The sequence below is a fragment of the Sarcophilus harrisii genome, chromosome 1, assembly GCF_902635505.1.
Source record: "Sarcophilus harrisii chromosome 1, mSarHar1.11, whole genome shotgun sequence".
NCBI lineage: Eukaryota > Metazoa > Chordata > Mammalia > Dasyuromorphia > Dasyuridae > Sarcophilus > Sarcophilus harrisii.
Window position 1 is genome coordinate 430,940,200 of NC_045426.1, and position 72,089 is coordinate 431,012,288.

General features: G+C 34.9%; 1 protein-coding gene and 1 pseudogene across 2 annotated transcripts; one reads left to right on the forward strand and one right to left on the reverse strand.

Annotated features, from left to right (window-relative positions):
* Positions 1-18,541: 18,541 nt before the first annotated feature.
* On the reverse strand, positions 18,542-43,421 carry LOC100918259 (carbonic anhydrase 2). 2 transcript variants are annotated; one of them, XM_003759669.4, is made up of 7 exons: positions 43,185-43,421; positions 41,887-42,084; positions 29,160-29,281; positions 26,942-27,034; positions 25,101-25,163; positions 24,285-24,440; positions 18,542-19,313 (listed from the first exon to the last, which is right to left on the reverse strand). In XM_003759669.4, the coding sequence occupies exons 1-7, from the start codon at positions 43,222-43,224 to the stop codon at positions 19,188-19,190; spliced, it is 798 nt and encodes a 265-aa protein (XP_003759717.1). In that variant the 5' UTR covers positions 43,225-43,421; the 3' UTR covers positions 18,542-19,187. The 2 variants fall into 2 exon arrangements, with proteins under 2 accessions (XP_003759717.1, XP_031802063.1); XM_031946203.1 differs by lacking the exon at positions 43,185-43,421 and adding an exon at positions 42,810-42,942.
* A 22,041-nt stretch (positions 43,422-65,462) lies between these two features.
* LOC100918520 lies at positions 65,463-66,434 on the forward strand (annotated as a pseudogene).
* The last annotated feature ends 5,655 nt before the right edge of the window (positions 66,435-72,089 follow it).

The following is a 72,089-nucleotide window of genomic DNA, read 5'->3' on the forward strand; positions in this document are numbered from 1 at the left end:
ATTTTAATTACTATTTATTAAGTAAATTGCTAGGTAATTAGGTACAAAAATAAATAAAAAATGAATCCTACATGAACAGAAATTACAATATAGTAGAGAAAATAAAATCTATACAAAGACTTATAGTATAAAATAATATGTGATCAAACTAGAATAGAAGTACATAGTGCTCTGAGCATTCCAAGAGAGGGATGGCCACTTCTTATCAGAGTAGACTTCATAAAGGAGATTCCTTTAACATTGTATATACAATGGAGGGTAAGAGCTCAAGAAATGTAGATAGTTGAGGCGAATATAATACATTCCATAGCTACTGTGATAAGACCTATAGAAAAAAAGAAATGAGAGCAGTTCTTGAAATGGTGAGCCAGCCAGATTACCAGATCATGGAACTGAAAAAGTGTTAAGATGATAGAAATCAAGAAAGCAGGTAGTATAAAAAAAAATATATATATATATATGTATAGGGGAAGGAATAAAATTGTCAAATGCTATAGAGATATCAAGAAAATTGAGCAGTGGGAAAAATCTATTCCATTTGTCAATGATAAACTTTGAAAGGGCTGATTCGCTGAGATTGTAGAGAATGGTGACAGATTACAATATTATGGAGTGAGTGGGTGGTGAAGAAATAAGGATATTGAGCATAAATTATTCTTTCAGAAACTTTGACAAGGAAATAGAGGAGAGAAATAGGCTGGTACTATAATAGGTAGAAAATTCAATGAGTTATTTTTAGGATAGAAAGACTGAAACATCTAGCAAACAAAAGGGAAAGAGTCAGGGGTAACAGAAAAAGATTGGAGATCCATGAAAGAATAAGCAGAAACCTAAAAGAGGTAAGTATTTAAAAAATCAATCAATAAAGTCTTTATAAATTCCTATTACAAAAAAATAAAATAAATTTCTATTACATATAAGAGAGCAGAGAAGTGACACTGGACAGAGTATTAGACCTGGAGTCAGGAAGAGTCATCTTCCTGAATTTAAATCTGGCCTTAGACACTTACTGCGTGACTCTGGAAAAGTCACTAGATCTTGTTTGCCTCAGTTTTTTTACCTATAAAATGAGCAGTAAAAGGAAATGACAAACTACTCTAGTATTTTTGCCAAGAAAGCCCAAATAAGGTCCCAAAGAATCAAACACAACTGAAAAGTGACTCAATAACATCAAATTATGTGCTAAGCATTGTGCTTGATATAGGGAATTCAAACACATAAATGAAATAATCCCTTTCCTCCAAAAGCTTACAAGAAGCATTATTCTGAGCAAGAAGTAAGATCGTCTCTTTATGAGATGAGGAAAAGGGAGGATGGGTGAAAACAGAGAAGTTTTGAAATGTGAATGTGGGATTGAGAGAGGAAGTTAAGTGAGCTCTTGTCAAATGGCCTTGAAGTAGGAGACAAGATCATCTGATATAAGTTTAGTTATTAAAGGATGAGAGAGAACGTGAGGAGAAAGAATTAGAGACTTTTTGAATCATAGATTTATAACTGAGACAGACTTTAGACATCACTTACTCCAATCCCCTACTTTTAGAGTTAAGCAAATGTAAACCAGGGAAGTACATAGGAAATAGGGAATGACAGAACTAGGAGGAAAAATTTTCAACCATGATTGTAGAAAATGTAAAACGAAATCAATTAAATATGAATAAATAGATTGGTGAGCAGCACTCAAAGCCCAGCTGAGGTTAGGAAGCATTAATTTATAATTGAATTAATTCATCAAAATTTCATTACTTCTTCTAGCAATGTTTAGTAGCCTGAAAGCAAGAGTGAAAGCAAAGAAATTGGATGATGGGGAATTACTACATAGTGATACTGGAATGTCAAAAACAACAAGGGATTATAAAATGATAGTTATTACTGAAGTGATTATAAAATACAAGTTTGGTAAGATCAATGAAGCTAAAAGGGAAGAGAGGGGGGAAATGAAGGGAATAAGCATTTATATATGTGCCAGTCACAGTGCTAAGAACTTCAAAATTATTAGCATCTTTCATCCTAACAGCTTTTTGAGATAGATGCTATTATTATCCCCATTTTACGGTTGAGAAAGTGAGGCAAACAGAGGAGGTTAGTAATTTGCCCAGGATCACACAGTCAGTATCTGAAGCTAGATTTGAATTCAGGTGTTCCAGTATCAATACTCTATCCATTATGCTACCTAACTCTAAATGTAAGGAGAGGTTGAGGAACCAGAAGACACAATGATTCCTTAGAGCAGATTAAAAGGAAGTGAGAAACAAAACTGGTAAGAGGATAGGAGGCTATGAAAAGATATGTTGAGATTTTGGGAAGTGTATAGTGCCAAATGAGGGATAAGGTTCAAGGTATATAGTGAGTGATTAAACTGGGATGGAAATGGAAGTTGTTGCAGTTATAAAGATTTAGAACCAGAAAGGTTTAAGATGATAGAATGATCATTAACATGTATATTTTAGGCATAGAGAATGATGTCAGGGGAAGAGATCGAAAGGAAGTCTATGAACCAAATGGGTACAATTAGTCTTCTGTTGATCCCAGATAAGATTCTGTCTCATATGTGTTGTAAACTTTTATGAATAATGAGAAGCTACAGAATCTTAGCTAAAATACCTTCATTACAAATTATTTTTCTTTTTTTTTTTTTCTAGTGGAGGATGGGAAACAGAAAAATGGTGTGACACAATCTATTATCATGTGGCATTTTTTTTCATCTGTGCATGTAAATATTATTTTAAAACTACAAGAACAAATGTTTGTGTTTCCAAATTTTTAATAACATTCAACAGTCTGTTGGGACAATGTGAAGAAGCTATTTATCATGGTGATGATTGTCAGTCTGAGTTAGAGCACTAATTCACTTATAAAACCCTGAAGTCACTTGTTTCACTCTTGAAAATAGAGCCAAGGTAAAGTGACTGCTCAGTTATATTTGTAAGGAAAAGACAAAAAGTCCCAGGATAGTAACAAATAACTGGCTAGCCACAGGGTCAAGTAAATTTCATGTTTAAAGACTTTAATTGCCTATGTCTCTTGAAATTTCAAATAGCTATTTGTTTATTTTACTGATATCCACTTAGATGCCATCTCCTGAGAACCTACTAAAGCTGACTTACTTCATCAATAATATTTTATTTTTTCAAATACACATATAGTTTTCCAAATTCATTTTTGTAAGGTTTTGTGTTCTAAATTTTTCCCCCTCCCTCCCTTACTCTCCTCCTCCCCAAGACAGCAAGCAATCTGATATAGGTTAAACAAAACTGACTTACTTCCAAAGAAATATTGGAATATGATTTCACGTGAAACTTTCAAGGAATACTGATGGTTAGCACTAGCTTTATCATTTATAAGATCTCTACCTTCCGAAAGACAGATTTGGCTCTACAGCTTTCAAAAATTACCAAACTGGAAAGAATCTCAGAGGTCTTTTAGTCCAACCTTTCCCTGGACAAAATACCCTTTACTATATTCCTGAGAAGGCATTTCTCTAATCCAGTGGAGACACCTTCTCCTAACCCCCACTCCCCCATGGAGCTGTGGAATGACTCTAAAGGGACCACAATATTATCCCAAAGGGCATGTGACCATTCAATCAGAGGGTGGAAAATCAGGTCATAACCTATTCACACAGCAGCAAATCTTGGGTTCGTTTCCAAGACCTACACTACTGCCTTTACATATTAAAGTTCAGTACTGTCCCATTCAGCCTCTTCTCACTGCTGGCTTTCCAAGACCATCTTTGGCTCTTTGGAGAAGTTACAACCCAACCCTCCCTCAGGCATTAATAGCAGCTGGATAGGTAAAATTCCTTTCCTTACTCCAAGCATTCCCCATTACCTCGATCACCTCATGGATGCCACAAGTGATCTTCAGAAATTGGTCTTTAGACTCTGGGGTGGTGACCAGTAAGAATCCTAACTCCCTTCTTTTGGTTTTGGGTGAAATGGAGTCAGTCAAATAATGAGTTATGCTCTTTTTAAAAAAATTTATTTTTACATTATACATGTGCATTCATTTTTTTTACATATTTCTATATGAGTCATGTTAGGAAAAAACCTTCAGAACTTCAGGGAGAAGTCATGAGGAAAAAATACAGGAGAAAAAAAAGGTATAGTATGAGTCAATCTGCATTCAGTCTCCATAGTTCTCTGGATGCAGATGGAATTTTTCATCCAAAGTTTATTGGAATTGCCTTGGATCACTGAATTGCTGAGAAGAACCAAGTCTATCATAGTTGATCATCACACAATCTTGTTGTTGCTGTGTACAGTGTTTTTCTAGTTCTACTTGCTTCACTCGGTATCAGTTGATGTAAATATTTTTAGGCTTTTCTAAAATCAGTCTGTTGATTATTTCTCATAGAAATCCCATTACTTTTTTATACCATAAGTTATTCAGCCATTCCCAAAATGATAGGCATCCCCTCATTTTCCAGTTCTTTGCCAGTGGGTTATGATCTTTATTGAAGAATTCATTACATTATCTTCCCCCCCCCAAAAAAAATTTCTCTTTCTTTTCTAAACTTTCCCATCATGGTTGAAAGTATCACCATCCCTCCAAGTCTCTGGGTTCATAACTTTCAAGTATTCACTGTCCTTCATCTCACATATCCAACCAGATACCAAATTTTATTGATTTTATATCCCCAACATCTCTGACATGTTCCTTTCTCTTTACTTCCATGATCATGACCCAGGATCAGGACCTCATTCTCTCTTGTCTACACTGAAAATAGCCTTCTAAATAGTCTTTTTGGCTCAACTCTTCCACATAATTGTGAAAGTAATTTTCCTAAAGTGTAGGTCATGTCACTCCCATATTCAATAACGTCCTGTGGCTCTTGATTGACTTAAAAATGAAATAATATTTCACCTGCATCTAATCCTTTTTAAAAACTTCTAATTATATATGTTTTATATAGTAAATAGCTTAAGGACATGAGTATATTATATAATTCATAAGTAAGTAAAACTTTTTAAAAAGTATAAACATAATGGGAACATATTATTATTATTATTTTTTACAAAAAAGCATATGATCAAAAAATTGTTACTGCCTGGCATGATAAATTGTATCTGCCTGGAATGATAAAGATAACACATTTATGTAGCTTTTCAGAGCTAAGAAATAATTTTCTTCACAACAATTCAAAGTCATATATTTTACAAATATTATCCTCATTTTGCAAATTATTATACTGAAACTCAGAAAGGTTAAAAGCCTTAGCTATTGCCACCGGCATTTGAGAAGTTTGAGCTTGCTGGGTTTAACACTCATGGAAAGAAGTTTCATCCCTAAGAGAAGCAATCAATAAGGTACTCTTGAAATAGAGGAGAAGGGGAATTCACTCTTTCTTGAGGTATTTCATTCCACTTTTAAGGTAACTCTATATAGAGTTTTTCTTTATTAGCTAAAATCTGCCTCTTTGCAACTTTTGTCCATTGTTCTTCATTATGCCCCAAAGAATGAAGTAGGAAAAGTCAAGTTCCTTTTCCATTCAATTTTCAGTTTCTGCCTTCTTTCCATAGGGATGTTGAAAATTCACACACACACACACACACACACACACACATACACACACGCACACACACACCCTCCCCCGTCCTGTGGTCTAGTGCCATGATGGGAACTATTTGTAAAATGTTATCATCATAGATGTCTTCAAAGCTAGTTTATGAAACATCAAAGGATTTCTCCCATTTTGGTTTGCATTTTAAATGGGCCTCTCTACATGATGGAGGAAGCCAAATTGATTCACCACCTACCTACATCATATAAAATATTTAGTTTCCATTAACTAACAAAGCTGTTTTGTGTTCTTTTGGCTCTCATGATTACTGGAAAGAGATAGGCTGATTGTTATAAGTTACATTTTGCTTTCTAGAAGAATTACCTTATCTTTTTCAATAAAAAGAATTGTGACATAATTATGATCTCAGCATAAATAACAAAATGAGAGAAATGTGTATTATGCATAGGAGATCTCTATTGCCTCATTCAGATTAAGTATTAATAAAAGTAGCTTTGATAACAGAGCCATGAATTATATGTGTAGTTTCATTAATGTTTATGTTCTCAGTTTGATACCAGCACAAACTGGTATCCTATGAAATCCTATGAAATCTGCACTTGTACAAGAAATGAGTGGTACAAAATGAATGTATGGGAATTTAGAAACCCTACTGACTCCACTTGTTTCTACACTGCATTAGGTGTTGAGCACACAAAAATGAATAACTAAAATCTCATCCCTGCCCCTCAAGAATTTTATAATTATTAGTGGAACCAAGAAAACAACAACTAACAAATTAAAATAGAGATGAATAGAAAAATAGCACTACAAAGTGCTATTAGGGATTCAAAGAGAGAGACATAACTTCTGTCCAGGGCAACAGGAGATCTTGGTATCTGATCTGAATCTTGAACAAAATGAATGAAGTCAACAGACTTCAACAACAGCTGGGCATGGGAAGGGAAGAGGGAAATTGAAAGCTTCCACAATATTAAATCTGTGTTTTCTCTATAAATGCATTTTAGAACACACCATGACACTCTAACTATAGCAACCACATGATGATTTCATTGTAAATGTACCTGAGAGGTATGCAGTAAAGAGCTTAACAAACAGATTGGAGGGCTTTCTGCAATGTAAATAGCTAAGCTGCTTGGGGAAAATCCAAGTTTGAAATCATAAAAGTGGTGCCAAAGCTCTGCAGAGTAAATTAGATGAAGAGACTTAGGACTGACATTTATATCTCCATTCTAGGTGCTATGCTGACACCAGAATGAATCACTAAATTCTCCTCATGGCTAGTTATAGTTATACAAAACAGTTCTTAAAGACAAACTATCTATTAAGCTTTCTAAACTCCCACATCCACCTGCAGTAATGTAGAGATGAGTGCTCTCTCAATGAGCTCCATCAGTCATCCCTTCTGTTATAACCATAGGGTCCTACCTGTCATAGATGTTCATTCTTCATTTTCAAAAAGGAACAATGACATCCTGTGGTAATGTCTTGATTCCTGGGGAAAATGGATTAAAGTGAGGCAAATGGTCAGCCTCATTCTCTCTTCCTGAGTCATTAAAATCCAGTTTCAGAACAAAAGTCCTGACTACTGATAATGACCTAGCATGCAATGAATGACCTTGGTATCTTCATGGCTGACCAAGCTCTCGGTATTTCACAGTGCTTGCTTCAGCCACGTTCATGGCCATTGAAATAAGTTGTCCTGATCTGCCCATTTCACCCGAGGAAGTCCTTATTTGCATGAAATAGACATCCCCCTAACTCATTAATGAATTTGAGACAGAGAAGTCATCCCCTACCTGGTTTATTCTGTCTGCCAAAAGGGTTTTACTGGGGATGTGACCCCTGCACATGCTACAGCTTTTTGGAACCACAGGTGAGAGGTAAGTGACAGATGGACACCAAAGGCGGATGAGCAGCCATGAAAAAAATGCTTGGCAGCTCTCACACTGGAGGTGTTAGTCCGCTTCTAGATGATCTATCTAGACGGGAAGTGGAAAGGTTCAATACAGTTCTATGAAGCATCAATATTTCCCATCAGGAGTGGATGGATTCCTAGAAGAAGCCTGGTTACTTTTATATCTCCATTCAGTCATCTTACCAGCTGATTTGAATCTCCAAGAAGTCAATCCGACCCCACGGTGATTAATGTGACTGAAAATTTGTTATCAGTTACCCAGACTGATTTTTTCCTAATTTAAGTGTTCCCACTGATAGAGATTTTCAGGGATTTGCAAAACCCTTACCAGATATTTTCTAGTGGGATCCTCATAATAAGCCTATACGGAAGTACCTTACTGAAGAGAAAACTAGAGCTAGTCACATTAAATCCATCCAGGAAGTATCTGAGGAAGCATTTGAATCCAAGTCTTTTTGACTTCTGGTATAATGTTACTCTGTTTTTCATTAGGAATGGCTTCAGTGTTGCTGTGTGATGGAAAGGAAAACTTCTTTAGGTTTTACTTTTTTAAAAAAAGATGGAAATTGTTTATTAGTTTATAGTTACAACCAAACACTTCTAAAAATAAATATCAAAACAGATTCTAACTAAATTTATCATTTGAACTTCTACTCTATATGCAAAGAATGGAAAATTTACTTTTAATTATAAAGCACTACAATTTCCCCCGTTTCTTTTTTATAATAGATTTTTATTTTTCCAAATAAATGCAAAGATAGTTTTCAACATTCACTTTTGCAAAACTTGTGCTCCAATTTTTTTTTCTCTCTCCCCTATCCCCTTCCATAGGAACAAGCAATCCTATATAGGTTAAACATGTGCAATTCTTCTAAACATATTTCTATATTCATCACACTGCACAAGAAAAATTAGAATAAAAAGGGAAACATAGCAAACAACAACAAAAAAGGTAAAAATATTATGTTGTGATCCACATTCAGTCTCCATAATTCTCTCTCTAGATTCAGATAGCTCTTTTCCATCACAAGACTTTTGAAATTGCTTTGAATCACCTCATTGTTGAAAAGAGAAAAGTCCATCATAGTTGATCATCACATATTCTTGTTGTTGCTGTGTACAATGCTCTCTTTGGTTCTACTCCTTCCACTTGATATCAGTTCATGTCAGTCTCTCCAGACCTTAATAAAATCAGCCTATTCATAATTTCTTAGAAAACAAAAATACTCTATTACTTTTGTATATCATAACTTATTCAGTCATTCTCCAACTGATGGGCATCCACTTACTTTTCAGTTCCTTGCCACCACAAAAAGGGCTGCTACAAACATTTTTGCACATGTGGGCCTTTTCCCTTTTTATGATCTCTTTGGGATACAGACTCAGCAGAAACACTGCAGGATCAAAGGACATGCACAGTTTTATAGTCCTTTGCCCTCCAGAATAGTCGGATGGATTCACAACTCTACCAACAATTCATTAATGTTCCAATTTTCCCACATCTCCAATATTCATCATTATCTTTTCCTGTCATCTTAGACAATCTGAAAGGTGTGAATAATTAAGTTTTATTTTGAACAGACACATTGAATCCATTTTTTGGTTTTAAATATTATAAGGTATAGAGCTAGAGATGACCTTAGAAATGATTTACAGATGAATGAACTGGGACCCAGAGAAGTTATGATTTGTCCAATGTAGGAATTAGCAGAGCTAATATTTATAATCAAGTTACCTAATTGTAAATCAGAGTCAATAAGCATTTATAAAGTGCTTACTAGGTCCTATGAACTATGCTAATTAGGAAAGACATAAAAACAGGCCAACAGAAAGTCCCTGTCCACAAGCAATTTATATTCTAATGGGAAAAGAGAACTTATAACCAATGTCGGGGAAGAGGAGTGAGGTGAGGTTGGTACCTTTGCATGGTGGTGGAAGTCCTAAGAAAATGAATAGGAATCTCTTCCTCAAAATGGGGGTTCAGAAAAGCAGTCACTGATAGGAAAAGGGGGTCATAGGGCTGAAGGGAAAAGGGAGCTGAATTAGAATAGTGAAGTCCTCTTTCTTTTACCATGGAACTTTACCTGCTTCAATGCTTTCCCCCCTTGATATCCCACCTCTGATAGATAGCAATTATTTGTTATACTTTTAAATGTTCAGTGGCTCCTCAAATGTAACTAGAACAAAATAAAAATTCCTTAATCTGACATTTCCAATACTTAGGGATTTAGAGATCAAAGAAACCTAAGAGACCCAATCCCTTAGTTTTATAGAGGAAGAAACCAGATATTAAAAAATTTAAATGACTTGCCCATGGTGATATGGGTAATAAGGGACATAATAGGGACTTTAACCCTGATCTTTGTCTTAAATCCAAAGTCAGGCTTCATTCATACCATTTAAGGTCATTTTGTTCCTACCTACATTTCCAGCTTTAATTTAATTTAATTTAATAGTCCTCTTCATCTCACTGTGGATGATAGCTAGTGTCTTTGTGGGACATACTTAGGTCACTTTGGGACAAAGTCAGCAGACCCCAGGTGAAAGTATTTTTTAATCTCCTTAAAAAAGTTTTTATACTTTCCATAAGTGACTTTTTAGTCCTTATCAGTGCAAGTTACTTCAACTGTGGACCAATCTAGGATGAGAAAGTTGTTCTCTGGGGTGAATTATTTCCAGAAAAGAGTCAGTAGGGAAAATAAATCTGCTTGGGGATTATCCTCAAAGTGAACTCTCCCAAGAATGGTGGAATAACTTTTTTTTAAGTCCTCTATATGGTTCACTGAAAAAGAATGAGCACTCACTCACTTCCTCTTAAAAAAAAAAAAAAAAAAAAAAAAAAAAAAGCCTCATCCTAAACACCATTTTGAATTTGTTTATTTTCCAAAGAAAGAATTGCAACAGAAAAAGATTGAGTTTCATTTGCAAGTAACCTCTCAATTGAATGACACTGCAGTAACAAATAAAGTCTTTAGGGGAAGCTGACAGGTGTTGGCCAGGAAAAAATGCTGAAAATGTCTGTTTTGCATTTTGCTAGTTTCAACTGCTTCATTCACAATTTTCAGTGAAAAGTAGAAAAGCAGAAAAGGAGCATTATGGTTCATTGGATAGAGTGCTAAAAATGAAAGAAAAGATCTGTATATAAATCCTTATTTTACTTTTTGTTATCTTTAATAACCTGGAGCAATTTACAGATAGTCTCCTGCATCTCAGGTTTATCTGTAAAATGAGAAGATTTCACTGAATGATGTTAGATTCCTTCCAAAATCAAATCCTATTATCTGATAAATGATCCAAATGCTATATGACAAATGATACTCAGAATAAGCATATTTTGATTGCCATGTCACCATAGACAGTGGTACAGATATTGTCCTGGGTACAGTGAGAAGAAGAAAGAAATTAAGTAAATTATAACTCTTTCAGAATACTTATTTTAAAATGATTAAAAATAAGAATTTATACTTTTAACCTTTCTTCCAAAGTTTCTGGTCTTCTTTAGACTTGGCTTTATCATACAATATGTTAACTTTCTTCCCAACTTCATGCCAAAACTATAAATTTTTATGTATACCTTCACCAAGTCATCAATGTAAAGTACAGAACACTATGTTGTTTTTTCTTTATTCTTGAAGAGGACCAATGACATCACAAAGGGGTGAATTATTTCCAGAAAAGAGTCAGTAGGGAAAATAAATCTGCTTGGGGATTATCCTCAAGCTGAGTTAGATATGTCCAACAATGCAGAAAAGACAAAAATTCACTGACAGCAGAACAGCTAAGAAATTCTTGACCTATCCTACTGATCTTTCCATTTCTCCCCCAAAAAATAGAAAAAGAAATATTTTGATTTGTTTGCAAATTTGATTTAAGTAAGGCAGAGCTGAGCAAAGTTTTCAGTCTCACTCTTTCCCCAGTCATCAAAGCCCTAATTTAGAAAGTCCAAGGTGACTACATTGAACTGTGTAAAGAGTCAAAAACAGAGCCCTAGAACCACTAGCCACTTCATAGAGTGGACATCGATTATTGAGTATGACCATTAAACCAGGTTTGAGTATACCTAAATGTACTATTATAACCTCACCCATGTCTCAATTGGTTTTTAAAGAATGACATGAAAGATTTTGTTAAAATATTCTACTGAAATTTCTAGTTACTGTGTTTACAATGCCTTGATCTATAAATCTATCTAACCTGACAAAAACAAACGGCATTAACTTTCCGTGGCCCATTTAAAAAATATGTATGTTTTCCCATTTGTATGTAAAAACAATTTCAAACAAAATGAGAGTGGATCAGTTCTGCCTTAGCATTCTCTTCTATACCATTTACTGTGTTTATCCTGTTATCCTTACTTTGTTTTTCTTTTTGAATCATGAACTATTCATTTGCCTCAGATCTTTTGGGGTTAGGAGAATGAAGAGGAATCTCTTCCTCAAAATTGGAGCTGTACTGCTCTTGAAATTACATTTTTTTTTTGGATGGAACTTCTGTTGTTTTATTGGTATATGGATATTCTGATAGGAAACTCCTTTCATCAAAGGAACTGACACCTACTCTGCAATGTTGCCTGTACTCTTAGAATTTAAATAGGCTGCCAAAAGTCATGTATATGACAGGGGCAGAATTTTAACCTAGTTTTTCCTGACTCCAGAGAATTACACCAGACTATTCTCACTATTCTTATTACTTTTTTTATTTTTTTTTTTTTATCCTCAATAATTTGGTCTTGTCAGTGAACTTTTTATAGGACCATATTAGTCAACAGAGCCATTTTTATTAAAACGTGCTCTTAGTGATTTATCAGCTAAGTAATGCACCAGGCAAAGAGAAAAAAACAGGCCTGGAGTTAGGAATTCTGAATTCAAATTTGACTTCAGACATTCACTAGCTGTGTGATTAAGAGGCAAGTCACTTAACTTATTCAATTTCCTTATCTGTAAATCAAGAATAATAGTAACACCTACTTCTCAGGGTTGTTCTGAGGATTAAATAAGATATACAGTGCTTAGCACAGTGCCTAAGACAAAATAAGTGCTACATAAATTTTAGTTTTGATTATCATGAGTATTATCATTATTCCTCCTCATACAAATAATTTTGGTTTATCTTCAGAATTTCATTCTTGGGAATTTCTTCTCCCTTTTAGGCCTTCTACCCATGGAGGCATTCTATCCTACCTAATTTTTTTCTGAACACATTTTGTAGCTACCCCTCAAAATGAAGGTGAAATGTCCTATCACCCCAATTTTTTTTCTACTCTATAATAGATTTCAAGGTGGAATGAATATTTCCCCCTTGATCTCATAGTATCTCATCATTTTTAGTTCTTCAACCATCTGCTCTTCTCATAGGCAAAAGATCAATGACCCTAGTTGATTCTTTCATTTTTTTTTTTTTTTTTTTTGGAGAAATGGAAAGATCAGTAGGACAGATCAAGAATTTCTTAGCTGTTCTGCTGTCAGTGAATTTTCGTCTTTTCTGCATTGTTGGACATATCTAACTCAGCCACAATTAGCACATTCCTGCCAAGCATTAATGGAGAAAGATGTGGTCCTCTAGGAATTCAATTACGATCAACATTTGAATTAACTCTAATTACCCACATTTCTTCTTCTTCCTTCTTCTTCCTCCTCCTCCTCCTCCTTCTCCTGTTCCTCCTCTTCCTCCTCCTCCTTCTTCTTTTCCCCACTGAAGTTCAAATATCTGCTTGACTTTTCTAGAGTTTTAAACTGGGGATGAAGCTAATTTTATCCATTGCAGACTTCTGGTCTTTTCTCAGATATGTCATGGCTATCTTATTCTGCTTTTTTAACCCAATCTAGCCCTCAATTCCTCCTAATGTTATCAAGTTATTAGCATCTTAAACTAAAGACAAGATAATGGAGTATAAATTAAATACTTCATTGACAAATAGTAAAGATTTTACTGTATTATTTTAACTATTTCACATAATCATTGGAATTTGAAATCTACATGGATAGAAAGGACCATGTGTTATTTTTTCTATAAGCATTCTAGAGGACAAAACATTAAATACACCAGTTGGAAGCTGTCAGACTACTGAGATTTTTAAAGGGAAGAGTGAGAGAGAGATATGACAATAAAAATAAAAATAAAAGATGGGGGCCTCACTCTTCCTAGAGATGGGGTCTATTAGGTAGAGAACAGTATTTTCTAAAAAGTTTCCAGTCCAAAGAAAAATATATCCTAAACTTTTGAACATATGTTCTATGTGTGCAGAACTTCCAGAATTATGCAACCTTCTTTTTATTGTGTTCATGTTTCCTTATGTGTAGATGTTTATGTTCTATTCACATTAAGTTTGCTAATACATAAGTTCACTGCAGTTTATGAAGTGTTTTATGTGTCAATTCATTTGATTATCACAACAATCCTTTGAAGTAGATTATATTATCCTCATTTTTTTTAACAGATAAGGAAATTGAGTCACAGAGTTAAATGTCTTATCCAAAGTTATATAGTTCATATTAAATGACAAAAGCAGTTTTGAACTGAGTTGGTTTTGTTTTTGACTTGAAGTTCTTCACTCTATCTATTTGCACCACTTATCTGCTTCATCATGATATGGTGATGACTCTGAAGTCTTTTTGTCTGTTGAACAGAAACAATTACTTCATTGGCAAAGAGAATTTTCAGTAAAGAAACATCTCTATTAATACTGGTGGACTTCTTTTTCTTTTCCTTCCTTCTTTTTCCTTTCTTTCTTTCTTCCTTCCTTCCCTCCTTCCTTTTCTTTCCTTCCTTTCTTCTTTTCTTTCTTCCTTCTTTCCCTTCTTTTTCTTTCTTTCCTCCCTCTTTTCTTTCTTTCCTTTCTCATTTTTATCTTTCTCTTTTTTTCTGAAGCAACTGGGGTTAAGTGACTTGCCCAGAGTCAAACAATTATTAAGTGTCGAGGCCACATTTGAACTCAGGGCTCTATCCACTACACTTTTACCCTCCCTCATTCTCTTCAACTTATAGACTTAGAGAATTGCCTGGGTTGCTTTAGAGGTTCAGAGACTTGCTAAGGTTTTGGTATGTAACCACACTCTGAATTGTTTAAGGCTTTGACAAAAGACTACAAAGCTCTCTCCAGAAGCATCATGAGAAAAGAACACTGGATCTAGAACTTCATCATCTAAGTTCAAATCCCAGTTTGACTAATTCACTACCTGGGTGAGCTTAGCAAATCACTCTTTGCTCTGGCCCTCCTCTGGGGTCTTTGGAGAGGACTTGATCATCTCTGAAGTCCTTTACAACTTGGAATCCTATGATTATGATACTTGTGATTCTCTGATCTTGCCAGCCTGCAAGGGCTTTGAGTACAGGCCTGTGTTGTCTAAAAAGCAACTTACTAAGTCTGTAGAGGTCTGTCACCAAAGGACCATCAGTTACTAAGATGTGAAGGGAGTGTTAATTTGTTCTGGAAGAGTTAAGTTACCACACTAATGAAATTCTTCTAGGGTTGAACTCGTGCTATAAGGAACTAATGTGTTAATATATGTAAAGAGCTTTGCAAATCTTATGATGCTATATCAATATTAGAAATAGAAAAAATTTATGACTTTGTGTCATAATATATAAGGCAAACCCAAGTCCATCCATAAAACTATGTCTCTACCCCAAACTAGACACATATGTGCATCCATATATATGTATACACACAAGTACAGGTAAATAAACTTATACACATAATGCATACATATATGTGTATACTTGCAACTGAATACAGTGCATACATATATGCACAGTATATATATAAACCTGTGTATACATACACTTACTCTTACAACACAAACATACATACAAATACAATACCCATACATGCACATATGTAGACATATAAACACGCATGTGCATACACATGTACACATGCCAGTATGTAATGTCTTTGATGATTCCAAATGGACTTCAGGTTCTGTCTTTATAACTATTGTTACATGGGTCATTGTTGTAGGGTGTTATAAACATTGAAGCTACTGAGAGCACAATAATCCTTCAAACCACATTCTCTTTCACTCCTTTCTCCCCCCCCGTCCTACATAATTCATCATTTGCCAAGCCTGACCATACTATCCCAGTAATATCTCTTAATTTCCATTTCCATTTACTCTCATACACATCACATTAAGTTCAGGCTTTCCTCACTTCTTGAATGGATTACTGAAATGGCTTCTTACTGTCTCATAAAGGAAGCAATAGTATGGCATAGTGATTTGGAGTGAGGAAGACCTGGATGCAAATTCTGATGCAGATAATCACTACCTTCAATATTTACCCTGGACAAGAGATTTAATCTCTCTTGATTTCATTTATCTCATTTGTAAAAGGGATTGGAGATGATGAGTTCAAAGTTCTCATCTAGATCTACATACAACTCTAATCCTGTGAAATCTCATGTTATGTTAATTCAACCTTCACATAGCTACCAAAATGATTTTTTCTTAAGAAACATCAGTAACAACAAAAAAGAAACCCTTCTTTCATATTTAAAGCTAAATCTAAATGTCTGATATTATTTTTACTCTTGTTCTCAATTTATGGGATTCAGTCAAACTGTTCTCTCCTCTCCCCCCCGCCCCCCTTATATTCCATGATCTCTCTTTAGGAGAGATACCTGAAGGAGAATGGTCTCTGCCCCAACTTTTCCCCATGCCTAGAATGAACTACCGTATAAAATCTCATTTCTTCAAGATTTCAGCTCACACCTTACTTTCCATAAAGGCTCTTTTCTGCTCCCTTCCTCTGTCCCCTCCCCAAATAATTTATATTTAACTACTGTGTATTTTTTTTTCCAATTTTTTCCTTTAATTCTAGTATCCTCTATGGTATCTGGCACATAGAAAGTATTTAATACTTGTTGAGTGACTAATTAACTCAACTGACCTTTTTGAACTTTTCATATCCCATCTCCATTAATTCCTTCTTCACTGCAGCCATTTCCATTAACTCCTCCTTCCCTGCAGCCTTATACAATCCTTACTTGCTTCAAGATTATTCTTAAGAACCACCTTCTACATGAAATTTTTACTTATGTCTTCAACTATTTATGCCCTCCCTCCTCCCTAAAATACCCTTTTGACTCTGTATTCCTAGAACCTAGCAAATGACTGACACATAGTAGGTATTTAATATTTTTTTTTATGAATTGATTGATAGAAGGTTGAGCTTGATTATTTTTTATACAGACTTCATATCTTTTTATAGGAATGGTAAATTTTAAAATACTTTATGGTCATTTATTTTGGGGGAGTTTTTTTGCCTATAACAAAGCACAGACTATACATACTACTATGTAGCACAAGTTCCTTGAGGAAATGTACTATCATTCTTTGTCTAGTGCTTTACACAACATAGTACTGAGCACATAACAAGAACTTAATAAATGTTCATTGTCTTGTCTTGCCTAAGCATCCTTCAATTTCAGGTCACTAAACTTTCCCTGTACAGTTTACACTAATTTTTCCTTTATGCAACTTTATTTACACTTATGGTCTGTACAACTAGTATATAGTACTTTGTCCTACATATCATAGCGCACAACTACCCAGATATAGAGTAAGAGAAGTATGGATGAACAGCAGTTCATAAGTAGAATGCTAAGGGTTTTAGTAGATTATAAACTCCCTGTGAGTTGATTGTATTACAAGATAGCCTCCTGTCCCCCAGCCCCACAAAAAAGCAACAGCTATAAAACCTTGGGTCACATTTATAGAAACAATATCATAGAGCACAAAGGAATTGTTCATCATACAGTATTTCACCCTATGTTCAATTCTTTATAACCCCATCTGGAGTTTTCTTGGTCAAGAAACTGTACATTTGCCTCTCCTGTTCACTTTACATATGGGGAAACTGAGGCAAACAGGGCTAAATGACTTGTTAGGGTCACTCAGCTAGTAAATGTCTGAAATCAAATATGAATTCAGGTTTTCTTGACTTTAGGTAAAGAGGTCTATTCACTGTGTCACCTAGCTGCCCCATCCTAACTAGAATTCCCACTGTCCCAGAGACTATCTTTTCTGACCCAATTTGGCTGCTTGCTATGGTAAAAGATGAAATGGAGGGGAAAAGCTTTTTTTTGTCTAATTTGCCATCTTCTGAACCTTACACAGAATATCTTATTTGTATTGTCCTATTATCCTGGGAAAGTAATTTCTATTATATTAAGTGATCTCTGAATATCCCATTGCTTTTAAACCAATTTAAACTGAATTAAGCCTAGCCCATGATACCAAACACCAAAAGAAAGAAAGAAGAAATATTTCATTTAATTTAACAGCTAGGCAGTTTGAGGTTTGTTATAAGGAATAACTTCCTAATAATTTGATTTGTTCAAAACTGTAATGGGCTGCCTCCAGAAGCAACAAGTTCTGTATCACTAAAAGTCTTCAAGTGAGAACAAGATAATCCCTTACCACTGATCTTGTCATAGGGATTCCTGCTCATATACAAATCAGGAAAAATGATGAATCATGGACTTTAGAACTGAAGGGGACCTTAGAAATTTCCAGTGTCTAAACCATCTTTTCACAGATGAGATATAACTGAGGCCTTGAGGGATTAAATTGTGCAGGTTCTTGGATTACATGACCTATAAGGTCCTTTCCAACTCTGAGACTTTCCCATTACTTGAGAATACAATGTCACATTTCTAACAGGTACATCATCATCTCCTCTACACTAGAAAATCCCCTGAGGACACGGCCAATGATTCTGTACATCACTGTCATCCAGTATACATAAGTACCCAATATTTAAATAGCTGTTGTTCCCATCTCTGCATTTCTGACCATTTTATTTTTGCTTTCCAAAATCATTATAACTTCCACACCAAGCAAATGCATTGGTTTATTACACTTTCATGAATCTTGGATTCATGGATGTGAATTGGATGTGAATATGTTTAGGTTCTCTTTCTCTTCCTTGCTGCTTTTGTCATAGTTATTTTTTCTGTGATTTTTTTGTGCTTCCGTTCAAAGATAATAGGTATACTTCTTAATCTACCATATAAACTTTTATTGTAACATCTAAGTCGCAAAAAATTTCTCCCTTTTTACTCATAGGCCCAGATCATAAAGAAGATTATAAGCCAAAACATAATTATTTATTTTATTAGCCAACATATATCTAAAATACAATATGAATTTTTCTTTAAATTATGGTATATATCATCTGAATGGAAATATAATCTGTATTTTAAATAACTATAATTAAAATCTTTTTCTAGATAATACTTAATTCAAAATTCACAAAAACATCATTCCTACAAACATATAAGAATTTGTAAAAACTATATTTCAACATCTTAAATGTAATCTCTTGGAATCATTATTATTAATTCTGCCTTCTCACACTTTATATTGATTCAATTTAATCACTTATTGGAGATTTGTCTTCAATTTTTCTGCTTTGCTATATTTTAAAACACCTTAAGGATTTACAGCTCTAGGCACTCATACGCTCTATCATAGGGGAGGAAGCAACAATTTTATGGGTTCTTGAGAAAAAAAGCATAGCTATCACTAAGCACCAGGTCAATATCACCTTGCCAAGCATTGCACATGGATCTGCACTTGTAGGTTACTGGGGTTCACACATTAAGAACATCTTAACTTGGTCTACAACCTTTTTATATTTTATGAGATAGAAATTCCAGTACACATACAAAAGGATTGAGACTAGAATAGATGCTACCAGTGTACAGACACATTTGTGCTTAGTTAGGGTCATTTTCTACAGAAATCAACTTTTGAAAGATCTTTTAATTGTCCTGTCATAGAGGGGCTGAACAGGGCGCCAATTGCACATCATGTGTTTTTCAGGTTTTTCTCCAACACCAGTGAAGTAAAGGCAGTAAAATTCTTTCATCTGGAAAACAAAAAGAAAGCATTCATATTAACTTTCAAGCAGGTGCTCATGATATAACTCAAGAACAAACTAGGATACTATAGCTGAAGTATCCAATTTCCACAGGCATCAAAACTTTTGCTCATAACTGCACAATCCCCCACTATCTGGCACAGTACCTTGTACTTAACTTAATAAACGATTTTAAAAATTAAATTTAAAGAGCAATAACAAGACTTGCATAAGAAATTGTGAAATTTCGGTTTAAAGAAATAGGCATATGTATGTATGTACAAGGTGGTAAACAAAACTTCTGTATACCTTCTGCACTTTTTTTTTCTTTTATGCTTTTTAAAAAGTGCTTCATGGATACTCTTTTTTTAAAAAATATGTCACTATGGGCATAGTTCTCCCTTGTAATAATGTATAGTAAAGCAAAATAAATAACATAGGTTATATCTGAGAATGCATTTCTCATTCTGAATTTTGAGGCCATTACCTATCAAGATATATATATATATATATATATTTCAATATCAACCTACTGAAGTACTATTATGCTAGGTATAATTTAAGAATAAATTGTTTTTATTTTGAAGTTAAATGTATCAGAAAACAGGAAAACAATGTGGCAGAAATTGGGCATAAACCAGGATCTTATATTATTTACCAAGATAAAGTAAAAATGAATATGTGATCCATATATAAAGAGAGACATTACAAGAAAATTTGAAGAACATAAAACATATTATTTATCATACTTATAAATAAACAAGATATAGAGAAATGAGGTGTAAAATGGATAATTTTGATTATACTAAATTAAAAAGGTTTTACACACACACACACACACACATATATATATATATATATATATATATACATATAAGATAGGAGGAAAGCAGAAAATTGGAGGGAAAATGTATACAAAGTTTCTCTGAAAAAGGTCCTATATCTCAAATACATAAAGAACTTTTCACATTATAGTCATATAAAAATTCCCTGAATCATTACTAATTAAAGAAATGAAAATTAACCAAAATGACTGAAAGGGAAAGTGATAAATGTTAGAGGGGATATGTGGAAAAATTGGGACACCAATTCATCATTGACATTATTTTCCATGCAAATCTTTTCCATGATTTTCTAAAATCATCAAGCTTATCATTTCTCATAGCACAATAGTATTCCATTCACAATCATATACCACAGTTTTTCAGCCATTCCCTAATTGAAGGACATCCTCTCTCAATTTTTTAGATCTTTGTCATCAGAGAAAGCTGCTATAAACATTTCAGAACATATAAGTTTTGTTTTCCTTCTTTCAAAATCATCTTTGGAAATAGATTTCTAATAATATGGTGTTGTTAGGTCAAAGTATATAGACAATTTAATATTTCTTTCAGCATAATTTCAAATTGCTCTCCAAAATAGTTAGATCATATCACAATTCCATTAACTTCAGACTTAAATTTCTCTCACAGCAATCACATGGTTGGATCTAAACCTGCAATTTCAATGAAGGAAAGGAACTTCTGCTGAGGAAATCCTCTCCACCAGGGGCAAAAATGATACCTATTATATAACTTAAAGAATTGGAAGGTTTAGTCAGAAAACCTCACAACATTCTGCTAATATCCCCTTGGCTCTGCTCAGAGAAATCCAAGATTGGTCTTCACTTTTTTTTCTCCAATCATTCACCACAATTTCTCTTTGCTCTGCCATTCAAGTACTTCCCAGAGTTCTTCGCTTTTTCACCTAATTTTATTTTTGATGAATTTCTGGCAGGCTGGGTACTGCTAGATTTTAATTCCTATCTGGCTCATTCTGGGTTTACTTCTTTTTATAAAATCATTTTACTAAAAGATCTAACTTTCTGCTTATTGTATTTCTTTCATGGGCTACTACCTGTAGATATTAGGAGGATCACTGAAGCTATAGGGGATAATGGTGATAGGACATTTAGGGGATTCCCTTCCTATAGAAAGAAAAGCAAAGTCCTAGTTATCAGAAAAGCAAGCATAAAGGCCAGGATAGGTCAGAAACCTGAATTTCTCTGAAACACCAAAATCTAAGAATCTGAGATGGACCAGGAAGCCAGATAGGAGAAATTCAAGCAGAGAAGATTAGTACCAGATCAAGCAGCAGAACACAGGAGGTATCAGCAAGCTGACTACTTTTCTTACTCTATCTCCATCACTAATGCTTTGGCCTTTTTATAGCAGCTACATTCCCATCCTATCTCTCCCATACCAAACTCTGCCTTCCTGCAAATGTGTTTTAATGGGCTTGATGCAGATTCTCCCTCTTACTTGACCATAGTCATGAAGTCAGACAGTATTTTTCTTGTCAAATGACTTTGTGGGGTTACATGGGTAGAAAGAATCTATGGATTCTGAGATAGGCAGTTGGGCCCTTCCCCACTTCCACCCCCTATATTTTCTCCTTGCCAGTCTGCTGGGCACTAGAGGCATTTTCATCACTTCAATGAATCAAGAATCATAAAATCAAAGATTTTAAAACTGGAAGGGACCTTCGATGTCACCTAGTCCTCACATTTCATAGATGGTGAAACTGAGTCCCATAGAGAGTGTGACATATTTGGATATGTCACATAAATAATATGTGGTGGGGCTGGGAATGGAGCCTAAGGTCCTTTTACTCCAAATATAACATTCTTCTACCATCACTAGGGGCTCACTAAAGAGTCTCAATGATATATTATTCTTCCTGCCCATTCATAATAAGTAGAGTAGGAAAGGAAATTATTAAGACTGGGGTGGATATAAGTGAAAGTTAGTAGGTCACAGGACTTACTATGTTATGTAGAAAGAATTTACTCCACTCTCTCCAGGTTTCTGGAAAGACCTTTTGTATAGCTATATTTTAGAAGGATAGTCATACATGGTCCCCTAAGCATTAAGACTCACTAAGGACAAGATGGCACCACCATCATATCTCTTAGAGGTATGCTGATTATTAGAGCAATCATTGGAAATGGGGATGTATATAACTATGGAAAGAGAAACAAGTGCCAAAAATGAGCAGTAACCAAAGGCCCCAGATTCAAGCCAGAAAGGATTATACAAGATTAGAAAGAAAAATACAGAAACAATAAACAGACTGGTGATATATCTGATGCAATTCATCTGTATGTATCTAAGGAATATCTAATAAAGTCATGAGAAGAGACCAGGATATCTTCTGTACATTTTTAAATAAAATTTTGTAAATTATATTTATACATCTATCGCATTTGTGGTCATACAAATAAATGAAAGATGCAGAGCATATAAAATTCCACTGTGCTTTTTTTTTTTTTTTTTTTTTTTTGACTACAGAACGGCATTCTATTTTGGTACAGCAAAAGGCTGACTTAAAGGTCCTCCTCCTACAATGCTCCCATGCCCATGTCAAAATTATCAAAATTATTTCTTAAGGAGTATATCAACCTTCTAATTTGTTTATCAACCTTCTAATTTTCTACCAATCTACAAGCATTTATGAATTTCTTAAGTGACTGTGATGTGAATGGCATTGTAGTTAGCAAAGAGCATAGAAAGACAAAAAAGAATCAGCGACTCCTACCCTCACAGAGCTTATTTTCTATCAGAGAAAACACTATGTGTATACAAATGTTTAAACAATGTAAATACAAGATAATATTGGGATGGGAGGAGGATATCCTCCCTGGATGGATCAGAAAAGGCCTTATATAATTAGCAACATTTGAACTGAGTTTTGGAGGAAGTAATGGATTCTAAGAGGCAGAGGTAAGGAAGAAAGGAATTCCAAGAATTAATAAGGAGTGAATCCAAGCAGATAGATGTGAAACAAGGCATAGAACAAGGAAGTAGATGCTTATAAAAGTTATTTGCCCCTAGCATAGAGGTTGTCCAGTTCAAATTGAAGAGGAATTCCATAAAGATGGTGATGAGATTATACAGAAACTCTGTTTGCAATATTGGGAGGATTACATTAAGCTCCAGAATATTGTTATATAAATCCTATAAAGGATCAGACTTTATAACTATCTATACAGGACAAACCAAGGGGATGAGGAAGGACTATTATTGTTTAAGATTATGCTAACTTAATATGATTAAAGATTGTCATTAGATAGCTGCAAGATTAGAAAATGAAATAGGTTAATCACACAGTAAGAGAACATGAAAACTAATGGGCAGATTCTGAACAGACTCTCTAATGGAGAATTTGGGAGAAAATACGGACAAGGGTTGTCTTCTCATCCAGGAACAGGTTATAATCTACTTTACCAACAAAATTATATACTTTCTTGTAAGCTTCTGGAGATTAGAGTTTGGTTCATTCATGACATTTGTACCTCCAGCACTGAGCCTTGCCATGACACATAGTAGGCACAGAATAAGTGTATTTTGATTATCTTTAAGACCACAGATTAATCAAAGTGTTTAAGTGTGACAAAGTCTTAATATTTTAAAAAATGTTAATAAGATATTATAAAATGTTATTAACATTGCTGCATCTCAGGAATACTATAGAAAGCTCAATCACTTTGTAATATGTAATATAGGACATAAGAAACAATAAGATGTCTCAGGAACACAAAATTTTAAAAAATTTCCAAAGAGTGAGTGCTAAAAAATTAAATATATATTGCTCCAGATGATCTACTTGCAAACCAAAACCTAAATTAATGAATTTTCTATAAAATATAAACTTCTATAAAATGGCTGACATTCTATATTCTATACTCTGATTATGTGCTCTAGCCCTAAAATATATTTATATTTGCCTATGTATATACTTCCAAAATTATCTTAAAATCTGCATCACTCTTTTGTAATTTGCCAATCATAACATAACATATATGTATTTTTAAAATCCTTTTTGTAAGAGGTTTCTTTAGATGAAAACTGTGAACTTTCTTAAGATTCAGAGAACACTATTTATCAATAAAACTACAGTTAACTCTTTTAAAATAAGCAAATCTATCAATAAGAAACATACCTGTGCATGGCTCAGACAGATAGGCTCTTTTAAAACAATCCAGGTCACACATTCCAAGAGAGGAGGAGTGGTCAATGAGCCAGGATAAGTATAATAATCCAAACACTCAGGAAGAAGACAAGCTGGGTTAAAGTTAGTGAAAGCTATATTTTCACCCTTAAATAAAACAAAACAAAACATTTAAAATATCATAGAAGGAGCATATTCATATGTATATATCTCACTTTTAGCAATGATGCTCATTAAGGGAAGATCCATATTTAGTAAAAAAAAAAAAAAAAGAAAGAAAGAAAGAAAGAAAAGAAAAGAAAATGAATAGTGTTGAAAAATAGGGATTGATTTGATTTAGAAAGTATGATTTACATTTAAGATATCATATACATTTACATTTGAGGTATCATATACTGTCCTCTAAAATAACCTATTATCTTTCCATTGGGTTATCAATTACATTTTATGCAGTACCTACTCCTTAAGACATTTAAACACAGGAGACCAAATAGTGAGGGAAATAACTTAAGATAACATCAAAGCAGAATGAATCACAGTGGTGGATAGGAAATTTAAATACTTATTCATCCCTACTATTGGATTAAAATCACACTAAGACATGAAAATAAAGGAAAGTTGGTAACTGAATAATAGGAATCAAAGTTTACAAGTCTACACCTTTATTGTGATTGATCAAAACCCTGAATGTTATATCTAAAACAGATACATAATTTGAGGATTTTTCTAAAATCAGATGGGGTAGAAAATAAAATCTAACATAGTACCAACAAATATTAAAGTGGCACCAAAGGATGATCATCTTACCTTTGTTCGAATATTACTCATAGCATTAATGATTTTCTGAAGTTCTGGTTTGTCATGTCCCACCTATAATGTGATACATACAGAGAATATGGTTTGTACTATTACCGCTTTAACTTACCATACCCAATATAATGGAGTAGGAGGGATTAGATTCATAGAATATCAGACCTGATTGTTTTAACAGGACTTTCAAAGTAAAATAGAGATTGGTCAATTATGCAATTAAATTTAAGAATTTACTTTCCATCTTGAATCATCCACTTTGCTAGTATTATACTAGTGAAATTTCTTTTGAACTTGACAGAACCTTTTGTACATTTTGGACTGTTTGGACACAAAGAAGTTGTTTGTCCTTAATTCTTAAAGAAAACCATGGCATCAGAGGGAGTGAATTGGTTTTAAGTGAGGGAGGCTACCTGCCTCATTTTCCCCTCCAGAGCCATCTGGATCCAGTGGCTAGCTATAGATCAGGATGACTGGAGATGGCACTGGAAGCAATGGGACACCTTGATAATTGAGTTAGAGGAGGCATATAATAACTAGTGTGAGAGAAGAAACCTTTGATTGCAGAAACACATGAGAAAATTCCCTCTCCCAGTCTAAGTCAGCCTCTCTAAGATTTGCAGAGAGATGCCAACAGGTCTCAGAGAGGGTATTTGACTTTCCCTCCATCCCAGAGCCAGTATTTGACAGAAGGCTCTAAGCCCAAGCTCTCTCATCTCTATGAAACTGAGACCAACTGCATTAACTCCAAACATCAGCAAAAAAAGAAAGAGGATTCCCATGGTCTAATGGCTGTTTTAAAGTCTGAACTGCATATGCATTATGCAGTTATCATCTATTGCTTGGATTCTATCAGGAGTTTAAGTTTAAATTTAATTGATAATTATGCAATTGAATTGAATATATGATGAAGAAGAGAAAGGTATAAGAAGACTGAAGAAGTGAAACAGAAGAAAAGGGTAGATTAAGAAGGTCTTTGAAGGCTAAAGAGGATTTTGTATTGATTGTGGGGACAGTCAGAACTATACTTTTGAAAAATCTCTTTGGCAGTTGAATGGAGGATGAATTGAAATGGGGAAGAGAGAGCAGCTTGTTGGTGCAGTGGATAGAGCACCAACCCTGAAGTCAGGAAGACCTGAGTTCAAATCTGGCCTCAAATACGTAACACTTCCTAGCTATGTCACTTAACTCCAATTGCCTCAGCAAAAACAAACAGGTAGATAGAGAGATAGAGATAGATAAAAAGAAATGGGGGAAAGACCTGACACAGCAGGTAGACCAGCAGGCTCTGGCATTATTCCCAGTGTAAAGTAATAAAAGCCTATATCAGAGCAGCAGTAGTATTAAAATAGAGAAGGGGATGTATTTGGGAGTTCAGGATATCTTGGTAAGAAATTGTTTATGAGTAAAAAGCAATGAGAAATTGATATGAAGACCAGAGTTGTAAGCCTAGCTGACTGATAGTGATAGATTTCAGGAAGACTTCAGTTAGGGCCAAAATATGTGTGTTATTTGAGGACTAATTTGGCTAATAATTATAACATTTACAGAGAATTTTTATGTTTACAAAGCACTTTACTCAAGACAGTCTTGTGAGATAATTTATTATACAGCATCTATTGCAGAATATATATTCTAGCATCCATCATACAGATGGATGCTAATGAAATCATAAATCTTTTGAAGTATTTGAAGGACATAATTGGGCACAATAGCTTTTAACATTTAAAAGATTTACTAAGAATTTTCATTGAATATTTTAACCTTTCCAATATGTTAATGTGAGATAACTTGGTCTAAGTTATGTTAGAACATTCAAGAAGAACAAAACAACTAACCTGTAAAAAGACCCCAATAACAGCCAGTCCATCATCCTTAGTCACAGCAACCTTGAAACTTTCGTATTTTGTATTCCAATGAACCAAGTGAAGCTAAAATCACAAAAGAACATAAAAACAGAGAGTAATAAAAATTCAAGAACAAGTACAAGGTAATTTTATTCAATAGCATCTTTTACTATGATAGTACTTTTAAATTATATGTAAAACAATATTTAAAGAAAGGAATGGTGTAGATAATAGATACATCTATTAAAATGTTTTGAAGTAGCCATTATGTTTCAGGTCCTAAAGATAAAAACTCAATAGTTCTTACCATAGAGTAGAAAGGTTATGAGGTAAGATCTGTGCTTTAGAAAAATCACTTTAGGGCTGACTGGAGGATAGACTGGAGTAGGGAGAGACTAGAGGCACAGAGACCCTAGGAATAATCCCCAGTCCTTGATCCCAGAATTTTCTCTCCCCAAAAGACAAACTGTATATCTAGCTAAGGAATACGGAGCAATAAACTTATCTGTCAATAGGATCTTGCTAAAATTCAGGACCTAGCAAGAACCTCCATCTTGTCTCCTTATCTAATTGGCATCCTGGGTCCTTACTTCTTTTTTGTAAAAGCCACATCCTTTCCCTACCTGGCCTTAATTTTTCTTTGTAAGAGCCATATCCTGACTTCTCTTTATCTGACACCTCCCTCCCCCAGAAAAAGATTACATCCTGACTTCTTATGTTCAACATTTTTCTCCCATGTAGGCTGTTACCCTCCCAGCTGAAAACCCAAAATTCCATCATATAAACTTTCCCACTTTTCCTGTACTTTGCTGGAGTCTCCTAGAGACTAGTTGGTCATTTTTGACTCCAAGAAAATCTCTTTGAATTCTTTCAAACCAGCTGAGAAACCATGACTCTGGGACACTTCAGACTCAGTGGCAGCTAATAAAATAGTCTAGGAGTGAGGTGATGTAGATGTGTACTAAAGTGGGTGCAATATCTAAGGAAAAATGGTGACTTATTGGAGAAATGTTGTAAAAGTATAAACAACAGGCTTTGGCAACAGGGGGGTAAGGGAGGGGAGAAAGAATGAATGATACATGATAATTCCCAGGTTATAATCCTGAAGGACTACAAAGATGGTATTGCCCTCAATAGTAATAGGGAAGAAGTGGGGAGGAGGGTTTAAAAAGAAAGATAATTCAGTCTTGTACAACTTAAATTTAAGATATTAGAAAAGTCAACCCCCTTCCTTTTGTGGATGAGCACAGAGAAATTAGCATACTTGCCAATGGTCTCAGAGATAGTAAATAACAAGGATTCAAAAAGGTCCACTAGCTGCCAATAGCTCCAATAGCTGGAGTTTATATGGTATTTTAATATTTACAAAGCACTTTAAGTTTTTCCCCTCTTCTATATCCTCATCTAGAAATTAATCAATATGGGATTTACTCAGGCCAAGATCTAATCAGAGAGTAAAAAAAAAATTCTAATTTTAGACTAATAATTTCATTCCTTCTCATTGCTCTTACAGGCCTCCTTAAGTCAAGATTTGGTGGATCCAAGTCACCTATCCCAAAGATCTTTAATATAGCCCAATTTCCATTATTAATATTCACTCTTGTTGACCAAAGTTGATTTTCACTCAGGTACATCCCCTTTTTAAAAGACTTTATAAATATCAAATATAAATATCAAAAAGTTCAGTCTCTTTGGCTACCCTGGGGACAATCAGCCTGTTTTTGTTGACTACTTTCAAGTAGTCAAAAAAATTGATTTTAATCTACCCAGAAACTTGATCTCTCAGAACTTTTAAATTGTCATAAGGAGGAAGTCTCACTCTTCAAATGTTAAGGTCTTTTTGTAAGAGAAGATTTGGAAAAGTGGGGTTGCAATAATTTATGAAATTAATTGAACTAGTCATATATTGAAAATGATAGACAGTGTGTACTACACAGCTTTCTCCATAAAAACAAAAGACTTAGAGGAATTCCCTATCCCCTTCCATTCTCCAATTCCCCTAGACATTTGGCAAAGATAGCAAAGATCACAAAAGTATAGTAACAAGAGCTACACACAAATGACTTGAAGACAAACCATTGGAGGCACTACATATATTAAGAAAATCATGGATGAAGCAAAGTATAGAAGTTTAAAGTTTTTAACAAGATTTTTCAAAATAGTCATTACCTGAATATGCATTGATAAAAAGAAAAAAAGACTTTCCTACCTCAGCTGCATATTGCTTTCCATCCAAAATATGCTCAGAGCCCTCAACATTAGTACTGCTGCCCCAGTGAAAATGAAATTGGATCAATCTGTACTTTCCAATCAGAGGTCCTCCACATAGTACTGAAATTCAAAGAAATAATGTTACTGCCCATAATAAAATTCCCTCTCCTCACACTTGAATTATAGTACAAGACTTTTGTTAGTAATGCTTCTACTCAGTGAACTAGAAATTCAAATTTAAATATATTCTACTATACTGAATGAATGCTTGGAATTAAAAAAAAAATTTAACTTTATTTTACTTTATCATATCAATGTCTCATAGAGTTTCTTGTTCAATTCTATTTTTAAAAGAATTATTTAAAAAAAAATTTCTCCCTCTCTCTTTGCCTTCGTCCTTCATCCTAGACAGCAAATAACACAATGAGTTAAACGTGCAGTTCTTCTAAGCATATTTCCACATTTATCATGATGCACAAGAAAAAAATCAGATCAAAAAAGAAAAAAAAATGAGAGGAAAAAAGACAAACAACAATGGTAAAAATGCTATGTTCTGATCCACATTCACTCCCCATGGTTCTCTCTCTGGATCACATGGCTCTCTCCATCACAAACTACTGGAATTGGTCTGAAGCACTCCTTTTTTTGAAAAGAGCTAAGTCCATCACAATTGGTGAACACATAATCTTCTTGTTGCTATATACAATATTCTCTTGGTTCTACTTATTTCACTTAGCATCAGTTCATGTAAGTATCTCCAGGCCTTTCTGAAATCATCCTGCTGATCATTTTTTTTTAACAGAACAATAATATTCCATAACATTCATATATCATAACTTATTCAGCCATTCTCTAACTTATGGGCATCCACTCAGTTTCCAGTGTCTTGCTACTACAAAAAGGGCTGCCACAAACATTTTTGCACATGTTACATGTCATGTTTGCACATTTTCTCTTTTTATGATTTTTTTGGAATATAGATCAAGAAAGACATTGCTAGATCAAAAGATATGCAGAATTTGATAGCCCTTTGGGCTGGAGAGCAAATTGCTCTCCAGAATGGTTGGATCAATTTACAACTCCACCAACAATGCAATTAATGTCCCAGTTTTCCCAATATCTCCTTCAACATCATTATCTTTTCCTGTCATTGAAGACAATCTGAGAGGTAAAAAGGGGTACCTCAGAGTTGTTTTAATTTGTAATGATTTAAAAAAAAAAACCAAAATCACTCAAAATGCTTTTATGTAGGATACTTAAAGGCATAACTCATAACAAGATTTAGCTTAGTTAGTGGAGCTAGTTGACCAAGTGTTCCCCTGTTGAATTATTAAACTAGTAAATAAAGTTAATTAGACTAATTTGGCATTCCCCCCATTTTGATTTTTGTTTACAGATCTTTGGGAAGAATCCTACTAATTCCTCAAAGATGGTTGTAACAGAAAGAAGGGAAAAGAGATATGTTTGATCGATTCTGCAATGTTAACCCAGGATATATTTTAAAATATTTGTTCCTTGTTCTAGATTCCTTTGAGTATTATCTGAAATTGCCATATCAGAGGACATGGAAGTGGCAGAGGGGGCCAATGTCAGTTTGTACATCTTTCTCTAAGCTAGAAAATAACTTGTCTATGGATTTAATATTATATTAAATAAAACTTTGACAAACTGATGCCTAAATACAGACTATTATTAATATTTTTTCTCTTCACCAACAGTAAGTATTATTCTTTGCAGGTAACTCATTTATATGGCATATTAAGTCATCTCCAAACATTGAAAATAGTGATTAAATAAAACACTTTTTTGTAATATCTGCTTTAATAGAATTTTAAATATAAATTTTCACTGTTAGGAGAGTTTCTTGATCTGAATTGCTACAAAATAATACTCAATCCTTCTAAGGACTGGAATTTAATAAACCTTGAAAAATCAAATTTTATTGATTGAAAAAATACACTTACAAAAATCCATAAAGCAAAAAAGTATAGATAGCATAAAAATTATTATTTTGGGGTAAAAATATAATAAAAATTTTGCATAGAGTGATATCCCTGGTCCTTCTAGCATTAAAGAATCAATGATTTCATCCTTATGGCTACTATTTTACAGATGTAGACCCCCAACTAGCTTTAAGAGCAGCTATGAAGGAAAAATTCATCCCTTGAATCTAATCTAATGAGAAGCCTTTCCGAACAGTCAAGTTGTGTCTTCTGTCAATGGTTCCTACTTTGCAAAACAGACTTGTAAATATAAAATCCTATAGCTGAGAAAAAAAAAAACAACGTACACCAGGGCTATCTTTGGGGTGGTATTAAAACTGTCATTGCCCCCAATAGGAAAAAATGAACATTTATGCCTTTAAAATAGATTATTAGGAACACCATCAAACATAAAATAGTGGCCCCAGGCCATGGTCTGTTTGGCTGAATGCACAGTTCAACCATTTATTTCAGTTACACTTGTTAAGAATAAGTCTCACAAAGTAAACATTCAAAACAAAATATAGCAAAGCTTTAGTGTGCATAATTTCTCAGAGGGAAGAAAAGAAAGTAAATCCCAAGTAAAGAGATTTTTTGAACAATTTTCTCGAGGATATAGAGGACATATAAAAGTGGGCCTGGAAAACAGAAGAGAGGTAATTGATGGAGATGAAAATTTGGGAAGCCACAGAACAGAGCTAATAGTCTGGAAGCTTCCAGATGAGTAAGATTGCCAAAGGAGATCAATTAGAATGGTAAGAGAAGAGGGCTTGGGGAACACATGCTTTTCAAGGGTCAGGAAGAGAACAAAGCTAAGCAGGCAAAGAAAGCAGAATAAGAAGGAAAAGCAGATACTTATTTATCCAAAACTAAAGGAAGATTTGATGTACAGTTGCAGAGATGCCAGGGAAGATGGGAAATTTAAAAAAAACCACCTTGGAATGTTAGATCACTAGAAAAAAGGGAAAGGAATATGCATTTATTAGGTGCCTGATGTATGCACAGCACTGTTCTAAATCTTTTCTAAATATTATCTCTTATGTCTCATTGGAGATTTTTCAAAAGGAACTTTCAAGAAAAGAAGCCACACTGCAAAGGGATGAGAAGATGACAAAGAGATAGAAACACAGGGTGAGAAGAGAAACGAGACAGAATAAGAGACGAAGGTTAAAAGGAAACTAATCTGAATTAAAAAAAATCTAAGTGTTTTCGGGAAGGTATTGGAGGAGCCAGAGTAATAGGGCTGAAAATTAATGGAGGAAGAAAGTCCTTAAGAAAGAGTAAGGAAGAGTAATTTGGGATTGGCTTAAGGGAGAAATTGAGATGTCTTTTCTGTGACCGGAAGGAAAAGGAGCCCTAATGATTTTAAGGAACTGAATGGAATCTGAGTGTAAATCAAAGCAGGCCCATCCCAGAGCTACATTGTTAAGTCCATACAACTTTGTCCTCTACCTGACCACCTCTTCTTGCCCTCTTACCCCTAACACTCAGTCCTCAAGGTTTTCAGGTTCTCAATTTAGAAAACCTAAATTTACATCTCACATCATCTTCTCTTATCATTCTCTCCCCAGTCAAAACTTACTCAATGCCTCTTTGTTCTGGGAACCACTAACTTAGCTGTCGATTACACATTATTAGGTATTTAAAGAATAACTATTATTAGATGACAAAACTTTAAGGGTCTTTTGCTTTTCTTTGTATACTCGGGGTTTAGCACAGGACCAGGCTGTACACGATGCTTAAAAAATGTTAGTTAACTGAAGGGGGTGTTGAACTCCAATCTGTCTTCTGGGAAAACTTGTGTTTTAACTGGGAAAATTCATAATTGAAAGGAATTTTCTCACAAGGCTTCCTTAGTACTCTCCCAATGACCCCACTAGCCAATCTATTCTGTTTACAATGAGCTTTTGAATTATTTTTTAAAAGGAAAAAGAGGGTAAGATACAGAAGTAGATTGAATGGCCATTCAGCCAGTCCAGGGCTCAAGTGTGATCTCAGTTACCTCCCAGAATAATACTCACCTTCTCAGTCCCCCTCAGACCACTCTCTAAATCAGGAAATTGCCATTGTGATATAGAGCAAGTTTTTGAGATAGTAAAGTAATATCATACAAAAATGAAATCATCAATTCTGATAATCCCACTCTCACACCAAATGGGGGAAAAATGTATCCTGACAGAGTTAACATGGCTTTTTATAAACATGAATTTGATTACGTACTGTTCAAATTGTATCTTTCCAAACAAAACGACTACAAACAAAAATCTATTGTAATAGGATTGGCCTATAAAGGGCACATTATGCCTTTGCCTCAGCATCAGCTATTCCTCAAACTAAAAAACAAAAGACAATTATTTCATTAAAATACAAGATAGTTTTTTTTTTACTCAAAAGTTAATTTTCTGAAATATACAATGTATTAATAATCTGCTTTCAAACTAATGGACTGACAGATATTTTATGGGAATTATTTTTATAAACATACATTACTCCCATGAAACTAACACACTTAGATGGCAGCTGATATGTCAAAATAAATTAAATGAGATTATGTCAAGAAGCTGGCTCAATCAATCTTCTTTAATTCCTCTAAAGTTTATTTACCTCCTTGGATGAAACCTGTCAATTTTAAATTCTAAGTCAAATAAATCTTATTGCAGTTGTTTTTTGTAACCTTTGTGTATGTGATTTTCAAATCATTTTTAAGTAAATTAAAAAGTAGTGACTCTCAATTCAGAATTGATTATATTAATATTCTAAACTAATCAGGATTTAATGATTAATTTTCTGTGTTTATCTATTGTAACCAGGATTCATTTTCAAAATAAGCTGCTCTGGGTTGGAAAATCCAAAATCCATAAACAAATGCTTATGTTTTATGTATTTATTATATATGTAATATAATAACTGTAGTATAAAATATAACATAATTACATTATATATAACATGATATATATGTTATAAAATACAATGTATAACTGATGCAGGCATTTGCATTTCTGCTTTTTATTCAATTGATTGGTTCTTAGAAACTGTTTTTAAGCCTGGAAGTGAATTAAAAGCAGCCAGTGTAGCCAAAGCATGCTACAAATTCTTCTAAAAGTGAATTAACATTGATTCTCAAACCTACTTCCTTTCATTTAAAAAAGAGAAAAAGAAGATATTTTGGATTAAAGGCAACTGAGCACAAAGCACAGGTTTGTTCATTTTTATGACCAAAAAATACTATTCTATCAACTTGAACATTTTTTAAACTTTTATCATTTCAGAAAAGAAAGATTTCCTGGGGGGGCGAGGGGAAGAGAAAAGATAGAGACTCAAAGTTTATTTAAAAAAAAAAAATCTAAGGGGACTAATTAACACACACACACACACACACACACACACACACACACACACACATATCAAGATAGGGATACAAACAAACTCCCTAGGAAGGATGTGAGGAAAAAAAGATATGATTTTCCACTTTACAAAGGAATGAGTTTTGAGAAAACTTAATGCAAATTAAAATATCAGCACTTTAAAGCTTCAGCTGACCTAAGACAATTTAAGTATACCATACATTTTAAGTGTGCAGTAAGTCCAAGAAAGCATATTGCTGAGTTATTTCTATATATAAAGGGTCTAGTATAGTAAAAAAAAAAAAAAAAAATTATATGCATTACATACCAACAATACAAATTAATATGTATGTAGTATCTGATTTTTAAAAATTAGGCTGTCAATAAACAAAAAGTAAAAAGTTAACAGTTTTGTTTGTTTGTTTGCATTTTTTTCTCCAGTTTTCTAGTACTTAAAAAGAAGAAATACTTTCTGGTACATATAAACTACACAAGAAAGTGAGAAAAAATTTTCAGAGGAAAAGAATTTCTGATTTGTAGAATCCATTGATAAAAGTTTTTTTGTGCATATATATAAATATATATACAGCAATTTAAAAATACATAGACTATCTAATTATATTCTGTGGATAGAACAAATTTTATGTTTTAAATAATAAAGCCAATGAAATAACGAGGAATTAACTGAAAATACAAGGTGTAAAAGGGCTTTGTAAATAAAATTTATTTTTCATCATGCTTATTAATGTTAACTTCTAAAGAATGATACAGCAGAAGAGCACTGGATTTAGAATAAAAGAATTAAGGCTCAAATCTAGGTTCTATTCATGAATGTGGACAATTCCCTTTAGCTTCTGGGCTCCCCAGTTTCCTTCTCTCTCCAATGAAGAAATATTAATTACCTCCAAATAAAGTTTATTCCAGCTTTGAATCCAATACCCATTTACCTATCTAAATTAATTAAATGAGATTCTAAAAGTGAAAATGGCTTCAAAAAAGACTTAGGCAATTCATTATTATGCCTCCAAAGCCCAAAAGAGCCGAACTGAATTTCATTTTTATTTTTTCGATAGGTGCCAATATACAGGCAAGTACACACATAATCTATAAGAGTAGTTCTGTTGTCTTTCTAATCTCTTCTCAAAGTGCAAATTAGTTCACTTCAGAATTAACTCACTTCCATTACATCAATTTTCCTCAAGTCTGTGCATGCATTTTTGCATGTATGGGGAAAAGGTATTCAAAGAGATTATAAAGGCCTCAGTGAATGCTAATTGTCCTTCAAATCCATCACTCAGAGATAAATATTAAGAGAATTGTGACTTTCTATAAACAAACAGGCAATACTATGAAAAATATAAAGCTGTACTTAATTATTAACCAAAAACAATGGTTTTGGATTTGGATAGTAATATTTAGGAATAATTATAAAAAACAAAATGCTTTTTGGATAATAAGAGTAACTTTGTAAAATGAAAATTTCAAAATAGAAGTCCTGTGTTAGGTGTCCTAATAGATAACAAGAAGAAGATATATCAATTGGTGTTTGATACAGATAAATCTTTGACATTATGGATATGTTGCTATGTAGTAGTTAGGTGAAATACCATTCACCTCCAAAGAAATGCAGGAGATATGTGTGTATATATGTATATGTGTATGTTTATGTAAGCATAAACATAACTAATATGGGGTTTATATGGCTAATATGTAGGAGGGTTTTTGGCAGCCTGTAAATATAGTGAGTTTTTTTTAATTAAATTACTCAGAATAGGTAGTGATAGGAACAGACTAATTATTTTTAAAAATATTTATTTGAAAAATAAAAATAAAAAAGTATGTTAATGAATAAGGAGAACAATCATAATTTTTTAAAAAAGAAATAAAAATCATAATTTTTAAAATAGAAATGAAAACAGAACATAATTTAAACAAAGTGTTGTTAAATTCATGTATAAAGTCTTTGATATGGGCATAATGAACCATATGGGTAGGGCACCATGATTAATGATACAAATTATTGTGGTACACTACATGCCCCATATTATCTCAGATTTCAGGTATTCCAGGACCTTCTTTGTTTTTCCTTATTAAGGAAATTCAATATATTATTCAAATCAAATTCATTGGTTCAATCAGATATTTGGAAGGAAACAAACAATACAGAATAGGTTTGGAAGTGTACAATGGAAACTTGGTACATTTATTAGTCTCTGATCTAGGAAGTGGAAAATTGTCTCTACTGTGAACATTACTTAAATTTATTTCTTTTCTTCCCCTTGAAAATACAAGTTACCTGGCTAACATAATTAAAGTTTCTAAGCAAAGACATTCCAACTGAGACTAATAGAAATACACATTTTGACCCAACAAAATGGACAATAATGTGGAAAAAATCATTTTACAAGATTGCTTGTAATTAATGTGTTTTTACATTATTAATAAGCTATGTTCAAAATGTCTTAAAATCAAACTTTTAACAAAAGATCTCAAATCACTTGGAATCATTTAAGAGTTTTTTAATAGTCATTATAAATGGATTAGCAATTTTTCATTAACTTGTTTAAAAGTTTATAAGATTACTGAGTAATAGTTTTAACCAGAACTTTTGATTAAAGCTTATTAATTCCACAGTTAAAAAGAAATATAGTAAGTTAAACCAATATAATAAAAGTGATTAAGAATTCAGTTTTGTTTCAACCCTCAGTCACATTAGTTAGTTTTAGCCTCTGGCATTGCAATTATGTGATATTTACAGAATAACAAAAAAAATTTGGAATCATTGAAAAGTTCCCTAACTTTGAAATGTTACTGTGAAAATGAAGTGAGAAGGTAGCATGATAAAAGGAAACAAATGAAGTGGAGTTTCTAAATGCAGGAAATGAAGACTTACAGGAAATCTAAAAATGTTAACACACTATAAAAAAAACCCTCTTAACAAAAGGGATGTTTATAATGGGTTTATAACAAGAAAGAAAAGTCATGTCATCTGGTCAAAACAAAAATAAATTATTGAACCACTTTAAAACTTTGAAGTTTTAGTCATTCAATTGTCTAAGCATTCAAGTAAAGCAATAAATATTTTTTCTGACTTTTTGAGTCATTTGTTTATACACACAGCAGAAATAATTTTGAAAGGTTAAAATAATTATTTTTTTTTAATTTAAGAACATTTTTCTTTAGTGTGAGAGACAAATGGAAACTTTTATTATGATTCAGATGAATCTACATAATGTCATCTTTACAACACCTTATTACCCAAGTATATTGCAATAATCCATTACTGGAACAGGAATTTGCTAACGTCTCTAGAAGTACCACCCTACGAATTGTGTCTAAAACATGATAGATTCTCAATTCCAAACAATGTCTACCTTACATCTAAGAAACCACTCCATTTACTAGCATGATTGATTTTTACTTTGATGGACTTCACTTTCTCTTTTTACTTCTGATGCTCAGGCATTTACTGTTTTTCCTTGTATATCTTTTAGTGACATTGGATAGTCTAACATTTAACTCTGAGACACATCTGGTCTCCTCTCCTAAGTGGAAGAAGTACCCTAGTAAATATCACCACTGAATTATTAATGTTTTAAAATAGTAAAATAAGCCACTTGCTAACATCTAATGTATTTATTTCAAAAAAAAAATCATGAGTTCCAAATTATAGTTATGTAATATAATTATTGACTTAACTGCAGATACATAAACTTAGCAGAATGTTCTATATCTTACTGCTAATGTATATTAATATTGCTTTTAAGCATGAATTCTTTTAGATATCCAGTAAGCCTATCTCTGGATCACTTTATTATTATTATCACTATTATTGTTGATGTAGTATACTGCTGGTAAGAAATTAATGTGTGTCAAGCAATTTTTTTTGAAAATGAAAAGACTTAGAGTTTGCTTGAGCAACTGATAAGGTAAGCACTTTTTCAGGGTCCTAAAGATATAAATGAAAAAAGCAGGTGTACAGTGAAAAGAGGGGCAATCTTTTGAGTCAGGAAGAACTTGACTTGCTCAAGTTCTTGTTCAAGTCTTGCTCCAGACATATATTTGACACCTGCTTAAGTCAGTTAACTTCTCAGTGTACCCAGACAACTATAAAACTATAAATTACTGCATACAAAAAGTTGGGGGCAGCTAGGTAGCATAGTAAATAGAATCAGAATAACTGTTCAATTATAGCTTCAGACACTTAGTAGTAGCTAGCTGTGTGACCCTGAAAAAGTCATTTAACCATGTTTACTTTGGTTATTCATCTGTAAAATGAGTTGGAGAAAGAAATAACAGGATCTTTTCCCAGGGTCATATAAGTTTGTTAGTGTGTGAGGTTGTATTTGAATTCAGGAAGATGAGTCTTCCTGACTAAGACAGCACAGGGAGTTCTTAAGTGTTCTGTGGTCACTATTTATTGAATGTGTATAAAAGGTGTTGTTTTTTTAAAATAGCTTAAAAGGTTTGCCAGATTTCATTGCAGTGCTCTAAATCTACTGTTTTAAGTTACAATAATCCTAGGACAGTTAATAATCAACAAAGTAAATGTTCAAAGGAAAAGATCATTGGCAAAAAATGGAGTATATGAGGGGGCATCTAAAATCTAGACACCAAAAAAAGTTGTATTTGTAGACAACATTTTAAAGATATTGAAGAATAATTTCATTTTAGTATTATAAATATTTTATAATTTATAGGATATTGTAAAATGCAAAAAAAAAAAATCTCTTTGAAGCATTACTTTTGTTCCTTTAGGTTTGGGAAAATGGCCAATAGCAAAATATTTTTAAAACAATAGCCAAATTATGGACTCCATAGAGAAAAAGGATTCTGCATTTAATTTTCAGCTATCTGGAATAAAGATAAGGAAATGATTTTAGCAACTTTAGAAACCTGATATTCCTTGACTGCTCAACACATGAGAAGACATTTCATACAAATGCAAACTTATTGTCATTAAAATTTCAACATGTGTGAATAGTTAAATAACTTCCTAACTCTAATCTTCAAGTAGCTGTCAAATATGGCTGTGAATCTATCAATAAAATGTGCCTTACCCATGTTAGATATGAATTACTAGACAATATACACTATTAGTAGAATGCTGATGGCATATTCACATTTGACAGATGTTTGAAGAATACGGTAAGAAATTAACTTATCTTTTAATACAGATATACCTAGAATTTATAGTAGAAAGGAATCTTGGAGGCTATCTAGAGATTATAAGTGAGATGACTTGTATAGCAGTAGAGGCAAATATAAATGCTAGCTATCATTATAATCCAAATACCTCATTTTACAAAGTTCAAAGAAATAAAATGACCTGCTTCTAACATCACACAGCTAGTAAGACTCAGAAGCTCAATTTGAATCCATGCATTCTGGTTTCTAATCGAATTCCTTTTCTATCAAATTGCTTTAGTATTACAGAAAAACATGATGAATACGTAGGGGTAGTTGGGGGCATCAGATGTGGATGTGTTTGTATGTACAAGCATTTAGCATGCAACCAATGAATTTTATAGTTTTAGGAAACATTTATCTCTTGCCCTTTTTCAGGTGTATGTTGGAGCAACTCAGTTGCTTCACACTACAGGCATTATCTCTCAAAAGGTTACTTGAGACATGTCACAGTGCTTGCTTAAAGACAACATTTCCAGACAACTTAATCATGAAATTTCATAGTATGTTTTCTAAATCTGCACTTTCCCCCAAGGCCTCTGGCCTTGATGTAGACTTACACATCATATACTAATTGCAAAAATCTTCTGTACCTGATAATAAAAATAGTCTATTCAAATTCCTCAATTTTAATGGAAACACTAATTTACCAATCAACTAAATGCAAAAATCCTGCAAAAAACAGATTTTTAAAAAATACAAAGAGCTTCTCATGGTTTATGAATGCTACTGAATATAAAATGTACCTACTAAAATAGTCTGACCATTAAACAGACACTGAAGTACTAGCTAAAATCACTCAGGCTGTACCAACATACATGGGATACACTGGATATGTAGGGAAATATATGTCTTTTCCCAATCTTCCTTCTTTGTCCTTTCCCTTCCCCATCTTACTTAAAAAAGATTCTAAGCACAGATAACTTATTTCCTTAAGTATTTACAAGATGACAACACACACACACACACACACACACACACACACACACACACAAAAAAAAAAAAAAAAAAACCAAAGAAAAAAAAGGAAAAAAAAAGAAAAAAAAGCAAGCAACCAAAAAAAAAAAAAAAAAAAAAAAAAAAAAGAAGAAAAAACAGGAGAGGGGGAGGAAGAATAAGAAAGAAGAGGAAAGAAGGAAGGAAGGGGAGAGAGAAAACAAGAGAGGGGAAGGAGAGAGAGAGTATCCCATGTAACAGCACAACTTTCAATTCAAGAATAAAGAAACATTTACTAAGCATCTGTTTGTGTGCTGCTCTATATTTGGAAACTATAAGAAATACAAATTATAAGTTAAAATTATTCATTATGAGCAAATATCTGTTACAAAGAAAATGCAGTAACTATTTCATCAGTAATACTCAATATGTATGTATATTCCCATATGTAAAAAATATCTAGGTTTATGTGCAAGTGATCTGGACAGATGATGGGTGTACTGCTACTTGTTATCAGTCAAAAGCAGAAACCAGACATAAACAAAATATTAATGTTTCCAAGAATTTTGAAATTTGCTAGATTGCCATTACCCTTTCTTCTTCTCACTGCTGGTTTGATAACAAGATTATCATACATTCTCAACATACTTTAGTTAAGATTATAGAATTTTAAAAAATTCAATAGTTCTAAATGTACATTTTATACATTATACATATACACCGTATCATTAATTTATGCTTTGTGGTTATTTAATAGGAATACAGGTTATCCATTTTAGTTTGGGAGAAAACTATTGCCAGAGGCCACAATTATCCAATCTAAAACAAGTATTTATCACTCCACCATCAAGTGCAAGTCTAGTTTTGATAGAAGACAAAACAAGCAAACCAAATCAGTCTGCCCTCCATTAGTTTGCCTGGGGTGAAACAAACCCACCCGAAAAGAAATATGTACAAACCCACCACGTTTAAAAGAATGAGAGCACTAACTACTAAGGAAATGAGCCAAACTATAGATAAAGCAGCATTTATTGGATGCCTGGAGCTGTGAAGGCAAAGTTAAAAGCTTCACTTTAGAGAAGGTACAAGAACGCACTTCTGGGGACTTTCGGCTGGCACATTTGTTTGTTTGTTTGTTTTTTATTTTTTAAAGTTGTCTTAAATCTTTTTTGATAAAAATTGAACTAATTGAAGCTCTCCCCTCCCTCTATTCTCCACTACCCCAATAAACTGAAAGTTCTATTATAGAGGGTGCTCATTTCAGAGACTAACCTACCTGATGTATCAGTGGAATCATCAAACTCGACGTTGAAGGAATGACCATTGTTGATGATCCTCTTAGCGTCACAGGGGTCATAGGTGATGTGCAGAGGTTTCAGAGAACTGTCATACAGTGTTTTGGAGAGCTCAATTTCCACAGGAGACTGTCGTTTTCCACGGGCAATAGGAAAAGCCTCATGCCATTTTTCTGGTCCTATGGTGAAAAGAGAGGCACGTGTATCTTTTAAGAGAAGAATGTACAAAGGCCAAACCCACCCGAAGAGAGCCCTTTAATAGAAAGTGCAACAGACAACAGGTCATTGCAACCAAGTAGACAATGCTGACCGCCCGGCTGGAAGGCAGTTCTGTAGATCCGCCACTTACATAGTATTCAGTATACAACTCTAAAAAGGCATTTTTGTTATCTCAAAGCGTTTTCACATATTTTATTTCTTTTAATTATGAATGAAATGACGGGGTTATTGAATGCAAGAATCGGGTTTTGATTCTTTTATGGATTTGGAGAAAAACTGCCCTCTCCACATCTCTTTCCGCCCCTTTCAAAGCTTCAGAAAACCTAAAGTCATGTACCAATTCATTCGGATTCCTAATGAATCCTTAAATTACAAGGTGGTAGACTAGAAAGGAAAACTCTCAAACACAGCATAACGGAAATAAAACAGCCAGTAGGAAGCTGCTCTCCTACACGGAGGAATGGGACAGTCCTTGGGAAAAGATCTGTGAGTCACAGACAGCGTGGAGGACGTGCCGGCTGTGTCTTTCTTTGCCTCTAGCCTGAAAACAATGCCCAACGTTCTTTTAGATGAGTATTTTGGGTCTCAAAATTCCCTAAAGGTACTTTGAACCATCTTCTCTCTCTTTAAAGGGGGAACGAGGGGAGAAGAGGGATCAGGGTTTCGGGAGATCTCCTTGTCCTACCTCCTGCCCCTGCTTGCCAAAGGCAGGGAGCAGGATCATTGATTCCTCGACAGTGCCTACCCCGGTTGCCCAGAGACCCAAAGGGAAACGTAATAGTGGATAAGGGGACCAGTCCCATGCCTCAGCTGGGAACCCAAGACAGAAGAGAGGCTTGGGAAGCGGGGCGCGCCCGGGAGATCCCCATGTGCACCTGAACCTCAAGCTTGCAAAGCTGAAGCTGCAGTAAACAGCAGGTGCAGTGCGGAGAAGCCACGCTCCAGCCATCACCATCGTCTCTGGCTCGTCATGGGCAATTGGGGATTTGGGGCAGAGGACAGTTGAAGGGGAAGGAAGAGGGAAGGAAGTCGTCCCTTCTTTCCGAACGCTTTCACTCACCGTTCACGCCTGGCTCATATCCCCAATGGTGTTGGGACATGGTCTTGCAAGCTGTTCAGGGTTTAGTAATTAGCCCTTGGATTGCACCTCTGCACTGGTTACTGCAAGTCTGTCCCCGGCTCTTTCTATGATGGGCTTTTATAGGCTCCCGCCAACTCCAAGTCCCTTTGCGACCGGGGAGGTGGGGGGAGAAAGGGAGGAGATGGTTGAGGGTGGGGGTAGGAGACACTGGTTGGACTTGGGGGAGGGAGGGCAGTAGTTGGGATGTTATCTCCAGGGCAGAGCCCGGTCGGGGAGGGCTGGAGGAAGGCGTGGAAAGCTCCCTATATAATCTCTGGGCCGCTCTCCCGCGCCTTCCTCTCCTCCTGGCTGGAAGGCTCCCTACTTATTTGGGTGCGCTGACATTTCCCTTGCCCAGAGCAGCAGGTCCAGGTTAAGGTGGAGAGAACAGAACCAGGATCTCCCGCCCCAGACTCAAGCACCCAAAGCGCTGCTGTAGAAGCAGCCCGGGAGCTTAGCAGGAAAGCGCCTAGATGCACCCCATCCCCCTCCCTACGGTGGATCTCTCTGCTCCAGACCCGACACACTCTATCTTTTACTTTCCCCCATTTAGATTGCAGTGGTGACATCCTCCAGGGTCAAGGAGCTTCTTGGCCAAGATATGCTACTTCCCTGAGTCCGGAGAGCCTCCGCGGGGCGGGGAGATGCATTATTTCCGTGGCTCTGGGGCTAGAGCTGTAGGAGCGGTGTGACCTTGGGGCATGTGGGGATACTGTTCCTGGTACATTGAGAAGAGCTGCGCTGCCTGCCTGCCTGGGGCTAGGAGCAATGCAAGTTGGCGTTGCCCTCTGCTGGGAGATCCCGGAAATTCTGAAGGGGAAGGAGGGACTTTTTCCCCCTGTTCACCGCACACATTCTATAGGCACTCAGAAAGATTCATTTTTTGGCATTTGAATCCAGCAGAATTTCACACAATGTCTTCTTTTTAAAAACTACTTTGTTGAAAACCCTAGCCATTTTGGGTGATTCTTGCCGCCTCCTTCAGTTTGACCTCGCCTATAGTTTCGTCAATTTTTATAGAACTTGTATAATCTTTATTCTCTCCCACCACCACTACGAGACTGCAAACTCCTTGACAGCAGGCTCTCTCTGTTGAAGCTTGCACACTTTTTCGCATCTTGCACACTTTTTTGCACCTTGCACTCTTTTTTTTTTGTTTTGTTTTTGTTTTGTTCATTTGCTCAAATCCACTATTTCATAGGTGTAAATTGCTCCCAAAGAGGGCATTTACCCTACATATGCAAATAGAGCTTCTCTGTCTTGCACCTGAAAGATTATCTGATTTGAGAAGGTCACGCAGTCTCTACAGGTGTCAGAGGAAGTATGTGAACCTAGGTTTTTTTCTGATTCCCAGAACAGTTCTTTAAACTATGCAATATTGATTTGCACATTGTATCATTTAATTAATTTTTGTTACACTCAGAGAAATGCACTGACAACAGAGATATGAATATTTTGATCTCGTTTTTAATAGTTAAAACAGATTGGTACAGATATATGAGGAATCTAAATTAATTTCCTAGAATATGAGGCTAAAAGAATGAGATTATCTTGAAAAGAGAAAATAGATGTTTCCCTCAAGAATTTGGTATGAGTCAAATTGGTATAAGTTTTAAAAAAATACAAGTGAAAAAATCCTTTCTCTCCAAGTCTTGAATTTAGTTTAATATTTGCTTCTGCAAAGTGTAATTTAAACAACCATTTAGGGACATAGTTTTTAATGTTGAAATGTACCTCCTTAAAAGGTACATGTAACTACATAAAGTTAAACATGTAACTACATGTAACTTTAAAACATGTAACTACATAAAAGAAGTATAAGAATAACATGACACATTAATCTATCAATATAATCTAAAGCCTCACAACCTTGGCAAACTAAAGCAACAAGACAGTTTATCAAAACAAGCCACATATCAAGGCCTCAATGACGCATTTATAAAATAATAGAATAAAATAGCTTTTAAGATGCCTTTTAGTTCTAAATATATAAATTGATAAATCCTATCAATTCTATTTATTCACTGTAAATAAATTGAATTAAGATTTAGAGTCTGTTTTGGTTCTACTTTCTATGCCTCTCCAAAACAGTATGTGTTTGTTGCAATATTTTGAAAATGTATTGTTTTCTGATGTCATAATAAAGCAAGTAAATAATCACACACTTAATATATGTCTATCACATGGTCAGCACTGAGTTAGGGAGAAGGAGGATTGGAGGACTGAGGAAATTGGAAAACAAACATTAGATAGGTAATTCCTTCTTGGAGTTTACAGTAGGGGACCCTGCAGAATAAATGAAATGACTTATATAATTTTAAAATTATCCTGAAAGTATGAATAAATAGCATTACTTCACTCTTACTCAAGTTCAAAATATTGTTTTCTCATGTTTTGTTGTAGTAGTATACACAGGAAGTGTCTATGTATGCTTTTAAAATTAATATTTTATTTTTTTCCCAATTTTATATATACTTTCACAATTTCCATAGTGTCTAGGTTCTTGGGCCAAGGTGAAATCCTTATACCTTTATTTCTGTGGAACTGGAGAGTAGCTGGAATTTTAAGCTTAATGAACTCTTCATGTTCATCTATAAATATTCATTCATTCAAAGAACTGTCTAAGAACATTCTGCACTCCCCCAATTAAATTTCTGCAAGGCAGTTTGCCTAACTACTGAAAAAGTAGTTCCCCAAATGAATATCTAATGAGAAAAACTTTTTCACTGTTAGTTTATTTCCCTCTCCCACTCAACTTCTTCAAACTAAGTTCTAGATATAATGTAGATTCCTACCAGAACAAAAATATTAATAGGAATCACATGTTCTTAGCAGAGGAGAAAACTTGGCTCAAGCCTGGGTGTTCCAGGAGGGGTAAAAGACTGTTCAATGGGTTTTTTTTGTTTGTTTGTTTTTTGTTTTTATGTATTGGGCTTCCTTTGTCTTGGAATTTTCCTGGGTCAGGTTTCATAGTACTCTTTGCATAATGCACATAAACATCAGATGAGACTATCTTTATTTTACTAGAAGCATATTAAAATTCATTTTTCTCAACTAATGGGTTCTAAGGAACTTAATTCTTATTTCTAAAGCATAAAGAGGCATATTTTTTTTTCAGAACAGTGGTTCTTAACTTTTTGTGTGACATATTAGGAAAAAAGCACACTGTGAAATAAAAAACATTTTTTAAAAATTCCATTCCACAAAGTCCTGCCCCAATTGCAGTATGGTTAACCTGAATTTAAAAAGTTTGCCAGATGAACTTTAGTTTTGTCAGATTCTACCAATCTGGAAAGACTGAGAATATGGCTTGGTAACAAACTGAGCCTCCTGTATGAAAACCAGGCAATTTAAGTTCAGACAACACTTACAGATTGTTATGACATCTTTAAATTCTGTAATTTATAAAGCAAATTATAATAGAAAATGATCCTCAATCCTGTATGGTCTCCTCCTCTATCATAAGAAGAATATTGAAGTGCTATGGGAAAAAGAATTTTGGAGAGCCACAAATCATAACACTTTAGACCACCCACAAGCATCAGATTGTTATTCCTCTAAATATTGTGGGGAGCCGGCACTAATCTACAGCCACATAAGGCCAACCTTGAATAGGTTGAAATCTCCTAATCACATCATACCAAAGACTTCCTGAATAGGAATCTCCTAATCACATCCTAACTTTGAATAGGCAGATATCTAGGCATCCCCTAATCACATCATAGAGCTTCCTGCCACCAGAAACATCTGAGCAGCTCATCCTTGGGCGGGATACCAACCCTTTGTCTAGGACCCCCCCTGTACTGTGTTTGTACAACCCTGCCTTCTTTTCTACTGCTATATATATCTGTACTATTGCACCCATTAAAATGAGGCTTGATCAGATGGATTTGCCTTGCCTCCATTTTGCGCGTCCCCTCTCTCTTGCCCTTATCTCTTTTTTTCCAGGGTCCACACACTCTGCCTCGCGGGCCGAGGCAAAATATGAGCTATTATATACGATGACAGTTGGCACTCTACTGACCCAACTAAACACATCTATAAAGACATTTCACAATGAAATCAAAAGACATAAGGATGCGGTAGTCCAATGGAAGGATAGATCACAAGTTCCCAGTTGTGAATGAATGAGATGGTTTCGTTATATATACTCAAGTTCAATAAATAACATCATTTTGTAAAGGAACCATTAACTATCTCACTTTGATGCCAAGGGAATCATTATACATCAATTGTTGCCAAGGATAAATGAATATAAGTATATAAACTAATCTGCAAAATATTATGGGGTAAGGGAAGATTATCAATAACATTACAAATTGCTTTTTTAAAATATCAGAAAAAAGGCAGCTACATGGCACACTAGATAGAGCACTGGCCCTGGAGTCAGGAGTTTGAATTTGGCCTCAAATACTTAACACATCCTAGTTGTGAGACCTTGGGCAAGTCATTTAACTCCAATTTCCTACCTCCTCTCTCCCTCCCCGCCCCCCGCCCCCCAGTTTAAAGAATAAAAAAAGGTCAGGAAAACAAATTTACAAGATCATTTGAACAGCATGAGTACACATAGATGAAACTAGAATAATTAGATACTTAAGATTTATAAAAATGTTTACATGTGAAAAAGTGGTTGGTTTATAAATCAACTATGTAAAATAGATTTTAAAATAATAGCTTTTTATTTTCAAAATACCTGCAAAGACAGTTTTCAGCATTTACCCTTAAAAAACCTTGAATTCCAAATAAAATAGATTTTTTTTTAAGGAACTACACTGTGTAATAGCTTAAAGTTAGAAGGAACCTCAGAGATCATTTTCTCCAACCACATCATTTTAGAAATCAGGAAATATGAGTGCAAGAGGTTTAGTTCTCTTTAGTCATTCTAGAGGATTTGGAAATAACTTTTCCCAATCACACAATGATTGATACATTTAATTATACATGAAGGTGGATAAGGTAAAGATTTTTTGAATATTGTCAATGTGTGTAGGGAAAAGTTTCCTATCAAAAATGATTCATGCTTTTAGAATAAATTTCACTAATGCAGCATCAGCAATCATGAATTTATTGGATACTAGATATAAAAGTGTTCTATAGTGAGAATTGCTTACTATGCAGAAAGGTGACTGCATAAAAAATGTGCCAAAAGCTCCCCAAAGTATCTTCTACCTCTAGAATCCTATCTTTAAGCCAGGGCAGATTGAAGGATCTGAAGTAAAGAATTTAAGACATTTTCAAGAAATGTAAATTGAGGAAGAAGTAATAAAGATATATCCAATCTATTTTAGATGAATGTGATCAGATGTCTGGAAGGTACCATATGGAAAAGAGCATGGAAACAGGACCTGGTTTCAAATCCAGGATCAGTTATTACCTGAGAGATTTTAAAATAGCAAAAATAGCTGACATTTCTATATGGGCAGGCATTGTTTTAAGTGCTTAAAGATATCTCATTACATGAGTAAATGTCCATCAATTGAAGAATGGCTGAATAAGCTGTGCTATAAGGTAATGAAATATTATTCTTCTATAAAAAATGATGAACAAGCTGATTTTAGAAAGACCTGGAAAGATTTGTATGACCTGATTCTGGGTGGAACAAACAGAACCAGGAATTACATTGTACACAATAACAGCAAGAAAATGTGATGATCAACTTTGAAAAACTTGGTTCTTCTCAGTAATACAAAGCAAATCCAATAGACTGGACAGAAAAAATACCTTCGGCATGCAGGAAAAGAATTCTCAAGATTGAATGTAAATCAATACATACTATGTTCATCCCTTTTTTTTTCCTCTCCTATGTTTTTTTCCCTTTTGTTCTGATTTTTCTCTCCCAACATGATTCATAAATCAATGTGTTAAATTAATTAAAAACAAAAAATAAAATATCTCATTACAGCCTCATAATAACACTGGAAAGTAGTTGTTATTATTACCCCCCATTGTACAGTTGAGGAAATGAGGTCAAATTGCCTGATATCACTCATTTACAAAGTATCTGAGGCTAGATTTGAACTCAGTTGTTAATGACTTCAGACTCAGACACAGTTTTATCCATTGGGCCCCCTAGCTATCAACAATAATAAACAGAGAAGAATCTCTTGAGAAAAGTTGACTATGAGCTATGTGACTAAGAAATAGAAAATCTAGTGCCAGAATGGTAAGCAAAGCATACCAAAGAGTAAGGAAAAATCTTTAACTCTCTGTAAGCAGATTCTACATGCAATTAAGATATAAAGAGGATGGCCAACAGTAAACCTAGAATAAAGAAAGGCAAGATGTTCTGGACTGAGCCTGACTCAGTCCAATCCCCTGGTAGTTTGTGTTAGATACTAGAATAGTAGGGAAAAAAAAACAGAAGTATCTGGGTCATTCAATACTTAAGAAAAGGAGATTTACTTAGTTACAGTAGGAGTAGGTTATTTAAAAGAACATTCAAGCTTACCAAAACTCACTTGGCTGGATTGCCCATCATTTTTGCCAACCAGCACCAGCAAGTGCCTGGAGCAGCTCATGGCTTTTTACTCAAGTGTCCAGAAAGTGATGGGAAAACCCCTGATTCAATCAAGATTCAAGAATAAATTAAATACATTATGAGGGAACTAATCTATCTTATATGAGAAAGGGTTTAAGATATAGCTTCCCCCACACATGAGTTGACAAATATGGTTGTAAATCCTACAACAGTCCATTAAAGAACATTAGTAAAGCCTAGATGCTATTAATGTAACAAGACTATGTACCTGTTACTACATCTAATCTCTATATGAATAAGATATTTTTTGAGTAGAGACTTTAAAGTTTAATTTCTACTTTAGCAAAATATATTTTTAAAATAAATAAACAGTGGGATTTTATAATCTTTGTGCTTTTTAGTTATATAGTGGTGAAGATGTGATCTGTTGTAGAAAATCACTTGTGAAACTATAACTATTCTGCACTTATACTTTAAAGAATGATATCTACCTTGAATGCATTAAATATTAATTATCATTACCATTTCCTGAATGTTCTCTTCTTAAGATATCTTGAAGATATATCCCTCAATGCTTTATAAATATGCAATCTCTAGGAGAGATTTCAGCACTATGTATTCAGTTGATTTATTCATTCTGCCTGACTATACTTTCTAACCTGCTTCTGCTGTCTCCTTCATTAATGCATTGGACATGGAGGGCATGGACATGATAGAGCCCAGATGTGGTACTATTATTGCTAATGAGTATTGAAATACTAACCCACCTGTTCTGTTTCTCATCTTTTAGTTGTCCCTTTTCAAGTTTTATCAATAAATACTTTTGAGATGAGCTTGCTTAGCCAGTTAAATTTTGTTCAGTAGTTTTTTCAATCATTTGTGACTCTTCATGACCCCATTTGGAGTTTTTCTGGCAAAGATATTGGAGTGGTATTTGCCATTTCCTCCTCTAGCTTTTTGTTTTTTTTTAACAGATGAAGAACTGAGGCAAAAAGGGTTAAGTGACTTGCTCAGGATTACATAGCTAGTAAGTATCTGAGACTATTTTTGAGTTGAGAAAGACTAATCTTCCTGATTTCAGGCCCAGTACTCTATCCATTGCACTACCTAACAGCATTAGGATTTTGTAACATTAGGATTTCTTAAATTTTGTTATAAATTTATCTTGAATTTAGATGAGCATTCTTTTGTCAGAGTACTTTACTGGAAATTTACAAAGATCTGACTTAATTTCTTTACTCAATATGGGGGGCCAGAGAATTGAATTAATTTGACTGACATTGCATAGGTTTCTAGTCATCAAGATATCAACAAAACAATAAATCAAGCCCCAATTTGTTGCATTTGCTGATTTCTAAGGCATAAATACTCACATGGAAATTTGACAATAAATTGGGTTAGTTCCAGCTGGGTTCAGTACTTGTCTGCACCAGTTCTTTCATTTTACATGAGTGTACTCCCTTACTGGATTTGTGAATTTCTGAAGGACTGCCTTTTGCTTTTGGTTTATCAACTGACTGACCTATAGAACTATCTTGTCAAGATTAAAAAACATAGCCTTCCTTTCTTTTAATAGTAAATAATAAAAGCTAACACTTTCATGTTCAACTATTCATACCTATTTTAGATAGTTTTGATGAACTATTTGGAAGAATTATATTTTGAGAGAGTTTTTTGAGAGGGGAGCTAATTTGTTTCATTAAGACAAAATTTGGCCCCAGAAAAAGGGAAAGTATCGTTTTTAATCATGGAACTAATACGATTTCTAATGGCAATTTTTTTTCTTCCTTGACTCATCAAGCACATATGAAAACCTGATGCATCAAATGTACCACTATATTTTGCATGACTACATATATAACCTTTATCAAATTTATATAACCTTTATCAAATTGCTTCTCTTTTAAAGAGGGGCAAGAGGATGAATCGTGGGAGAGAATTTGGAACCCAAATTGTAAAAAAAATGTGTTAAAATTGTTTTTACATGTAATTTTATATATATATATATATATATATATATATATATATATATATAAAATAATGAATCTCTATTGTGTTTCTACTTCTTTTGTTCTCATGTCTTATAATATCATGCTCTGACATTTCCCTCTAGCATAGGGTTGAGTGAGAGTTCTCAGAGCAGATTCTGTAAGCAGATGTTACCTTTTGCGGTAAAGCACAGAATCTGTCAGATCCTATCAAGTTCAAAGAAATTCAAGTCTAGACCCAGGGACAATGTTTGTCATCCAAGAAGCAGCTAAGCTAAAATTCATGAATTAGATTTCAATATGGTCACTTTTTAAAAAATCTTACCACCTCTATTGAGCTAAAAGGATCATGGGATCACAGATGGAGAGCTGGAAACAACTTCAGAGGCCATTTAGTCCAATCCCTATACCTAGCCCCCACTTTAAAAGGAGAAACCAAGACCAAGGGAGAAAGAATGTAATCTGAGTGAATTCACAAGCAAGCACTATGTCAATAGCTCTTTTATTACACTATGAATCTGAATGTAAAGATAGTTTTTTTTTCATTTTCACAGTCAATGGACATTTATTTCTTTGTTGGATGAATGGGAATGAGCTCTAAGAAATTAACTTTCAAATTTAAAATTCATTATCTTTTCATTTCTTCCAATTTGTCCCCATGAGAAGACTCATATCAAAGATTATGTTCAGAATATATAGGCTCAAGCACATAGAAACCAGTAATACAACAATAAGTGGTTCTAGTATTTTCATTTAATCTTTTTATAAAGGCAAAGAGTTTGTGCTGGCCCAGCTATATTAATATGCATCGGTGGAATAGCTTAATTAAGAACTAGATTTATGGTCTAACCTTTCCCCCATTACTAATGTTTTTTTATCTGTGTATATTTCTCCCCAAACTGTAAACTCCTTAAGAACAGGGCCCATTTTCATTTTTGACTTTTTATCTCCAGCACCAAGCACAGTATCTGTCATATCAGAGTATACATAGTCATTGAGTGATTTTATTAAATCAAATATAATTGAGCCACAAGGGGATCTAGTCCATGACCTTAACCTGGCAATCCATTGCTCACTAACTAATGTTAACTGTAGCTGACACAGAGCACAGGTGTAATTCTCACATTCTAAACAATAGTTTGTATTTTTTCTGTCTTTTTCCTCTTTTTTTGCCTTAGTACATAAATATTATCTTAAATATCCTTGTTGGTACTAGGGTACTGTGCTTGAATTCAATAACCCTTCACCTTTAGCAGGCAGAGCCAATGTCATGAATAATTTTTCTTGAATTATGTGTTGGAATATTTTCTTTCTGTCTCTTTGCTATATCTAATCCTTGTCTTATTTTTGTTGCTGTTCAGTTATCAACATGTAAACATTTTGACCAAGCTCAATAGTTCCACTGTCAGACTGCACGTCTTTAAATTTAATTATCAACTCTCCAACATGCTTTTTGTCCAGCTCAAGCCAGGAGCTTCTGCTTGCAAACATTCTCCTGTAAACTTAGTGATTATTTCATAATTCCTCTGGAACTCTCCATCCCTCAGAAGGCCTAATCAATGTTTCATATCAATTAAGCTGTTAAGAGACTTTTTGTAGCTCCCCAACATAACAACAAGACCTTTGTTAGAGCAAACAAATTAGAGGTGGAGGGGAAATGATCATTCTTCCTGACAAAATAATCTTTAAAAATAAAATTTGAAGGAAACTATCAGCAATAGGAAACTGGGAATATTTCATACTGAGTGCTTATAAATTGCCATGAAATTCTTCACCTAAATAAGACCTCAATTTAATTTTGGAAGTACTCACTATCCCCTAGTGAAACACTCTGTGGATGTTTTTCAAATAAATTCTTATCACTACCAGCCTATGTTCAGCTCCAGATAATTGAGGTGCAAGGGAAAGGAAGAGAGCATAGAGAGACAGAGAGAGAGAGAAAGAGAGAGAGAAGGAGCAAGAGGAGGAGGAAGAGGAGGAGGAACAGAGACTGAGAGAGACAGACAAAATTTTTATTGAATTATGCAGACTATATTAAAAGTTGGCATAAATAGAACACTTTAAAGTTTGCAAAGCAAATTATATGTACAATTACATATTACAAGCATATTACCTCATCTGAGCCTCACAAGAACTTTGTAGGGTAGATGCTATTATCCCTATTTTACAAATTAATAAACATGCTTAAAAAGAAATTAAGATGATGAGCTGACTTATCCAGAGTTACTATTCATTCACTTAACTCAAAGACCCAAGATCATTGACAAGTTTCTACTATATAAGTATACATGTTGGTAAATGAAACATAGAATTAAGAATAGAATTTTCTTTTTAGTATCGAGCACACTCTTCTCCTATGGATTTAAAACATAATAGTAATAGCCCTCAAATGCATTGTTGTGACATGGAGGTAAATCTGTCCTCTTAAAGGATAAGCCATCAGAACACAGGCCCAGGTTAGGAAAGCTTCAAGGAAGTTCCTAGTGTTGAGTTTTATTTCTGTCAACCAACCCTTGCACAATGAAAATTCACAAAACTTTATAGGTTCAGGCTTGCCCACCAGGGAACCAATGACTATTTCTGGGAACCCCCAGAAATGAATGATTCATTTGTTACCACATCTTAAGATGAGCTGCTTGATGCACCTGGTGTCTTGCAAAATTCAATGCAAGCACTATTTTCTACATGAAGCCTTTTTTTGATACCCCCAACTGCTCTTATTTCACCCACCAAATTATCACATTCATTTTGAAGACATGTTGTATTTATACCCATCAATGTAGTCTCCTCCATTAAAATAGTCTCCTTAAGAGACTTTCACTTTTTCTTCATATTGCCAATGTTAAGCATAGTACCCTGTTGATAGATAGTTTGATTGATTAACATTTACTCCCTAGACAGCATTACCATTGGCAGTTTGAGTCCCCAGAAGCATCCTTATTATTATATTTAAGATTTTAGAATAACAATGTGGTTGTTATCCACCTAATATATAGTACAAAAGCCCCCATTAGTGTGCTCCCCCTTAACAGTTAGGAGACTCAGTTCTATAGAAAGGCATTTACTCAAATGGTATAGCAGTAATTAGAAATTTCTTTTAGGAAGGCAAGAATAGTAGTTACAAATCATTTCTTCCCCAAATCTTAGTCATTTCCATTACAAATACGGACAGTCCATGGAGAAAAGAATAGATAAAAACTTAGTATATGGTAGTGAGGGACTTGGTAGGCTACAACTAATTTCAGAAATACAGAACCTTGGTGCCTTTTCTTTCTCAATAGGGAGAGGGCCATCCTTATAAATTTGGCTTTGGAGATAGATGATTCATAATGTGCTTAAATGGGTTGGCTCCTTTTTAGAGTATATCATCTCTGTTGGACATGAAGCTCAGGGTTGCTTTTCATAGGCTGCCAAATTTTACTGAATGGGTCAAAATGCTGCTGGGCTGGATCATTAAGGTCTCTTGGTTTCTGAATTGATCCCCTGCACAGCTTGTGCTGTGATGAAACCCAGTTCTGTTTTTCCTCTGGGCAGCTGCTGATGGATTAAATCAGGCAGATTACTTTGTCATAGGGCTGTGGCTTCCCAGGCTAAGAAAGGTGGGTTGCAAAGCCCTGGATGATTTTTAACATATGATGTCTTTTCTGGATCGGTCAGCCCACTGGACTCCTTGAGGCTCAGTCTTTGATGTATTATTTAAGTCTTTCACCTAATTCAGCCACTGGACAAGTTTATGCTCTCTTCAGCTGTAGTACTACTGTGCGGTTTTCATCTGGAGTACTGCTGTGGTCCTATGGGATCAAAAACTGGGCTTAGAGTTTTGATTTCTTCCATTTGTCCATTTAATTTTTAAATTCAGGTAGTAGAATCACTCCACTCATAAATATAAGCCACGGTGTCCTTGAAGCCCAATAGAAAAACGCAAACCAGATTTACTGTCAGCCCAGTAGGAAAGCCCTGAGAAGCTAGAGTGCCAGGACCAGAATGTGGTGGAGGATGGGACTTGTAATTTAGAGGGATTATGCCTTCTAGGGACTGAGTTAAGCCCTGAAATTAATTGCCTTCCAGCCCACCCTTTTTCTAGCCTATGATGATGATTCTAAAATTTACTTCTTTAACTCTATTCTCTCTGCTGACTTTCAGTGTCACATTTCCAAATGCCTATTGGACATCTTTTCCCCTAAATCTTCTTCTTTTCTTAATTTCCCTATTAATTGATGGTGTCTTTAGCCTCCCATTCATCCAGGGCCATAACCTAGATATAATTGTCTCTCATTTCTGCATATTCAATCTGTTGCCAAGACCTGCCAATTTTATCATGAAAACATCTCTTGCATATAATCACTTTCTCCTCTTAACACTGACACTGACAAATGTAGTGATAGTTAAAACTCCCATCACCTGATGTCTGGATTATTGAAGTAGCCTACTGATTAGTCTTTCCACCAGAAGGGTCTCCTCACTCAGGCCAAAATGACCTTCTAAAAGCACAGATCCCACCATATTACAATTTTCTACTCAGTAAATGCCAATGGTACCCTATCCCTCAGGATCAAATATAAGACTTCTATTTGGTATTCAAACCCCATCACCTCTTCAGTTTTCTTACACCTTACAGGCACTGGATTTTGGATCATTTTCACTGAATATTCTTAATACCTTGAATATTCTCCCTCCTAACTTGTCTCCTGCATTCCTTATCTTCCTCAAAATCCCAGCTAAAATCCTACCTTCTACAAGAAGCCATTCCTTATTCCTTTTAACTCAGGCGCCTTCCCTCTGCTAATTATTTTAATTTATATTTTATGTGACTTGTTTTGCATATAACTGTTAGAATGTTTTTCCCCCATTATAAACTGTCTTTCATGCTTCTTTATATCTCTAGTGCATAATATACTTCTTGACATATAATAGGTGCTTAATAAATGTTCATTGCACTATGCTCTTTCAACAAGGACAATGACTTTTAGTCTAGGATCAGTTGTGACATTTGTTACCTTGAAGCAGGAACAGAAAGAAGTCCAAACCCTCTTGTTCAACAATCCTCCCTGATTTTGGTCCTGTTTACTTAGTAAACAATTGTACTTTTGCTGATTGTGGTGATTCCTAATATAACCAAATATAATCTAATACAACTAAAATATCTTTCCCAGGTACTTGCTAGAATCTTATGTAGATAAGGGGACAAAATTATGAATACAGTCTGTGTGCTAGAGGGAAGTCCTCCATCTCTCTTATTCTTTCTCAAGCAATTGAATTATCCTAGTCCTTCTCTTCCTTCCACTTTCTGAAATGTGCATTTCTAATTTATAATCTTCTTATAACTAAAAGGATTTCCTTTTCCAATATTTGTTTTTGCCACTTCCAATCTCGGCTTAACTAAGTTTCAGCAGATAGATTCATATCTGGCTGGTTGAATAGGAGAAGCTTTGGAACTTTCATAGCCATCTTGATTGGAAGACTGGCTAGAATTTCCAATAGATTCTCCTTCACTGCCATATCTATATCTACACCCATCACTGAGGTGTTCTTGTTGAGCTAGCTTCTAATGTCTGTACATGATCTATTTTGCTTCTTGTTTAAAGCATATTGCCCTTCCCATAGTAACTCTCCAAGCCTTAGAAATCTTTCAGTATTACTGTTCAATAAGAAGCGATCAGATGGATAATTTTAGAGAAGCCTGGAGAGACTTACATGAACTGATACTAAGTAAAATTAGAAGAACCAGATCATTGTAAACAGCAACAAGAGGAATATACAATGATCAATTCTAATAGACATGGCTCTCTTCAACAGTGAGATGATTTAGACCAGTTCCAATGATCTTGTGATGAAGAGAGCCATCTACACTCAGAGAGAAGACTGTGGGAATTGAGTGTGGATCATAATATAATATTTTCACTCTTTTTATTGTTGTTGGATTGCATTTTATTTTCTTTCTCATTTTTTCCTGTTTGATTTGATTTTTCATGTGCAATAATTATATAAATATGTATGCATATATTGGATTTAATATATATTTTCACCATGTTTAACATATATTGAATTACTTGTTATCTAAGGCAGAGGGTTGGGAAAAGGGGGGGTGGAGATTGGAACAAAAGGTTTTGCAAGGGTTAATGTTGAAAAATTATCCATGCATATGTTTTGAAAGAAAAACTTTAATAAAAAAAATAAATCTCTTTCAAGTAATAAATAAAAGGGATTCTTCTGCTCTCTCAACAATTATGGTTTTGATAGCCTATTAGTAAGTCACAAGTTTCCCCTAGGCAATTATCTATCACTTGTTGAACTCTAAGGACTGAAGCATATTTTTTCAAGGTCCTGGTTTTTGGCTCTGCATATTCTTCTTTTGCAAACTTTTGAGTGCTATACAAACTAGAATTTTATAGATAAGAAGTAACTTGTCCAAAGTCAAGAAGTGACTTGTCAAAGTCATGGGTATACATATGTACCCAAGATTGCTACACATCTGTGTACATGAAATTTAGATCTGGAAGGGGCCATAGTAGTCTTCTACTCTACTTTGTCACTGTACAGATAAAGAAATAGTCCCAGAAAGGGTAAATGATTTGCAAAGTATAATACAGTTTCTTAGTAGCAAAGCCAAGAGGAGAGTTTATAAATTAAGGTACTGCTGATTCATGTTATTTTCCAATACTTATTTGTCTTCTAATTTCTTAGACACTCAGGTGCCCTTAGGGGAACAATTGCACTTGAACAAATGCCCTTGAATGCATCCAAACTCCAAGTGAGTTGAATGGACATGAAAGAAATTAGTGGGCATGTTGGTACAGAGTATATCAAAACTTAATGGCCTGAAAAGGTCTCCCTGAGTGGTGAGTTTGCTACCACTGAGTGACTTAACCACTGGGTTAAAGCCAAATTCATTCTTTCTTGGCAAAATTTATGTTGTGTTTCACCATGATGCACTGCTCTGCTGAAACTTTGGTCTCTTGTGACTTCCATTTGAAATCAGCATTTACTCTTGATTATGCCAGGTGAATGGCCAAAATCCTACAGGTTCTAGAATTAGTATGCCTACCAGAGTGGAGTGGAAGAAGACTGGATGTAGCTTCTAGGACTTGGGTTCATGGAGTCATAAATTTGGAGAGAGAATAGAAAATCAAGTCCATCAAGTCAGATTTTGAATGAGATAAACCAGAAGTGTGTTCATCCTTTGTTCTCCAAATGAACCGATGTTGTCATCAGGGTAATGTCTTCACTTGCAAGTGAATTGTATTTGAATGAGTCAGAGCTGCACAATTCATCAATTTTAATCTCTCCTTTAGTCATTGTAGGCCGGGGCAAGGCATAAGTCAAGGTGACCAGTGATGATCCAGAGATGTCAGAATGGGCAAAAGAGATGAACCATTTCAAACAAAGGCAAATATGTTTATATATATGTACATCCTCGTACATAGAGAAGGAATTCAAGTTTTCCTAAAGGAAGAAACATGATTCTGTTTGAAAGAAAGAACAGGAATGTAGAGTGAGAGTTAGAAATAACCTTAAGAGTTTTCAGTTTGAAAGAAAAAATAAGAGTATAGATTGAGAGTTACAAATAACCTTAGAAGTTAGCTATTGAGATTCCCTCATTTTACAGATGAGAAAAATGAAGCACAGAGTAATGACTTGCCTGGGATTTTATACCATTAGTAAGTGACTGAGGCAGGATTTGAATTCATGTCTTCCTGATCCTATCTTTAGTGCCCTATCTATTAGGCCATGCTGTCCAAGACACTACTGGTATAATCTAGAATCAATCTTTCATGAATAAATATGAGAAAAAATATTAAGTACTCCCTCTGTACCAAATCCTCTGCTATTGCTGGAAATAGAGATATGAAAGCAATATAGTCTTTGCCATCAAGGAGTTTATATTCTAACCGATTCTTTCTGGATCTGTTTCCTCATTTGTAAAATGAAAAGCTAGCAGGAAGTTACCTCTATATCTCTAAGATTCCCTCTAATTCTAAATCTATGTACTTGTTCTTTATTTACATCTTGGTCTTTTAAACTGGGTGGTCACTTCCCTTCTTTTGGAAAATTTGAGTGGGGCTCTCTCATCCATTCGTAGGACTGTCTCACACGCCATTTGTCTCTGTGTCAAATGTCCCTTTTTCCTCTGCCCATTCTTACCTATCCCATTCAAGAAGAAGCTCTCAAGAAAGGTCTAGTCAAGTTCCAAACTAGTCTCATGATAGAAAGCTTTCTGCATCACTGAGTTTTCTGTTATTATAAGTTTTACATTTCACATAGTAAGAGATCCCAGTGATTTTGTTATGATAATTATTAGGAACTGATAAAACGGAATATGAGTATTTACATTCCCCTTGTCCTCCTCAATTTATCCATATCGTGAATGGGTTGGCTGAGGTAGAATGGTAAGTTTTATGATCTATTATTTTATGATCTATTCTTTACCTTCAAATAAAGTTCTGTAGCACTTATCTATCTTACAGAGTGAGAGTTCCCATTTCAGCTTAAAGAACAGGATGAGATTTTGTGTATGTATTGGGAAAGTGTATTCTATTTTTGACTAAAGAAAGAATTCTGGCTTTCAGAGTTCAAAAGGACTTTGAAGGGTCTCTACCTGTAGGAGAATTTCTTCTATAACATTCCTGATCTGTAGTTCCCCAATCTCTACATGAAGTTATTGGGGACATGAGATGTTCCAAGATAGCTCTGCCCAATCAAGTTTTAAATCTTTCTCATTTTGAAGGCATTTTTTTTTTCACATATCAAGCCAAAATCTGTCCTTGTAATTTCCACCCATTGTTTCTGCTTCTATGGCATACAAAGGCTTTAATTGTAGCGTACAAAATACCATATTTAACCAAGAGCCATAAAAATATTCATAGAGTTCAGAACTGGAAGAGATTTTAAAACTCATCTGATCCAATTCCTTTGCTTTACAGATAAGAAAATTGAGGCTCAGAGAAAGTCCCTTTTCAAAAGTTATTAGCAATAAATAGCAAAAAAAAGGCCTTGAAATGATGTTTTCTAATTGCATATCCATACCATAGATACACTTCATTTCCTGGCTGTTTTCTCTATTTATAGTCTTCCTTGAAATTGGATTACATGAAATTTATGATAATTAAGCCTCATTAAGTATGTTCTTTAACTGCTTCTCATTTGGGGTTAATGATAATAGTTTAATATTTACAAAGTGCTTTAAAGTTTACCAAGCTCTTTACAGAGTTTATGTCATTTGATTCTAACATCATCCTTGTGAAGATGCTACTATTTTCATCCTCATTTTCATATGAAAAAACTGAGGCAGTCAAAAATTGTGACTTGTTTGGGGTCACACAGCTAATTAAATTTATGAAGTAGGATTTGAACTCTGATCTTCCTGACCCTGAATCAGGCACTATAAACTGTGTCACTTAACTGCTTTCTAATAATTGTAAGGAATAGAATATGCTTAAATGGCTCATGCTTAAATGGAGGAAAAAGGATGTTAATTTTAAATAGAATTACAATCATAAACCCTCAGATTTGGAGGTTCAGATTTCAAGGTCATCTGCTTTAACCCAGGTGTAGGTAGAAATTCTAGAGGGCACGACATGCCCAACAAATAGCTATCCAAGCTCCACTCAAAGGTCTACAATGACAGGTAAAGGTAACCTAGCGGGTTGTGAGATATTTCATTCTGCTCAAAGTATTTCAAGTTTTTGTGATAACTTGTTATTTTGATCAATCCTTGATTTCATTGATATGGGAAAAGGCTCACAACCTTTCCATGTCTATTTATCTTTGTAATACTTGTCCAGTCCTTCTGTAGAACCTTTTTAGAAGAGCTAACCAACTCAGTAATAGCCTTCTTCTAGAGAATACTTAAACAATTGTTTGTTTATTTGTTAATTTTAATACATGGCATTATATTGATCCCTATTAAATTTAACCTTATCAGATTAATTTATTCACTGATATGGGAATATCTCATAACGTTTCCAAGACTATTCATCCTTGTAATTCTTATCCAGTCCTTCCATATGTCTTTCTAAAGGATCTAAACAATACAATAATAGCCTTCTTCTAGGGAATACTTAAACAATTGTCTGTTTGATTTTTTAATCTGAATATATAGCATTATGTTTATCCCAATTATATTTGACCTTAATTAGATTTATAGAGGCAATGTACCATAGTGGGTAGAATTAGCTTTAATTTTAGAACTTGGGTTCAAGTCTGTATTATAAAATATAATAGTGCTTACCTCTTAGTACTCTGAGCAACTCTAAGATGCCAATGTGCATTGGTAAAGGAAATTTCCCTACCTGGGAGTTTCCCCCACACCTATCTATTCTTTTCCTTATCAGACTTTATGCACTCACTGCCTTATCTCTGTATAAATTGTCTTGGATCTCAATTCTGGCATGTAATGTGTCACCTATCGCTCCCAATTTAATGTTAGCCATATGTTTAACCAGCAAGATACATATACACACACATACATATCTTCACTGAAACCATTGAGATAAATGCCAAATAATTAGCTAATCAGTCAACTAACATTTATTAGTCCTTACAACGTGCCAAGTACTGTGCTAAACAGATAAATACAAGGAAAGGTAAGTGATCCTGCTCTCAAGGAACTCACAATTCTGTGGGTAAAACATGGAAACAACAATGTGCAAACCAGATATATACAGAATAGATATTGGGGCAGACTCAGAGATAAATCATGAAGATTAAGTAGGATTAAGGAAAAAAAATTGATAAATTATGGACTTTAGCTGAGACTTGAGGAAAATTAGGAAATCCAAGAAGGGAGATGAAAAAAGAATTACAGAGCAGGGGACAGCCAGTGAAAATGTTCCATCAGGAGAAAGAGCGCTTTGTGTAAAGAGCAAAAAGGAGGCTGCCAAATTATAGTAGGGAATAAGAGCCAAGGACTTTGTATTTGATGCTAGTGGCAATGCTGACTGACTGACCTAATTTCATTTGCTGTGCCATTCATTCCTTATCTGTAAAATGAGTATAATATTTGTACTATGAACAAAGTTGCACCAAGGAGAGAATCCTGCAGGAGTTATACTCATTTCAAACTTCTCTCCAGTTTGATCAGGATCTATTAATCAACATTGTTTATTCAACCAATTGTGAATATACTTAACAGTATTTTCCTTGACTACAACAATATCATGAGAGCCTTTGTTTTAGATGTCTTCCTGAAAGCTATGTATAAAAAGACTTGTCTAAGATCACATAGCCACAAAATAGGAAGTAGAACTTGCATTCAGGTCTTCTGTTTCTAAATTCAGTGTTCTTTCTACTTCATCATGCTTCCTGGTTGGTTTCCCTTTTCCCAATTGTTTTCCTCCACTAACCTTTGAAGTTTCCTGGATCTGCCAAGTCTAATAATCCTATCAAAATATGAAATGAGATTAGACTGGCATTTCTTATTCTTGATGAAATCTTAGTCACACTAGCTCAAATACTGCCAGTAATTAGTCACACTTATTGACCTATTGTTTGTAGATACACTCTTTTCTTTTAAAAAAAGGAGAAAGGTGAAAATATTTTTCCTTCTTGAGTCCTGCAACACCTCTCCTACTCACCATGATCTTTCAAAAAAGAAAAAAAAAAAGCTAAGTAATCATATGGTTCAGTTCTCTAAGTAAGTTGGGATGTAATTAGTCTAAAAGTGGCAACTTGAACTCATCAAGAACAAGAACTCATCAAGGTGGGGCCTAGAAGGCCTTCTGAAGAGGCCTCCGGAGCCTTTTCATCCATACTCCTCATTTTATAGACTAGATATAAACCTTAAGATATCTTAGATTTCTTTCTTATGATCAGACCTTAAATACAAACCGATCTGGTTCTAATTGGCTACTAATAGGCCAACCCCCATTTGGTCATTATTTGGGTTCTGGTTGACTCAGATTAAATGTAAATAGCTGTCAATAGAAGTGTTCTCAAGAATTTGGTTATCACTAACCGACAGCATTCTTAGATCAAAGGGCCTCAAGATCATAGCTTCCAAAGCCAAAAGACTTAGAATTACTGACTTAATGTTAGAACAGAAGCCCCCTAAAGTCTGGGGACCCTAAAATTTTTGCTGTCTCCCCTACAAGCTATATTACATCATTTGCATCAACTACGTGATGTCTCAGTCCACTTCAAAAAGGGACAACCACCAACAACAGATAAGGACAGGAGGCTTCCCAAGGTTGAGTGATTTGCCTAAGATTATGCAAGGAATAAGAGCAAAGTTAGAAATGCAACTGAGGTCTTCTGAGTCCAGAGTTATATTGTCTTTCCACTTTTCAAGTTGAAATCTTGAGTTTCAACTGCTTGTTATGCATTTTTATTTTAATATTTCCCAGGGTTATGAGCACTCTCCTGACAAAGAAAATGGAAGAAAAGATGATCTTGAAAGTTCCTTCTATGATCCTATAATTGGAAGCTCCTAAAGGGAGTTTCCCTTTGTTAATATCCCATCTACCTTGAAGGAGCATCCCTTGGATATTTCTCTCATCCCCAACAAATGTTAATTAAAAAAAAAAAAAAAAAAAAAAACCTCAAGACAATTCCAATAGACTTGGGATGGAAATTGTCATCTAAATATCTAAATCTAGAGAGAAAATTGTGAAAACTCTGAATTGAAACACAGTGTGAGAAATGTATGGACATTTGTTTGGTTTCCACAGAAAATTTTATTGGAGAAATGAAACTTGAATTAGAAAACTGAAGCACAAGGACATCAAGGAATAAATCAAGGGTGGAGGTTACCTTCCCCCAAAAGAATGTAAACTCCTTGGGGGCAGGTACTGACTTTTGTTATCAGGGATCATAGCCTGAGATTTGAAAAGAATCTTTTGTTCTTTATCCTTAGATCTCTGTAACCTCCTCCATTCTAGAATGTAAGCTCCTTTGAGGCAAGAAATGGCTATGTAGTGAGGAGTGATGATTCAATTTGGGTAATTCTGCTAACATCCAATTAATGAGGAGTCAGGAGAGGGACTTTGAGGCTTCAGAATAGGAAATAAAATGCTGCCTTTGAAGTTTCAAAGGTGTGTCTGTCTACTCATCTAGCCAACCAGCCTTGCCAGAATGTAAAGTAAATTTTTCCTGCATTCATCAGTGAGTCAATGGAGTTCTTGATATGATACTTTGTTTCTTACAACAGTATTTTCACCTTTTTTAGTTTGTTTTCTTTCTCATGATTTCTTTCTCCTTTTGGTCTTATTTTTCTTGCACAACATGACAAATATGAAATATATTTAAAAGAATTGCACATATCAGAATCTGTATCAGAATCATTACTGTCTTGAGATGGGGAGAAAAGAGGGGAGGGAAGTAAAGAAGGGAGAAAAATTTGGGACTTACAAAGTTTCACAAAAATGAATGTTGAAAATTATCTTTATATGTATTGGAAAAATAAAATACTATTGAAAATAATAAAAAAAAAAGTAAAAAAAAAAAATAGAGGCATTATATAGACTCAAAAAAATCGAGATCAAATTTGGCCAGACATTTACTAGCTGAGTGACCCAGGACAAATTATTCAAGTTCTGTCTCCCTCATTTTCTACATCCATAAAATATAATAAGATAATAACAGCAGTCAGTTCTCAAGGTGTTTGTAAGGATCAAGTGAGATAATATTTTTAAAGCACTTGGCTTTTAAAGTACTATATAAGTCCTGTACCACTGTTAAAGTGGTCCAGTTTGCGTTAGCTCGATCTCTTGCTTGCGACCTTGTTGCCCTCGCACCCTCCACCTTCTCAGGCTCCCAATGTTCCGCGTCCTGTTCTCTGCCGCGGCCATAAAGGAGCAACTCAATGGCTTCAATGAGACCTTCATCAAGGAAAGTACTTTCCTCTTTACTTCGGAATCTATGGGGGAAGAGCACCTTGATAAAATTTGTGACCAGATTCGTGATGCGGTCCTTGATGCTAAAGTTGCTTGTGCAACAATTGCTAAGGGTGGAATAATATTTGCTAGTGAAATCACATCCAGAGCTGCTGTTGACTCTCAGAAAGGGGTTAAGGAAACATTTAAGCATGTGGACTTGATGTGATGATTCTGCTAAAGAGTTACATGACTTGCAATGTTCTAGTAGCCTTGGAGCAGCAGTCACCGGATATTGCTCAAGAGGTTATGCCCAGATTCCAAAACTCAAGTCGCTGTGCAGTATATGCAGAATAATGGTGCTGTTCTCCCCATAAGAGTCCATGCCAATGTGGTATCTGTTCAACATGTTGATGAAATGAGGGATGCTCTAAAGGAAAAAGTGATCAAAGCTGTTGTACCTGCAAAATATTTGGATGAAGATATGACTTACCAGCTGCAATCTCCTGACACAATTGTCATTTGTGGCCTCAGGGATACCTATGGTGGTTGGGGTGCTCATGGAGGTGGTGCTTTCTTGGGAAAAGTTTACACTAAAGTAGAACATCCAGCTGCTTATTCTGCCTATTGGGTGGCAAAATCCCTGTTAAAGGTAGTCTGTGTCGCAGGTACTTGTTTGGGTTTCTTACGCTACAGGTGTTTTTCATCCATTGTCCATCTCTATTTTTCATCATGACATCTCTCAGAAGAGGGAAAAGAGAGCTTGGGGATATTGTGAAGAATAACTTTGACCTCCATCCTTGGGTCATTGTCCAGGATCTTCAACTGAAAGCTCATTTATCAAAGGATTTCAGGTTATGGTCACTTTGGTAAGAACAACTTCCAGTGGGAAGTGACCAGAAAGCTTAAATATTAAAAGTGTTAGGCTCTTTCCCTCAGACTTATTGGCACTGGTTACAGAAAAGCCTTCAAGCTCTGAAGAAAAGGGCCCTTCTCTCTAAACTTCTCCTGTCTACTGGGACATTGATGCATTGTTGGTGGAGTTGTGAATGAATCCAACCATTTTGGAGAGTAGTTTGGATCTATGCTCAAAAAGTTATCAAACTGTGCATACCCTTTGATCCAGCAGTGTTACTACTGGGATTATATCCCAAAGAGATTATAAAGAAGGGAAAGGGACCTGTATGTGCACGAATGTTTATGGCAGCCCTTTTTGTAGTGGCTAGAAACTGGAAACTGAATGGATGTCCATCAGTTGGAGAATGGCTGAATAAATTGTGGTATATGAAAATTATGGAATATTACTGTTCTGTAAGAAATGACCAACAGGATGATTTCAGAAAGGCCTGGAGAGACTTACATGAACTGATGCTGAGTGAAATGAGCAGGACCAGGAGATCATTATATACTTCAACAACAATACTAGATGATGACCAGTTCTGATGGATCAGGCCATCCTCAGCAACGAGATCAACCAAATCATTTCTAATGGAGCAGTAATGAACTGAACTAGCTATACCCAGAAAAAGAACTCTGGGAGATGACTAAAAACCATTACATTGAATTCCCAATCCCTATATTTATGCACACCTGCATTTTTGATTTCCTTCACAAGCTAATTGTACAATAATTCAGAGTCTGATTCTTTTTGTACAGCAAAATAATGTTTTGGTCATGTATACTTATTGTGTGTCTAAGTTATATTTTAATATATTTAACATCTACTGGTCATCCTGCCATCTAGGGGAGGGGGTGGGGGGGGGTAAGAGGTGAAAAATTGGAACAAGAGGTTTGGCAATTGTTAATGCTGTAAAGTTACCCATGTATATATCCTGTAAATAAAAGGCTATTAAATAAAAAAAAATAATAAATAAAAAAAAATAAACTTCTCCTGTCCTCTTTCAGTTTTTGCAGTCATTCTTGGCCAATGATCTGATTTTAGTTTTTTGTGGAGACTGTAAGTTGGACTCTGCTATTCTGTCCCTGGTGTTTTGCTCACTATTATAATGGATTTAGTGAGCATAGGTGATCCATTTAACTGCCTGTAGATGGAGAGGCAGCATTGTCTAATAAATGATGCTTTAAGATTGAACTTGTGTCCTACCACCTATGCCCAAAATCTTAACTGCATTGACTCTTGTCATGTGCTGGAAAATGTCTTTGTAATGTGCACATTGAGTACTTGTAGTTCCATTTATAGTCTCTGTCCAAAAATGCCATCGCTCTGTCAGCATAATTTTGTAATGTCTCAGGCTCTATTATGACTGTGAAGCCTTCCCTCATCCTCCTTGTAACCTGACCCCTTTCTAATTATGTGGCTTTTTGTCAGGGAGTGTTCCCTTCCAGTTCAATTTGCTTGTAACCGAGTTCCAGTTAGAGGTCTAGCCTGACTTTATGAAAAAGGCAAAAGGCAGTTACTAGTTGAACCACCTTTTGGTGCTTATGCTCTTAATGACTATCTCTTAAATGGCATAAAATCTTAAAATCTTTCTGCTCCACTGTACATAATAACATTTTTTATTGAGTAAACCAATCATATGCACCAACTCTCTAGTTAAGCTTGGCAGTCCTGTGATATCATGCAGAGAAGTCACAGGTCTTTTTTTTTTTTTTTTTTTCTGAAGCAATTGGGGTTAAGTGACTTGCCCAGGGAAACACAACTAGGAAGTCTGAGATCACATTTGAACTCAGGTCCTCCTGATTCCAGGGCTAGTGCTTTATCCACTCCACCACCTAGCTGCCCTGAGGGTCTGTAGGTCATACACTTTGGTACCCATTAACTTTTTCTTTATAAGAAAGATTAGTTGTTCTACATTACAAGAGAACTACTCTCATGATTTTTAACTGTTTTGTTTTCAAAATCAGGTCTAATGAGCTTTCTGAGCAGTTGGTGTAGATACAGAAAAACCAACTTCCTTCAGAGAGCAATACTTTTGGTGGGGAGGAGAAGGAAATCCTTTCATACTTGAACATTTTCCAATTGTTTATTTTTTGTATTCTGGGGTGTACAGAGAAGCTATCACCTCAGAGAGCAGCTTTAAAAAAAATCCTTGACACCATGATTTCTTGTTGTGCCACAGTTCTCTCTTACTGTCCTGCTTCAGTTTCCCTAAATCGGTTCTGCCTCAGTTTCCCTAATTGTTCTGCCTCAATTCCCTTACTTGCAAACCCCTGCTCACCTTCATGAAGACTGATATAACTCAGGGCTATTTGCTCTAAGGTTATAAATTGTCAATGTGTAAACTCAGAAAGGGGAACTCCAGACTTTGTGTCTGTAGTCAGACACTTTAACTCCCAGTTTGTTAGAATTTATGGTCCTACCCCCCAACCTTGTCAGAACCAGATTTATGGTTCCTGCTTGGAGATTCCTGATCCACCAGAGTTTGGACTCCACCCCTCCTGCCTTGGTTTAGCTACTGTGTATAAATATGTCCTTGAGAACTCTAATTGGCTGCTGGATGCTGGTTAGTTGCTGGATTCTTGGAGACCATAGTCTCATTTATCCCTGGGACCAAATGATGGGTCCATTTGGTCCCAGTAAATTTCTCCCTTTCAAATAAAATATTAAAACCTCTCTAATCTCTATCTTGCCTCAGTTTCCCAGCATTACATTCCTTGACCATGTAGGCCAAGATTCACTATGGAAAAACCTTGATAATACTTACACAGGGTGGGCTGGCTGGTGTTAACAGAAGGGAAGGCAAAGCTGGAGCAGCTGGCCATGGAGGAAGCTGACCTAGCTGGTGTGGTATAGAGAAGCCAACTTGTTTATATGTCTAGTCCATGGTTGCTGCCCTAAGCAGAAAATGCCTTTCAGGATCTGTTTTTCAGAAGTTTATTATGTATGTTTGGTTCTCAATTTCAAGAGTTTAATGAAGATCTAAATAAAATGTTAGGTTCTACCTTTAAAAAAAATAAATGATTATATAAATACAAGCAATTTTTCCTGGTCTTGTCCTTCACGTTCATTATTAGCCTTAACACATTTTAACCTATAGTAATCCTAATATTCTTCCTGTGTTCATTTTTATCTGCCCTTTCTTTAATCTTCTACATATATTTAAAAATTGAGCTTGTTAGGAGCAGCTAGATGGTGCAGTGATAGAGCACTTGGACCTAAAGTCAGAAGAAACTGCTTCAGACTCAACACTAACTGTGTTAGTTACTCCAGCAATTACTTAACTTAACTGCCTTAACTGGAATTGCCTGGCAGTGGGAAAAAACTTCAAAATCAAGAAACAAAATTGAGTTGGCTAAATGAATTCTCTGTGTATCCATTTTGGTTTCTTTAAACAGGTCCCTCTTTTGTTCCACATCAGAATCATCTTTCTGAGCCTAACTTTTCCAATAGAATTATATGCTCTAGGATCCTTCCTATAGTACATACCTCAAAATGCTTTGAAATCTGTTGTCCCAAAATATAGATTGTGCATGAGGCTATATATCTTCTGCTTTCTACTCCTTATGGAACTCTAAAATGATATGCTTACTTCCTCCCAAGTTTTCTGTCAAATCTACTTTTATAGATTATATAGATTGTGTCTCCTTCAAAACTCATGTCAAGGACTACTTCATACATGGAGTTTTTTTACAAGCTTTCTATAGGACCTATTCCCCTCCTTTTTACCTTCCCCCTTACATTAATTATCTTGTATTTATTTTGTATGCTTTGTGCATGTATATATATAATTTTTTTTTTTAATTTGGGGTTTGGTCTGGTGGGATTTTATTTTGTTGTTTTCTTTTTGTTTTGTTTTGTTTTGTTTTTCTAAGTGGATTCCTTGGTTCAGAGCTGATTAATTCAAAACTATTTTGCTGCCATCTACTGTCCTTTGTGAAAACATACAAAGGTAAAGAAACTATCTCATTGTATATATGTATGTATATATGTATGTGTGTGTGTAAGTGCAACATTAGGGCAAGTTTTCAAAAATCATCAATCCTATTTATCACAATTTTCATTTTACAGTATCTTCTCTGAGCTATTCACGTTTTGTCCCGATGCTCCCCAGGCCACAGAATCTTGGACTTTGCTCTTAAGGACAGAGCTAGTAAGAGGTGGGACTTCAAAGGCTTAAATAAGTTCAAATTATTTTTTTACCAATAATTTTTTCTAAAATAACATCCCCAAAATTTTATTCAGTTTTAAACTTAATAGCTTAAATAGTCTTAGTGTTGTGGATAAGACCCTATATATACAAAGATATGTCATCCAGGCTTTCTTTGAATGTATCCAATGAAGGGGAAACTAGTTGCTTCTCTAGCAGCCCACATTTGGGCAGCTCTAATTGATGCTAAATTTTTTCTTAGAATGAAGCCTAAATTTAATTCTTTGCAACTTCCCTTATTAATAGCTCTGTTCTTTGGGGCCAAGATTAACAAATTTAATTCTTTTCTCACTTAATAATCCATCAAATATATGAAGGACATGCCCTTCAAGCTAAGTTTTCTTCCTTAAGCTAAACAGCTTCAATTTATTCTAAGTAACAAATTTATTTTCACCCTAAACCTTTTTTCCTTTTCTAAATCCTTCCATCTTCCTATTCTCAATGAGACCTGGCTTCCTTTCAGTGGATGAAAGAGAATTCTCAATCATCCTCTTCAGAATTGATTGTAGTTTTACTCTTACTCCTTTACCCTGACTCACTGATCATGGTGGAGAGAGTTGGAATATTCCTTGCTCTATATTACCATTTTCAACCTCTGCCTCAACTATCAATAATTAGTACTTTCTCCTCCTTTGAAGAAAATTCAATCCATATTTATCACCCAATCAAGATTCTGATAACTGTTACCACTTCCAGGATCCTCCCTTCCCTTCCTGAATATCTGGATCATGAGCCATCTTCCCCAACTTCTGGCCTGATTCTAGGGGGTCTTCAGTATCCATCTTGATATTCTCTCAACTTTTTAACTTTCCAGCTCCTCAGTTTGCTCATTTCTCATGACTACTTCTTCATTCTGCCATAGCTATTTGCAAAAATATTCACACTCTTGATCTTACCATCACCAACAAATGTTCCATTTTAATATACACCAACTCTGAAATTCTCTCATCTGATCATAATCTCTTATCATTCCACTTCTCCTTCTACCTCAAAATTTCTAATCTTGTTCAAATGTTTCTCAGAATATTCCCCCCCGCCCCCTCCTTGCTCTGACTATATTTACCTTCTCTTGAGCATTTGGTGAACTGGTTTACTTTCTACACTGTCCTACTCTCTCAAGTTCCTTGCCTCCTTGTCCTACAGCTAAAATTTTCTGCCAAACCTTCGATTACTCCCACCATCCACTGCCTTTGCTCCTATTTATGTGGTACTGATCAAAATTGGAGAAAATTATGACACTTCTAATTAGGTCCACTGCAAATTTATGTTATACAAATTGGTCCCTTCCTACAGCAAGGCAATTCTTTACACCTTCCTAATCAGTTCATTATATCATTACAGTAACTTTTCTAAGCGTTTTAATTATCCTTCAATGCTCCATGCTTTCTCTTTCCCCCTATTCTCCTAACTGAGGACCTTGCCTCACTGGAAAAAAAAAAAAAAGAAGCCATTTACTAAGAGCT

Excerpts from the sequence above, each read along its gene's own strand:
- LOC100918259 (XM_031946203.1), bottom strand. The coding sequence starts at position 42,927 with ATGGGACTGGTCCCCTTATCCACTATTACGTTTCCCTTTGGGTCTCTG. Across the intron at positions 29,282-41,886 it reads TGATTCCACTGATACATCAG|TACTATGTGGAGGACCTCTG; the intron begins GTAGGTTAGTCT and ends TTTGAATTTCAG. Across the intron at positions 24,441-25,100 it reads TGAGTAATATTCGAACAAAG|GGTGAAAATATAGCTTTCAC; the intron begins GTAAGATGATCA and ends GTTTTATTTAAG.